Below are 69,479 nucleotides of genomic sequence, written 5' to 3'. Positions count from 1 at the left end.
GCTCACAACGACCTCAGCCCTCTGGTGGGCTTTTAAACTTTCAGTTTGCAGATTATCTGGCTCTGGCTTGTTAGAAGTGACGTTCTCTCGTGGCTTTCTGCATCCCGAGAGAAAGCCGAACTCCTCTCTTTCGCTTTTAATACATGCAGATAGTCAAAGGGGTTTCCATGCCCTGAGTGTCCTCTGAGTGACTCCCCGGTGCCCATGGCCTCCAGTATCTCACTTCTCATTTCCCCACAGTGTGCGTTGTGTTTGCTGTCTCTGGCGTAACTGCCATTTAGTTGACACGAGCCCTTACCGCGCGTCCCAGCACTGCGCTAAGTTTCTTTCAAACCTTCCCTGACTCCTGTCTTTTCTCTCCCACCCACATCTAACCCATCAGGTTGATCCTGTGGCTCTGTCTTCAAAATATAACCAGTTCCTTTCAAAACTAAAAATGCACTTACCGACGGCCTTGCAATTGCATTTATCCTAGAGGCACGAAGACTTATTTTCACGGAGGAACTTGTCCACAAATGTTCCCAAGCAGCTTCATTTGCAATAGTGCAAACCTGGAAACTACCCAAATGTCCAAGCCTGGAAACTACCCAGGTGAATTGTTAAACATACCCTGGTACATCCCTGCCGCGGAACACTAGTTGGCGACAAAGGGGAATGAGCTAGTGTTACATGCAGCAATATGGATGAATCTCCAGGGAATTACATGGCATGAAAAAGCTGGTCTCAAAAGAATACATCCTGCATAATCCCACGTATGTAACAATTGTGGGTAACATAATTACAGGGCTGCATATTGGTGGCTGCTGGAGGTCAGGAATGGGAAGGGAGGGATGTGGCTAAAAATGGGTGACACAAGGGACCTCATGGCAATGGTACAGTTGGACATTTTGATTGTTGTGGTGGTTACTCCAGGCTCACATTGTGACAAAAATTAAATAGAGCTACATGCAAACGCACACAAGCGAGTCCACATAGAACCAGTGAAATCTGAGTAAATTACACTATGCCAATGTCAATTTGTTGTTTTTGCTACTGTGCTGGGGTTATGGGAGATGGAGAGGGGGGTGGGGGGGGCAGGTACATAGGACTTCTTTGTGCATTCCTTTGCAACCTCCTGTGAATCTATAATTACTTCAAAATAAAAAAAAAATACATATAGGGGCACCTGGGTGGCTCAGTGGGTTGAGCGTCCCAGTTCGGCTCAGGTCATGATCTCACAATTCATGAGTTCGAGCCCCGCATCAGGCTCTGTGCTGACAGCTTGGAGCCTGGAGCCTGCTTTGCATTCTGTCTGTCTGTCTCTCTCTCTCTCTCTCTCTCTGCTCCTTCCCTACTCACATGCTGTCTCTCTCTCTCAAAAATAATTAATTAATTAATTAATTATTAATTAAAAACACATATAGCCAGAATCCACCCCCTTCCAGTCACTTGCCCTGTTACCAGGCCGGTCCAAACCACTATCGTCTCTTGGCTGGATTATTGCAACTGCCTCTTCATGGGTCTTCCCGCTTTTACATACAGCCTGTTCTCAAAAAGAGCAGCTTTTAAAATGGAAGGCAATTTCTGTCGTTTATGGAAATAAATGAAGACCAACCAAAGGAGAAAAGCAAAGGCTATTTATGGGAAGCCGGCTTTGGAAGGGAGTCAGCCACCGTCACTTATGTTCTGGCAGAGATTCAAAGGCAGGCAGGGGAGGGGGAAGGCTTGATGGTGGAAAATGGGGAAGGCTCAGGTGTGCCCCCAGTGAAGGCCGTTGGCATAGGCAAGCTACAGGTGGGCTGACCAGAAGTCAGACATGCTGTGTGATTAGTTAGGAGTGCATGCTTGGCTTTTTCTGGTTGACTCTAAGTTGGAAGGAAGGACAAAAAGTAGGGGACCTGTCAGTTATGCATCAAGTTCTGACCATTTGGGGCCAGTTGTTATAGAAGTTATTGTTTGGCTTCCCGGATTGTCACCAAAGATAGCGGTCTGGCATCTCGAAAACCCGACTCATGGCAGGCTGGCTTCCTGGCCTGGCTATCATAGAAAAGGGGGGTGGTTTCTGCAGGTTGCAGGCCAGAGTTCTGTTTTTATATGTAGCCTGGCCATTGTCAGTTTGTAGATTCGGTCTCTCACATTCCTCTGCTAGAATTCTCCGGTGAGTCCCCATTGCACAGAGTCCTCACGATGGCCTACAAGGCCCTACGTGACCTGGCCCCATTTTCCCCTCTAGCCTCATCCCTTCCTACTTTCCCCCAGTCTCCACGCCAGCCACACCTGACTGCCTTGCCGTTCTAGAATATCCCAGGCCCTCTCCCAAGGCATGTATGGCCCTTCTCACGTGCTTGGAGACCTGCATAAAAGTTGAAAGCCCTAGAAAAGCCCCAGCTCCCAAATGCAAAACATACAATAGCCCAAATTAATAAATGTTTAACGAAACGTCTACAAAATGTCATCAGTTGTTAATTTATGTCATTAATTCTGTCAACTTCTTTAATTATTAAATGTAGTGTTCATAAGTATTTCATTACGTTTCGAAATAATTTGTAGATTAGATTTTTTAAAACTCTTCAAGCACTTCAAGAATGCAAGTGAATGCCCAAAGAGTGCAGAGAATTCGCAGATAATTATAGTGTAAATGAATTACTCTTAGCCAAATCATTTCCAAGGCAGAGTTACAAAAATCACTTCGTATTATTTTAAATTTTTTTTTAACATTTATTACTGAGAGAGGAAGAGAGACAGAGCATGAGCATGGTGGGGGGCGGGCAGAGAGAGGAGGAGACACAGAATCCGGAACAGGCTCCAGGCTCTGAGCGGTCAGCACAGAGCCCGATGCGGGGCTCAAACCCACAAACCTCGAGATCATGACCTGAGCCGAAGTCAGACGCTTAACTGACTGAGCCACCCAGGCGCCGCTCACTTCGTATTATTTTAGAGTAAATGTGTTATATTTAATGTGGCAATTCTGTGCGTTTTAATAATTGATTTGGGGAGGAACTTTGAAAAGTGATAGTACTTCATCCTAGGAAGTTCTTAAAATGTTTAAGTTCTTAAAATTGTTCTTTGATACAATTAGCCCCACCTTACAGATTTAACTCTATGATTTGCAGTTTCCTGGTCACACTAGTCAACCTCCCCAATTTCTCCTGGCCAAGTCCTCCCCGCTTCCTACTCCAACACCACTCCCCCCACTCCCTACCCACTCTCTCCAACAAACCGACCCTGGCCTTTGGTACACATGATGTGTGTGTGTGTGTGTGTGGTCAGGCGAGGTGTACATTTCCCAGGCTCTGGTCCCCTCTTCATTTGCTTTCCACTCAGGTTGCGTCACTGCCCCCTAAAATCCCTTTCCCCTTGAAAGCAGCTTCTGGATTAAAGAAACCAGCAATCTCCCAAATCGCCACCAGGTGGTGCCACAAGCTCACGCTTGGGCTTCTGTGGGCTCCCTTCAGAGAGAAGAGACAAGAGAGGCCCCTGGGTGTCGTCCCCAGTCCCCAGGCTTCTTCTCTGGGGTGACTCTGGCCCCTCCAGGGTGATCTGCATGGCTTTGTTTTCACCACTGTGGCAGGGCACAGCAGTTTGACTCCTGCTCCCTCTCTGTCCTGGTCTCCCAACTTTGTTGTCTCTCCTTGTTCTTGTCTCCCTCTCCCTGTCTGTGCCTGTCTGTACCTCTCAGTCCCTTTCTCTCTCTCCCTGTCTCTCTCTCTCTTTCTGCCATCCATACCTAATATCTGCCTCAACATATCTAATACTACTCCACCTCATTCAACAAGTCAGTTTATTAAACGTTTATCTTTGGGGCGCCTGGGTGGCTCAGTCGGTTAAGTGTCCGACTTCAGCTCAGGTCACGATCTCGCGCTCCGTGAGTTTGAGCCCCGCGTCGGGCTCTGGGCTGATGGCTCAGAGCCTGGAGCCTGCTTCTGATTCTGTGTCTGCCTTCTCTCTCTCTGCCCCTCCCCCATTCATGCTCTGTCTCTCTCTGTCTCAAAAATAAATAAACGTTAAAAGAAAAAAGTTTATTTTTATTTATTTTGAGAGCGATAGAGAGCAAGTAGGATAGGGACAGAAAGAGAGGGTTACAGAATCCCAAGCAGGCTCTGTGCTATCAGCGCAGAGCCTGATGCAGGGCTCAAACTCATGTCGTTGTGAGATCATGACCTGAGCCGAAATCAAGAGTCGGACACTTAACCGACTGAGCTTCCCAGGTGCCCCAACAAGTGAGTTTTAAAAACCAGTGCAGCAGACATTGTCCCGGGCTCTGGAAAGTCAGTGAAGACAAGTCAGAGTCTCAGTCTAGGGGAATAGCTCCCGGTGAAGGAGGACTGTGATCTGTAGATGACCCCTTTTTATCCTCTGCTTTCTCCCTCCCCCCCTCCCCTCCCTTCCAAGAACTACTTACTGGAATGAGCCAGAAGTGTTCTCCTCCCAGCTTTCATCCCTCCCATACACAAGTCTCCCCAAGCCCCACCTCTTCATCATTCTCATTGCAAGGTTTTGGGGGGACCCACCAGGGCCTTGATGTTTCAGCGACGGAGATCTTAACCACCAGCCACTCCTACCCACGTGTTAGCCCCAGGCTGCACGTGGGGCCAACTAGAGATTCTTTTTCACCTTCGCCCAGATATTTACCCCATCCTCACTTTCTCCTTCTTTCTTCAGGGTAAGGGGTCACTCCGTTTGTCCACTGCTAATCCCCTCATCGGGCTCAGGCCCCGTTCCTTCTCTTCCTCTAGGACCTCCCCGCCCCTCCCTCTTTCTCTCTTCTTACTGGATCTTTCCTCTCAGCGTCATAATCTCTCACTCCCGTCGTCAAAGTACTCACCTCCATGCCAGCCCATGCAATTAGACAACAGAAAGCATCTCAAAGCCTTGAAAGGAGGAGATAAAGTTAACACTTGTAGGTGACTGGGTGCTGAAGATGAAGTGATCTAAGTAGAAATACAGTTAAGTCAATGAGGCACCAAATTCCTCCAGAGTAAATTGCATCCTGATCAGATATTAAAATGGAAGGAAAGACCTTGTTTATAGTAGTACCATAAAAGATAAAGTACTTTGGGATAGACTTAAGAAATGCTCAAGACCAACATGAAGAACATTGTAAAATTCCTGAAGAACACAGAAGAAGACCTAAAAACATGCTGCGGTCATGGGGCAGTAGACTCAATATCACAAAGATTGTGATTTTTGATGCATTTCTTCACACATTTAATGCAATTCCAATAAAGATACCAACAAAAGAAGACATGTGCCCAGTAAGCATATAAAAAGAGGCTCGGCATCGTCAGTCACACCCACTAGAATGGCTAACATTAAAAAGATGGACAATACCAAGTGTTGGCATGATCACTCTGGAGTCGGTTTGGCAGTTTCTTGACCCAGAAATTCTACTCCTAAGTGTTTACCCAAGTGAAACATATGTCCATACAGAGGCTTGTATATAGATGTTCAAAGGAGCTTTGTTTGATCGTCAAAAATGGAAAACTACAAATAAGTAAATTGTGCAGTTATCCACACAGTGGAAGGAGCATACAGGAAAAAGGTGCCACCCACAGATAGACATAATACAAATGACTCTCAGCAACACTACAGGGAGAGAAAGAAGCTAGACACAAGAGGGGAATGTGCTGCGTGATTCCATTTTGTATGAAGTTCTAGAAAAGTGGAATTTACTATTATTTTCTTTTAATGTTTATTATTTTTGAGAGAGAGAGAGAGAGAGAGAGAGAGAGAGGCAGAGTGCAAGCAGGGGAGGGGCAGAGAGAGAGGGAGAGAGAATCCGAAGCAGGCTCCAGGCTCTAGGCTCTGAGCTGTCAGCACAGAGCCCGATGCGGGGCTTGAACTCAGGAACCACGAGATCATGACCTGAGCCAAAGTCAGATGCTCAATGGGCTGAGCCACCCAGGCTCCCCTAGAAAAGTGGAATTTAATCCATTGCAATAGAGAAGCAGATCAGTGGCGGCCCGGGAAAGGGATAGGGGAAAAGGGCATGGGGGAATTTGTGAGTTGATGGAAATGTTCTAGATCTTGATTGTGTTGGCTGATGGTTACACGGCGTTCACATTTGTCGAAACACATCAAGCGCTACATTTAAAATGGGCGCATTCCATTATATTATACTTTTTTTTTTTTTTTTAAGTAATTGCTGGAGGAAGACAACAAAAATCCTGTGTTTTCTCTGGGACTGAAAATCCAAGTTAAAGAGCAGTAAACAATTGAACAATAATAAAAACTCCACACTGAGATGCAATATTTCACCTAACCAGATTGTTAAAAAATCCAAAAAATTTAATAACACACTGTGTTGGCATGACTATGAGGAAAAGCACACTCTTACTAATGATGAAAGTAAATTGGAACAACCCCTAGCAAGGGCATTTGGGTAATTTTTATTAAACTACAAATGCTTTGACCTAGGAATTTCCCTTCTGGAATTTTATCCTACAGATAAACTTAACCACACGCAAAATAGTGTATGTTAAAGGTTATTATCACAACGTTGTTTGGAATAGAAAAACACACAAAATAATCTAAATGTCCATCAACGTAGACAGATTAAACAAATTATGATACGTCCCGTATTATGGAATCATATGTAACTACAAAACCCAGTGGGAAAAGTCTGTGTGTGCTATTATGAAAAGATCCTTAAGGTGTAATGTTAAGTGAATAAAGCAACATTATATTTGATGTTGCCATTTGTATTTTAAAAAGCCAGAGGGGTGCCTGAGTGGCTCAGCCGGTTGAGTGTCTGACTCTTGATTTCAGCTCAGGTCGTGATCACAGGGTTGTGGGATAGAGCCTTGCACTGGGCTCCACGCTCAGCGTGGAGCCTGCTTGAGAGTCTCTCTCTCTCTCTCTCTCTCTCTCTCTCTCTCTCTCTCGTCCCCCACTTGCATTCTCTCTCTGAAATAAATAAATAAATAAATAAATAAATAAATAAATAAATAAATCTAGAGGCTATATATTTGGATTTTCTTGTATATGCATTAAAAAAAAAAAAACTTCTGGAAAAATAACCAAGAAACTAGCATCAAGGGATACCTGTTTGGAGGAAGGACATACATGGATGGAGTCAGGAGTATGAAGGACAATTTTAATAGTGTACCTTTTTAATCCTTAAAAAAATTTGGGGGGTGCCTGGGTGGCTCAGACGGTTGAGCGTCTCTCAATTTCAGCTCAGGTCATGATCCCTGAGTCGTTGGTTTGAGCCCCGCGTCGGGCTCTGCGCTGAGCGTGGAGCCTGCTTAGGATCTTAAGATGTTCTCTCTCCCTCTGCCCCTCTGCCCTGCTCACGATCTCTCGCTTAAAAAAAAAAAAAAAAAAAAAAAAAAAAAAAGTTAAAAGTTAAAACGTTTTTTGAACGTGACGGTACTAGCTATTCAAAATTAACTTATTTTTTTGGCACAAAAACAGACACATAGACCAATGGAATAGAATAGAAACCCCAGAACTAGACCCACAAACGTATGGCCAACTCATCTTTGACAAAGCAGGAAAGAACATCCAATGGAAAAAAGCCTCTTTAACAAATGGTGCTGGGAGAACTGGACAGCAACATGCAGAAGGTTGACACTAGACCACTTTCTCACACCATTCACAAAAATAAACTCAAAATGGATAAAGGACCTGAATGTGAGACAGGAAACCATCAAAATCCTAGAGGAGAAAGCAGGAAAAGACCTCTCTGGCCTCAGCCGTAGCAATCTCTTACTCGACACATCCCCAAAGGCAAGGGAATTAAAAGCAAAAGTGAATTACTGGGACCTTATGAAGATAAAAAGCTTCTGCACAGCAAAGGAAACAACCAACAAAACTAAAAGGCAACCAACGGAATGGGAAAAGATATTTGCAAATGACATATCGGACAAAGGGCTAGTATCCAAAATCTATAAAGAGCTCACCAAACTCCACACCCAAAAAACAAATAACCTAGTGAAGAAATGGGCAGAAAACATGAATAGACACTTCTCTAAAGAAGACATCCGGATGGCCAACAGGCACATGAAAAGATGTTCAACGTCGCTCCTTATCAGGGAAATACAAATCAAAACCACACTCAGGTATCACCTCACGCCAGTCAGAGTGGCCAAAATGAACAAATCAGGAGACTATAGATGCTGGAGAGGATGTGGAGAAACGGGAACCCTCTTGCACTGTTGGTGGGAATGCAAATTGGTGCAGCCGCTCTGGAAAGCAGTGTGGAGGTTCCTCAGAAAATTAAAAATAGACCTACCCTATGACCCAGCAATAGCACTGCTAGGAATTTACCCAAGGGATACAGGAGTACTGATGCATAGGGGCACTTGTACCCCCAATGTTTATAGCAGCACTCTCAACAATAGCCAAACTATGGAAAGAGCCTAAATGTCCATCAACTGATGAATGGATAAAGAAATTGTGGTTTATATACACAATGGAATATTACGTGGCAATGAGAAAAAATGAAATATGGCCTTTTGTAGCAACGTGGATGGAACTGGAGAGTGTGATGCTAAGTGAAATAAGCCATACAGAGAAAGCCAGATACCATATGGTTTCACTCTTAGGTGGATCCTGAGAAACTTAACAGAAACCCATGGGGGAGGGGAAGGAAAAAAAAAAAAAGAGGTTAGAGTGGGAGAGAGTCAAAGCATAAGAGACTGTTAAAAACTGAGAACAAACTGAGGGTTGATGGGGGGTGGGAGGGAGGGGAGGGTGGGTGATGGGTATTGAGGAGGGCACCTTTTGGGATGAGCACTGGGTGTTGCATGGAAACCAATTTGACAATAAATTTCATATATTAAAAAAATCAAAAACAAAAACAAAATTAACTTATTTTTTAAATAACATCAAAATAATACATCACATAAGTTATTTTAATTATTATTCACAGGGTTATCTTGAGGGGAAAAATGATATATGACCAGTGTCTAGTTCAGTGCGGGGACATATTTGGTACAGTGTTACTATGTTTATTCCCCCTGCCCCCAAATCTCTGCACCCACCCACCCCCATACTTTAGGTTCCAGTTCCCCAAATCAGAGGCGCTCAGCTGCCTCCACCATCTGAGTCCTCGAGGGGGCCTTCTCCTCTGTGGAATGCTTTGCCCCCGTCTCTTTTCTTCTCTCACCCCTGCCCTGTGGCTGCAAGGGCATCACCTCCTCAGGGAAGCTTCCTCTGACGACCCTTCTCCCTCCCTCCTCACATCCTCCTCCCTCACATAAGTGCCCCTTGTTTTCCCCTGGGGACTGGGGACTGCAAGGTCATGTCAGCCCTCTGAAGCCCAGGGTCCTTGAATCCATGGGCTCACTTTCCTGGAGTGCTACCCTGGCCGAGGAATGAGTTCCCCTCAATAGGGGGGATTAATGGCGGGCCTTACCCCCCACCTATATAGACATCGAAAAGTTTCTATTTCCTGTAAATGTTTTGTTGATCCTCACACATCCACAAAGAACACCTGAGTTTCAGTTTCTCCTCTAAGCTTTCCTGAGGAAGATGCCTGGCCTTTCCCATAAACTCTTGGTGCACTGTGTGCAGCAGTGGTGGAAGGAATAGGTAAATAGCTCACTCATGAAGCTCAAGGTCCGGCAAGGAGAGCAGGCACTTATGCAAGGGACAGTGACACAGTGGGGAAGGGCCACAATGACAGCCCCAAAGCTGAGAGGGGGCCCAGTCGAGAGCAGAGGCCCATGCCCCACCAGGCCTCAGGGGTGCCAGAAGGGTGGCTGGCCGGGAGAGGAAGGATTCGAGGGAAGGCTTCTAACAGAGAGGCTGGCTAGCGGGGTGGCCTCCAGGTGAGGGGCAGCCAGCGGGGGCTCTGGCTCTCCAGGTTGGGGCCCCGTAGCTAAAACCTGAACCCGAAGGCCACGCAGTCTATGCTGGGAGCACTTACAGGAGGAGGGAAAGGCAGGCACTGGCAAGAACCGAGGGGAAAACTGGATGGAGCCTGGTGCCAGGGGAGCTGGGTAGGGCCCCGAGGGGAAAGGCCTGGTGCCAGAGGACAAGCCTGAGGCTGCTCTCAAAAGGGGAGGTCCGGATTTCTGTGGGTTTTGTTTTGTTTTTTTTTTCATAAGCCTTTCCAGGAAGTGAGATTCATTTGTTAGGGCTGAAGAAGTAAAAGGCCCCTTCTCTGGGGTCCCTGGGGTTTGGGCTGGACCACTGGAGCAGAAAGCTGGGCTGGGCTCCCGGGGCGAAAGCCCAGGCCAGGCCTCCAGGCCCAGTTCCTTCTGTTTCCTTCCTTTGTGCTGGTGGAGAACAGTGACCCGGTGTAACAAGAAGGGGAGCTGACAGGGGCTCCTGAATGTGCTCAGAACCCCCACCCTGCCCCTCAGGAGGTTGTTTGTGACACCAGCTCTGACACACCCATTCCCTCTCTTTCCTGGCAAACTTCTACCCTAAATAGGAACAGAGTGCCCAGCACCTGCCCCAGGGTCTTTGAAACCCTTGGCAGGAAGGGGAACTGTGGGTGGTTCAAGTGTACCTTGAGGGTGTGTCAGCCTCCAAACCCTCGTCCTTGCCCAGGGGTGCAGCAGGGAAATGGCCTCTGGGAGCCCCCTAGCCCACCCCCGTGCCCCCACTTCTCTCCAATACATTGTAAACAGCACATTTATTGGTGGTTTGCAAACCTCTGGTAAAAAGCACAGAACAGCAGGGCTCTCCAACATGCTGCCCTGGGCCCCAGCCCGTCAAGCATGCAAGACGGAGCTGGCGGATTAGTCAAGACGTCTTCAGGAGCAGGGCCGGCGGCGGAGCAGGCCCCAAGCTTTTCCATCCCCACCACCCAGCAGCCTGGGCCTAGGCTGCAACCAGGAAGGCAGGCCCAGCCCAACCCCCAAATCCCCGCCATGCAGTGACCTCTTGATGGCTGCCTTCCTTCTCCCCGACTCCACGTCTCTGATCCCCACTCTGGAGCTGGACCTGAGCCACATGCTTTGCTCCTTCACACTGGGACCAAACCAGTTATGGTCAAACTGTTTCTATGGGCCCTGCCTCTCCACTCAGGTAGCCAGCAGAGCGAAGCAGGCCTGGCTCTCTTGTCATCACACTGTGTACTCAGCTCGGGGCCGGGCACTCAGCAGGGGACCAGGACGGGCAAAGGCTTGTTCAGAAAACCACTGTAGGTGAGCAAGGCAGGGCAGCCTGACTTAGTCTCTCCCAGAGTCTGGTGTCTGCTAGCCTCCATTCATTGGCTCCTGGCTGGGGCTGAAACTTCTCAAGGCTTCAACAATCCAAGGTACAGCACCGGTGCCTCCTCCTCCCAGATGCCCCCCCGGCTTGATGCCAGACTTGGGGCTGGGCTATGGACAGTCAGCCAAGGCTGCTACTTCAGGGCTCTGAGGACAGCCTCCAGCTTCATGGCCACGGCCAGGTCGCCCTTCACCTTTAGCCGCCCACTCATGTAGGCCCCCAGGGGCCGCAGCTCCCTGCACAGAAGGGCCCGCAGGTCTGCTTCAGCCATCTCCACCACCACATCAGGGATGCCGTCAGGCACCCCGTGTCCTACCCTCCCGTGCCCTGTGCAGGGAAAGAAAACTGAGTATTAGTAGAGGGACAGCTATGCAGCAGGAGGAAGACGGGGTTAGCATGTCCCGCTGCGGGGAGTGGAAAGTAGTAAAGTGTGCGGGTTCTAAGTGTGTGTGACCACTCAGGGCTTTAGCTTCTAAACTGGTGAAATAGGGATGCTGATCATCCCGAAATCAGAGGCTTGTGGTGAGAAGTAGCTGAGCTCACACACCGCAATGCTCAGCAGAGAGCCTCGTGTGCAGTGGGCCTGCACTATGTGTGGGGCTCTTGGTGTAGGAAGCTCGGCTGTCTAGGTTGTCCCGCTGGCCAGGACAGGGCAGGGAGACAAAGGCCCAGATAATCGCTGTCTGCGCATGGTGTCTGAGCCCCCGACTAAACTGTTGGCAGGAGCAGGGGGCAATTTAAAAAAGGACCACCGGGGTGGGAGGTGGGTGTGAAGGAGAGGACGGGGAAGGCGGTGGCACCTGTAGTGAGGTCGAGGAAGTAGATGCTCTGGGTCCCGCTGGGCAGGAGGACGTTGAACTGGTAGCAGGCCCCGACCTGGCTGACCAGGGCCTCCGACAGGAAGGGCTGCAGGGCCGTCAGCAGCCCCTCGGCCACAGGCTGCTTCGGGCTGGGCCCGGCGCCGCCATGAGGGGCAGGCAGCTCGACTTCGCTCACCATCTCCAAGGTGTCCGCTGGGCGTGGCCAACAGGGTTGGGGAAGGAGGCAGAGAGAAGAAAGTCAGTGTGCTGCCCAGGTCAGGACCAGTGTCACCTCTGTACCTCTCGTGGCAGTTTCCTCTTATATGCCCTTCAGGCCTGAGTTCAGCTTCCTCCTCTAAGAAGTAGCGCTTACGTTTTCAGCCTTAATCCCCAGAGCCTGTTTCTCAGCTACTCCAGCCCTGAAAGTCAAATTCTTTCCCAGGTATGGTCACTTCCTGCCACAGAGGCTCCTGAAGGCCTCTACGCACTCAGGTCCCTGGGCTCTTCTTGCTGCTTAGCTCGGTCCGCTTCACCAGCGGGGCTGGCTGAGCAGCTGGGCAGGGGTGCACTGCACACAGGTGCCGAACTCCGTAAGGGAACAAGCAGCAAAGCCGCGCCTGGGCAGGACACCAAGCTGAGAGCCTGGCTGAGCGCCGCCCAGTTCCTCCCCCGGGGCTCCTCACCTGGCCCTGGGGGTGGGGCACCTCCTGCCCCCGAGGACAGGCCTCCTCCCAGGAAGTGGAGGGCCAGCTGCTGGAGGGTGCTGTCTAGGCTGGACCCCGCTGGGCTGTCCTGGGGCGGCTGGAGCACAGCCTCCACTGCCAGTTCCACTCGGTCCACCTCCAGCCCCCAGGCCCTGGTCACATCGTTGATTTCCAGCTGGAAAAAAGTGTGGGGAGAAATGGAATTAAATCAACAAGCCTTTCTGGGAGCACCTTTTTTTTTGGCCCGGAGGCCCCACAGCCTCCCGGGACAACTCCCTATGGGCCAAGCTCCTCCAGGGGACACAGGCTGAGAGCCGTTACAACCCAGCAGTGCGCAGCTGGTGGTGAGCAACCTGGAGAGGGCCTGAAGCCCTGGAGGTCCAGGGAGGGAGCATGGGTGCTGGTTGGAGGGGAGTCAAACCGGTGAAAGGGCCTAAGGGAAAGGAGGGCTGCAATGTTATGATTTGTAAGAAATATACATTTGATCATTTAAATCATCAAAATATTTCTATACATTTGGCCTGTTCCTGGCTCACAGCTCCTACAACCCTGGGAATTGCCTGTGAGAAAAGTGATAAAGGTGTCTTTGGTTCTGATAGCAAAGGTGATTTTGGACCCCACCCAAAGGTGGGGGCTGGCTGCCAGGAGGACCAACTATGTGACTGGAGAAATTGGAACTTTCAGTCCTCAGAAGCCTCCATAAAATCCCCAAGAGGACTGGGTTCCAGAGCTCCCAGGCTGGTGAACACCAGGAGGGTGGTAAGAATGGTGTGTCTGGGGAGGCCGTGGAAGCTCCATGCCCCTTCCCCAGACCTCACTCCGTGTATCTCTTTGGCTGTTGATTCATATATCTTATCGTATCTTTTAATAAACTGGCAAACATTAAGTGTTTCCCAGAGTTCTGGGAGCCGCTCTAGCAGAAGAACCCAGGAAGGTCACTGGAACCTCCAGTCCATATCTGGTTGGTCATAAGCACCGTAATGGCCTGGGGCTTATGACTGGCATCTTTAGTGGGGAGTGGGGGGCAGTCTTGTGGGACTGAGCCCTCAACCCATGGGGTCTGATGATGCTGTCTCCCAGTAGATAGTGTCAGAATTGAGCTGAATTCTTGGACATTCTACTGGTGTCTAAAAATTGCTTGGTGTTGTGTGGGGGGAACCCCCTTCCCCCACATTGGAAATGGGTCCGGGAACCCCAAAAGGACTCTTCCAGGCAATGGGAACAGAATGTACAAAAGCCCAGACTGGAGAACCTGGAATGTTTGAGGAAGTGTGAGTAACCATAGGTGCATTAGGCTGGACCATCATGTGTGGGCTGGGAGACTGGAGATAGCTGAGGGCTCAGGGTGGATTGCTCCAGTTCACTTGGATTTATTCTGACACGCAAGGAGCCCCAGAGAGGAGTTTAGCAGGGAGGTCATAGACTTGCTTGTTGGGAAGATCCTCCTGGCTGCTGTGTGGACACTGGATTGAAGGGGGCTGAAGGTAGAGGCATGGAGTCCAGGTAAGACACTGTTTCAAATTGCAGGCAGAAGTGATTCGGATCTGCTGTCAGGCAGAGATGTGGCTGTGCAGCCAAGGTACACAGAGGACAGAGCACAACTCTGGAAACTATATAAAGCTACAGCAAGACACTAGAGAAACAACCAGTAAGCTTGGTGGCTGCCTGGATGTGCAATGAGGGAAGGCAGTGAGGAGTCAGATTTCTGGTGTGGGCTCCCGTGTGGATCGTGAGTGTAGGTGTTCACCTAGACAGCAAGCACAGAGGGAGACACAGATTTGGAGGTGGCTAGGGGAGGGATGATAACTATGGAAGAGCCAAGTGTCCAACGGGGGATAAACTGGGGATAAATAGGGTCCCGGGCACAGGAGTAGGGCTAGAGCAGAGGATTGTAAATAGTGTCCAGAGGTAGCACAAAGCCCGGGTGGACGAGCTCTCCCAGGCCGTCCCAGACAAGAGGAGGCCAACGCCAGAAACTTGGAAACTGAAGGGCAGGAGAACAAGGAGTAACGCAGTGAGCTGGAAGCAAGGACAAGCAGACTGTGGAATAGTGGAAGCCAAGGGAAGCAGAGGGTCTGAGAGTGAGAGGAGGAGGGTCCACAGAGTGAAAGGCTACTGCCAGGTGAAGCGAGCATAGGACTGAGAAATGCCCCAGAGCTAGCAGAAGGGGCTGTCTCTTTTAGGGGGCCTGGAGGAAGCCTAAACTGAGGACTGGCTGCTGAAGGGCAGGGGAGAGGCAGGTGGGAGCCAGTAAGGGCTGGGGTGGTGGATGAGCCTTTGCCCACACAGAAAGGGGAGGAGGGAGGACTAGCGGAGGCAGGAGCTGAGCCCTGGGCCCAGAGCACTGCCCTGGCAGGGCGGAGTCTCTGAGGAAGCTGGCAGTGAAGCAGGGAAAATAGCACCTATGAAGAGGAGGTAGAAGGGGTGACGCTGGAGGTGCTGAAAGGGCTCTTGTCCTGGAGCATCTGCCCCTCCCCGCCCCCAGCCCCAGGAGCAAGAGGCGAGGCTGTGGCAGAGGGACAAGGGGTGGGTGGGGGGTGAAGGGGAAGCAATCAGCCTGCAGGAAGAGTGAGCAAGCAGCTAAGGGAGGGCCTGGCAAGGGACAGTGGGGAGCGTGCACCCCTCCAGGGGAGAAGTAGGCAAAAAGGCGAGTGGGAATGAGACATTTATGCCTGACCCAGGGCTTTGGGGAGGCATGCTGGGTTTCTCGGGATTTCGTTTTAACCACAGGCCCTGACCCTACTCTACCAGGCGCCAACTCAGTCTGGGCAACAGGCCCTAAATGACTAACATCCTGGTGTGGGACTGACTCCCCCAAACTGCCTCTCTTTGGCTTTGTTGCACAACATGCCTGGCTTTCTGGCTTCTTCCCCTACCCTGCTCCTGACAGCAATGACTGAGATCAGTTTTCTCCTCTGAAAAGCACATTAAAATGGCATGTGGTTTCATAAATAAAAATTGTTACAATTGTAGAAGATGGAGGTGGGGGGGGGGCGGTGAGAGGGCAGGTGATCTGGCTCTAGGCCAGCTCTGCCCTTGACTGTGACTCTTAGAAGGCATCTCAAATAGTTTCTGAGCCCTGGGCGCCTGGGTGGCCCAGTCACTTAAGCGTCTGACTTTGGCTCAGGTCGTGATCTCGGGGTCTGTGAGTTCAAGCCGCACATTGGGCTCTGTGCTGACAGCTCAGAGCCTGCAGCCTGCTTCGGTTTCTGTGTCTCCCTCTCTCTGTCCCTCCCATGCTCATGCTCCCTCTCTCAAAAATAAACATCAAAAAAAAAAAAAAAAGTTTCTGAGCCTGTAGTTTCCTCCCTCCAAAATAAAACAGTAATAATAGGCCCTCTCGCAGCAAAATGTAAAGCAGAGCTACGCTTGGGCAGGCAAAGGGGCTTGTAAACTAGAAAATGCCCTGCATGTGACAGCTGCAGTCACCATCACAGTAGGATTTCCCGAGGAGTTTCACTCACGTGGTTGATTCACTTCCTGAAGGGACTGGCATTACCCCACCCCTCCTGTCCTCTCACCCCAAGTCCCCGGGGTAAAACAGAGCCAAGGGGAACAAGGGGAAACCTCATCCACGGTCCACTGGGACACAGGACAAAGCACAAGGTAAGCATGGGGAGCAGGGGACGTGCTGCCACATGTGTATTCACTTCCACCCCATCTTGCCATAGCAGGGACATGAGGGGAATTCTGGTATAGATAATTACTCACACATGGAGAAGAGGCAGGAAAAAGGTCCCCAGGTCCCGACGTCCCTTTGTTCTGTCCTGAACAAGGAACACAAGGCCCCCAAAATGCACATGCTGCACACGAGCACAGAAGTCCCCAGAAGGTGACTGGCAGGAGGCCTGCTCCTTTCACCTTCCCGCCTGCCTGTGAGGCGCGGTGTGGTCATGGCAGTGCCCGCAGGGCACGGCACGGTAAAACCCCAGCAGTGAGGCAGGACCCAGGAATCTCTGGCAGGCCACTCCCCTCCAGGGCCCCTTTGCCTCTTTAAGATGGGCTCGCCCAAGACCACTCTGGTCTGCACCCGTCTTCTGTTCCTCAACTCACAGTCCCACCCAGACCACTGGCTCTTCAAAAGTTAGGACATATGGTAAACTGAGGCCCAGAGCGATCCGGTGCTTTGCTCAAAGTGCCCTGGCAGGCAGAGCCAGGCCCATGTGCCCACCACTGACCTCTACCCTGTGAGAGCTGCCTACCAGGAGCTGGTCGCTGATCTTGAGCTTCTCCATCTGGATCTCCCGCAGAGGCCTCTTGAGCAGGGCCTTGGTCATGGCATTCTGGGCTGTCATGCGCGTGGCTGCGTTCAGGTCCTTCACAGTCATCACAGATAGTACCGGGTCCCAGATGCGGAACTGGACGTCGGCCCCCACAGACAGCACAGCCCCATCCTTAGAGGCCAACTATTGGGGGAGGACGTGAGACAGGGGACACTCAAAGGGCTGGGGCTGCAGGCAGGTCAGGCCCACTGAGACCACCCAGCTTGACCCACCCGCATGGGACCTAGCTCCTGAAGGGGAAAATCATGTCCCCAAGTGCATGGTGTTAGGTACACGAAGCAAGGATATCCTTCCAACCTCCATCCTCGACTTTCTGGTCACTCCCCCGACCCCACCCCTGATGGCTACTCATACACCAAGGTGCCGCTCCCACAATACATTCTGCACAAGCCCCCACTCCCTCTGTCCAGGGGAGCTGAGAAGCCCCTCACCTTGCAGGGAGGGACATTGAAAGCTCGTGTCCTCAAGTCCACCCGCTGAAAGGAGTCAATGAAGGGCAGGAGCAGAACCATGCCAGGCCCTTGAGGGGTGCGGATCCTGCCCAGTCGAAACACTATCATCCGCTCATAGGTGGGCACAATCTGTTCACGAGAACGAGGGAAAGGGGTGAAAATGCTGAGTGTAGGCAGGCAACAACGTCCGGCAGGGTCCCTCCCTCGCCTCTCTCTTCCCTTGCTTTGGCTGGTGTCAGTTATCCTTAGATCTTTTTAGAAGAGAAAACCAAGGCTCTGAGAGGTTAAATGCCTTACTCAAAAATCTCAGAGCCCCCGAGTGAAACAGGCAGGATTTGGATGTAGTTCTAAATGACTCCAACCCCAAGCAAAGGGCTTTCCCAATTTCAGAAGTAAATATGTCCAAACTGAGAAATGAAGGCCCAGAGAGGCAAAGTGACATGCCCAAGGTCACACAGTAGTTGTTTCAGTGGCAGTTTTAGGACCAGGATTTAGGACCTTCTAAGGCTTCCTTCCAGACCACACCAAACCCAAAGGCTTTCCAGAAAAGTTGACTATTATTGCCTAGGGTCACACAAAGAGCAAGGCCTTCCTGGGCTTCCACCTTCACTGCAGCTCTCAGATGTGATCCTTAACTATAGTTCATCTTTTTCCCCCTCTACACCAGCCCTGTTGAGAACCAGGCCTGAATTCCTACTATTCATTACCTGCTGGGCCAAGTTGAGTGTTTTTCATTTCAGATTTTAGCCTGACCCAAAGAAAGGAACGTATGGCAAAGATATCTGTGTGTACCATAAAGCCAGTGTCCAGACCCCAGGACTTGGGAAATTGGGAAGGCTTGTTGACCATTTACTGGCGCCCAGTATGACTTTGGGCAAGTCTGAGCCTCACTTTCCTCATCTGAAAGATGCAAATGAACCATCCTTGCTTGACTAGCCCATTTCATCGGGGTGTGATAATGTAATATTTAGAGGAAGTGGACAGAGGATGGGGAATTCATCTAACAACGCCAAAGGTTTCAGTGCAGCCCAACCACCCTGAGGGTAACCCGGCCAGCCTTACCTTCAAGGCAAACCAGCCGGAAACAGGGAAGGTAATCAGCAGCAGCAAGAACCCCAGGAAACTGATGAGGCCATGGCAGAGGTAGGAAGGCCAGCTCTGGGGCGCATCTGGGGACAAGAGAGCAGAGGCGGTCAAGGAACGCCAACTGGTTCTGGCAGGATAGCGGCAGGCTGAATGAACTTGGTCAAGGGCACCTTTTGCCCACCTCCAACCACCCCCCCTTCACCAGCTCTTTCCTTTTCAGGGCTCTCCATTGCCTAATACTCCAGTGTCTTTAACCAGATGCTAGTGAAGGATGTTCCCTCCTCCCACACATCAAAACTAATCTGTCTGAGTCCCGCTCCCACAAGGCCTAGTCTCTGCTAGGCAACAGCCATTAGATGTGAGAAGCCATCCATGTGACGCTCTCCTCTCTGGGTATCTGGACCAATTCCCTTGTCTGATATAGCCTGCCATCCATGTGTAGCACAGAGCCAGGGGCACCTGGGCATCTGTACACACTGTGCTGGGCTGAACTGAATGCTGGTGGTATAAAACATTCCTCCTCTACCATCAGCCCCAGAAGCGTGCTTTCAGGGCCTCCTTTTGCAGATAATACCTTAGCCTAAAGGGATAAAGCATTAATGGCTCAACAGGAGCCATGGATGACAGGGAAGATGTTCTTCTCTCTTCTCAGGCTCACCATGCACCCCCTTTAATGCCCTAAGGACTACTGAATGCTTCACTTGAAGCAGCTTCGGATGCGGTGTGGGAACTAGGAAGATAGGCTCATCTGAGACAGAGGCCCTGGCCCCTGGAGAACCAAGAGCCCAGAATGAAAAGTGGAGCTGAGAAAGCCCCAGAATCTAGGATGATTATCCTCTGCTCTCCTTCCCATGCCAAGGCTGGACAAGAGGCAGACAGGAGCCTCTGCTCAGACCTCCCAGGAACACCATGTCCTCTGGGCTCTCCAGGCCCCAGGATACTGCCTGGCTCTGATCCCTGTGGCTACTGCAGGAAAGAAACTCTGGGATAGGGTCAGCTATCATTACAGGAGGGTTCGGTTTTCAGTCTGCGGCATGTGGGATCTGACCCCGGGGGGGGGGGGGGGGCTAAGGGAAACACTCAAGGCTCTGGAGCAAAAGAGGACCAAAGCTGACACAACAGGCAGCTGAAGGCCTGCCTTTTTCTCCTGTCGCTATCCATCAGGAAACAGGTAGATGCTTAAGCTCAGGGCATCCAGAAGTAGTCACTGGGATGAAGATTCTGCCATTTCTCTGCCACCAAGTGCCCTTAGTGAGCTGGTGACCTCCTATGCCTAGACCCCGGGTTCTTTCTGGCCAAAATGGGGATATGAAATCCCTTCCCAGGTTTAAAGGGCTGATAAGAGCCGAGAGGAGAAATCAGGGGGTGAGGCCTGTTAGAAAATAAGACGGCTCCGGGGCAACAGCCCAGCAGCCCTACGTGGGGGGCGGAGGAGCGCTAGCATCCCAACGCCCGATCCAGGCCCTTCTCCACATCGTGGCCACTCTGTGCCTCCTCTTAGGGTGCGAGGGCACCAGACCGGCTGACTCCAGAGGGTGCCGGCCGGTCCCCGCCCCGGGTCCGCTGTGCTGGGCGGCCACTCACCGGCCCCCGGCCCCACGCCGCCCCGCTCCGGGGACAAGCAGCCCTTCTGCGAGCCCAGGAAGCCGAAGCTCGACTGCTGGAAACGGTCAAAGTCCCCCAAGGGCAGCGCCCGATACCCGGACCTGCCGAGCATGGCTCCTGACTGGGGCACGCCCCGCGCCCCCGCGCGGTGCCCGGCAAGCGCAGCCGGCCGCTCCCCAAGCCCGCCCCCGGCAGGCCGCCGCTTCCGGTTTCACGGGCCGCGACGCAGGAGGAGGCGGCTAGCTCGGCCGCGTTCCCGCCGTCGCACAGCGCCCCCTGCGCCGGGAGGACCGAACCCGCTGGAGCCCTGCCTCTCTGCTCTCGCGGGGCCTTGGAAAAGGAGCAGGAAGGCAAGGTGAACTCTGTGAGTGGGTTTTCAGAAGCCGAAGTTTAAAACTCCAGAATCAAGGAAATGCTACCAGCCTTCTCAGCACTCCCGCTGCAAACTCACATACTGAGGTGGCGGTGCGTGTGGGTGTGGGGGTGTCTTATCTAGAATCAGGGTTTCTTAAGGGTCTGGTGAGCAAATTATTCCTCCTTGTGTCCCCACAGCCCAGCAAGCAGTGCTCGGCACAGAATGGATCTCAGACTTGTTGAATGAAGCCGTAACCAGCTTGTTGTGGTCCAGGTGTGGCAGGAGGGCCTGAACTTTGGCACAAAAAGAGAAATTTCATGTGCAGACCTCAGGGAGTACAGCAGAGTGAGGAAGAAGGGGAGAGCATAAACCATCCTGGGGCAGGCCCTCCAGAGAGAGCATCACAGAGGTCCAGAAATGGCACACCCCTTGATCCAGAGGTAACTTGCCACTCCATGGCTCAAGAAAATCCAAATGCAAATGGTGAATTTACTCTGAGAAGCACTGATTTTCAACTTGGTGTTGGGGCGGGGTGTCTTTCAAAGTGAGCAAAGAGGGGGCTCAGTTGAGTAAGCATCCGGCTTCAGCTCAGGTCGTGATCTTGAGGTTCATGGGTTCCGGCCCCACACTGGGCTCTGCACTGACAGCTCAGAGCCCGGAGCCTGCTTCAGAATCTATGCATGTGTCTCCCTGGGCCCCTCCCCCACTCACACTCTGTCTCTGTCTCTCTCTCTCAAAAATAAATAAACATTAAAAAAAACAGTAAGCAAAAAAATTAATACAACTTTCTTTGTCTCAGCCACATGCCAGTCCTGCCTCCTCAGGCCCTTCACACCCCAGCCATAGCCATGACCAGGCCATGTCCCTTCTGCAGATGCTGCTTCACCATCTTTGGCTTGTCCTAGTTTGATGGCCTGGTTCTAAAGCCCTGGTGGGTACTGATCAGGCTGAAGGTTAGGGTAGGCCCCTGAGGCCTCTCACATAGTCCCTAGGAAGTTGGGTCTCCCCACCATTCCCTTTCCCCCACACACCCCAGACGATAAGCTTTACAAGAGCAAGATCCTATCACCATCCCTAGTCTGCTCCAAGCTGGAACTGAGCACAGAATTGTACACAGCAGGTGGCACAGTGGTTGGGATGGTTTGATGTTTGAAAGCCAGGGCCCTTGACCCAGTGAGGAGTTGTGCTTTCTCCCCTCACCAGCTGGGAGCTGGCATGCTTCTCCTTCGGCCAAGAGCTGATTTGCTCTCTCCTTGCTGTCTTCATATCTGCTCACCAGCTCTCCCCCTTGCCAGCCTGCCACCACTGCCTCAGACTCACCAGCCTTTCCAACTGCCACCCAAGGCATCATCCTGTCCCCCCTCATCTCCACTCAGTGCCCTCCCAGTGTCTTAGCTCAGATCCCTCCTTTGCATCCCACAGCCGTTGTCCTAGATCAGGCCACCTGTCCCGGTTGTCAGAGTGCCCGTCCCAGCATCCGTGTTGGGTCATGTTCCTGGGTTCTAAACTCACTCTCTTGTTGCTCACAGAACTGGTCCATCTCCTTGGCTCTGATGCTGCCCATGGGTCCCCTCTTAAATCTTAACATGACTCAAACAGGCTCTCCTGTGTCAAACCTCCATGCCTTTGCACGTGCTGTTCAAGTGTTCCCCAAGCCCCTAAGTCCTGGCGACCACCCACCCTCCTTCCCCGTTCCTTCAAGTGCCAGCCGAGGATCTCCTTTCCAGCCAGTCCCACTAGTGTATGAAAACCTCTGTTTGGGTAACTGCTCTTCCACTAGACCTGGGGTTCTCCCGAAGCAGGGCCACCTGTGGCTCATCTCTGTCCCCACCCCTTGGCCCTCCCTCAAAGCCGAGGGAGGGCGCTGCCTCCTTTCCAGCTCAGATCTGCTACATTCCCTTACCCCCAGGTCAGCCAACCGTCTTCTCCTCTCCTCCTCCATCCGTCCTCCGGCTCTGGGCGTGCCTTCAAATCCCCCAAGTCGGCCTCTCCGCCCCTAGAGCCGCCCCTCCGCCCCTAGAACCGCCCCTCCGCTCTGTCTCACTTCCTCTCGGGAGGCGGGCTCTCAGCGGGCGCCGCCCCTTACGGATAGACTCGGACGGGTTCGGGAGACTTGGCCCTCTGGCGCCTGCTTCTCGTTCCGCTTCTCCTCCCGCCCCTCAAGCTCAAAACCCAGAATCGAAACTGTGCTGTGATCCATGCAGCGGGAGCCTGCACTCGCCCAATCTCCGGGTCCCCAGCAAGACTCCGCACTGCCCCCCACACCCACCATGCCTCCCCCGGAGTCCGTCTCCGAAGACCACCAGCCCAGCCCCAGCCACAGCCCCACGGAGGTACTACTGGGTTTGGGGAGATGGGGTTTAGGCTTTGTTGATTTGGTCAGTTGCGGGGAGAGGTGGGAAGGGAGAGGGCAACTTGGCCAAGCACCTCAAAGAGTGACACAGAGAGAAAAGCAGGCACTGGGTCCTGACCCTCTTGGCTGGGGTAGGGGTAAGTGAGACCTGGATGAGTTAGGGGAGCCTCTCCAGGCTGTGATTCTCCAGGAGCAGGGGGCAAAATGACCACGCTGGCGCTTTGCTTCCTAAGCTCCTGCCTCAGATGAAGGTCCACAGGTTAGGGAGAATGGCAGGAGCAGCCCTACTGCGCAGGCCTCTGGAGCCAGGAACATGTCCCAGGTGTGGGAAAACCAAAACCCAAGTTCCCAGATCAGAAAGTGGGAAACTGGCCCGGATGAGAGAAGTGTGTTGGCTAAGGCCTCACAGCTCCTGTGGTGGTTTCTCCGCTAGGATACCTCCAGGATCCTTTTCTTGGAACACCCCTCGAGCACAGCCCCCGTCCACAAGGTCCTCCTCCTGGAAGCTTGCCTCAGTCTTCTCCCGGACAAATGCCCCAGCTCCCCTCCTCCCCCAAAGGAGCTACTTACATCACTTGCTCTATGTTCTTCCAGGCCCTTTGGCTCCCTTTCATGAAAGCACCTTCTTGCAGTAACTTTTATTATTTGCATTATTAAAACTAGGAGTAATACTACTTAATTATGAACACTCCTCACGTGCCAGGTACTGTTTTAAGCATTTTTTTTTTTTTTTTGCTGTAAACTATCCATAACATAAAACTTACCATGTTTTTAAGGATTTATTTTTTTTTTTAATTTTTTAAATGTTTATTTTTGAGAGAGAGAGAGAGCAGGGGAAGGGCAGAGAGAGAGAGGGAGACACGGAATCCAAAGCAGGCTCCAGGCTCTGAGCTGTCAGCACAGAGCCCGATGCAGGGCTTGAACTCACAAACGGCGAGATCATGACCTGAGCCGAAGTCGGATGCTTAACGACTGAGCCACCCAGGCGCCCCTTAAGGATTTTATTTTTGTGAGTAATCTCTACACCTGACGTGGGGCTTGAATTTACAACCCTGAGATCAAGAGTTACATGCTCCAGCAACCGAGCCAGCCAGCTGCTCCAAAAATTTAACCATTTTTAAGTGTACCTTTCAGTGGTATTAAGTATATTCACAATGTTGTGTTACTATCACCACCCTCTATTTCCAGAATTCTTTCATCACCCCCAACAGAAACTGTACTCTTTAAGCAATAGCTCCTTATTGCCCCCTTTTCCCAGTTCCTGGTAACCACCAATCTACTTTCTGTTGCTATGACTTTGCCTAATTTAGAAAGTGGAACCATGCAATATTTGTCCCTTTGTGTTTGGCTTACTTTGCTTAGCGTAATGTCTTCAAGGTTCTCATCGCATGTGTGAGAATTTTCTTCCTTTTTATTTTATTTAATTTTTAAGATTTTATATTTAAGCAACTTCTACACCGAGCATGGGGCTCAAACTCACAACCCTAGGATCAAGAGTCACATGCTCTACCAACTGAGCCAGCCAGGCACCCCCTTCCTTCCTTTTTAAAGCTGAATAATATTCCATTGCACATGTAGACACTTTTGTTTATCCATTCATCTATCAATGGACACTTGGGGTATTTCTGCCTTTTGGCTATTGTGCATAATGTGCCTAATGATGCTGGGAATATGGGTGTGCACGTAAGTATCTGTTCAGGTACTTGTTTTCAGTTCTTTGGGGAAATACATCTAGGAATGATATTTCTGAGTTTGTATGGTAGTTCTACGTTTGCCTTTTTGAGGAGCCGCCAAACCATATTAAGCACTTTATACGATGTCATATGAGATACGCTTTAATGTATCTCCTTTCTAAACTGAGTTCCTTGAAGGCAGGGATTTATCCCATCCATCCGGGTATCTCAGGGCCTAGGGGATGCTCAGTAAACTGTGGAGGGAGAGCTGGAAGGTGTGAGTGAGTGGGAGAGGGGGGTACTGGTAAGCCTCGGTTTTGTATCATCCTGCCTGGAATGGGACTCTGCAGCCACAGGAGTGGGTGCGGTGGGTGGGGACTCCTGGATTTCAGGCCTCACCCCCACCTCTCTGGTCCCCCAGAAAGCCGTGGAGGAGGAGTTCGAGTTCCTGCGCTGCCAGGGCTGCCAGGTAGAAGCCAAGTGCCCCAAACTGCTGCCTTGTCTGCACACGCTGTGCTCGGGATGCCTGGGGGCGCCGGGCACGCAGTGCCCCATCTGCCAGGCGCCCGGGCCCGCAGGCTCTGACTCGCTGGCCCTGGATAACGTCTTCTTCGAGAGTCTGCAGCGGCGCCTGTCGGTGTACCGGCAGATCGTGGACGCGCAGGCACTCTGCACCCGTTGCAAAGAAACTGCCGACTTCTGGTGTTTCGAGTGTGAGCAGCTCCTCTGTGCCAAGTGCTTCGAGGCGCACCAGTGGTTCCTCAAGCACGAGGCCCGGCCCCTGGCAGAGCTCCGCAGCCAGTCGGTGCGTGAGTTCCTAGATGGCACGCGGAAGTCCAACAACATCTTCTGCTCCAACCCCAACCACCGCACCCCTATGCTGACTAGGTGAGCCGGCCGGCCCAGGGTGGGGTGACACATCCAAGATACCGGTAGAAGGTGCAGGGAGCAGAGATCCAGAGAGGCACATAGCTGGGAACGTGAGATGAGGAGCTTCTAGGGTCCTGCAACTCAAAGTGTGGTCCTCAGACCGGCAGCATTTGTGCTGTGGCCATGGCCGCAATTTCTGTTATCTCCTACAAATGGGTAGTCATCGTCTCCAGTTCCCCCCTGTAATCAATAAAGCTGCAGAGTCGGCTTTACAAATTCATCCAATAATTTCTTCAGGATAAATTTTGGAAATGCCATTGCTGGGTGAAGGGGTGTGAAAATTTTATACTTTGATACCTGTTACCAAACTGCCTTTAGAAAGTCTTACAGTGGAATTTTCCATATCACAGCCATGGAGTCAGGGTATAGAGTTGGATTCTAGATGAGATGCAGGTGGTTCGTTTCTGTCCAAAAAGGCAAAACTATAACACCGTACTATCTCAGGATGTCTATTTCGAAAAAACCCTATCGAATCCAGTTAAAATTATTTTTATTAAACAGCACAGGATTTTAATTCAGTATTTTTGATAATACATTTGTATGTCAAAAAGTCACAAAATTTATAAAGCGAGGGGGCAAGTCTCCTTTCCACTCTGTCCCTGTCTGCTTAATTCCTACCACTTCTCTCTCCCTCCCTCCCCCATCCACAGTTAACCATTGTTAACAGTTTTGAATGTTTCCAGGGTTTCTTTGGGAGTATATGCACAGATAGATAGGGGTATGTAGTCTTATACATTCTTATTTTCCCTCTTTTAGCCAACAAGGTGGCATATGAACGTGAACTCTCCCCACTCCCAATAGATTGCTTCTGTAAGATTCTGTAGATCCCTTGGGATCCGCAAAGTGGAGGTATTCTTTGCCCATAGGGGACACACTCAGAACTGCATTCCTCCTAAAACTCACGGTGGCTTGCTTCCTGCTTGGACTTTTACCACTGGCACTACCAGAATGCATTTCCTGCAGGTTCCTCAGCAGACAGATAATATCAACTGGAATTTGGATTTCTTTGTTATTAAGATTCAGGTTTAGTGACTTTTTTGTGTGTTTATTGGCCATTGTTTTTTCTTCAATTGTGAATTGCCTATTTAGGTCCTTTACCTATTTGGTGTTTTTCCTTCCAGAAATAAGTCTCTTTAATTGCAAGAACCAGTAGCTGTGCAAGCGCTTTTCTCAGGTTGACTTTTGTCATTTCATTTCCTAGGAGGTATTGTGTTTAAGTTTTTAGTTTTATGGAATCCACTTCATCAGTCTCTTCCTTTACCGTGTCTGGCTTTAATCATACTAGGAAAGACTTTTTCCCCCTTCCAATGTTAAAAATACTTTCTTATATTCTATTTTAATAATCTCATGGCTTTGTGTTTATAATTAAATCTCTAATTTGTATGGAATTTATTTTTCTGCATGGTATAAAGTAGGATTCTCACTTTGCTTTTCTCTCCAAATGGAAAGCTGGTTCTCTCAACAACTTTTATTGAATAATCCACTCTTGCCTTGATCTGAAATGCCCTCTAATGCTCTACCAAATAACCAAGTAGTCATGAGTATGTTTGTAAATATCTGTTCTGGGCCAATGATCTGACTATTCCTTCGCTAATCCTTACTGCTGTGGGGAATGCTGTAGCTAGCTTCATGTTTGATAAGGCAAATTAAATTCCCATTCTCCCTCATTTTTGCTTTTCTTTTGTTCTTACAGTTTATGTAATTTCAGAACCTACATAATTCGTTGGGATTTTATTAAATCTGGGGGGAGTTGGCTTCATCTCTGTTTATATCTTTTGAGTTTTATAGTGCTATGGACATACTTCTTGAACTTTTAAATTATAGTTTAATTTATAATATTTAATAACCCTGTGAATGAGATGTTTTCCATTATAATTTCTAGCTGGTCATCATTAACATGCTCTAGGCCTCCTGATTCATGTATATTGGTATTCGACTAGCCATCTGATTGAGCTCTTTCCTTTTTGTAAGGTTTTCTAATTGATTCTTTTGGATTTTCTAGGTAAACAATCATATCATCTGCAAATAATAAAAACCTTTTTCTCTCCAGTATTTATGCATATTTCCTCATTGTAGCTTTGTTTCATTAGCTAGAACTGCCAGAACAATATTGAATACCGTGAAGAAGTGGTCAGGAAAGGCAACTTTATCTTATTCCTAGCTTTCATGAGAAAGTTTATGCATTCTAGTACACTGTTTATTATTGGCTTCCTTGGGTAACTTGACAAAATCACATTCAGAAAGTTGCCTCCCACTTCTCTCTTACTACGAAGTTTTTTGTGGCTGCTATTTTGTTTTATTTTTAACTCGGGAATGGGTGTTCTTTGATTCTGTGAAGGTGTCCTTTTACCTTTCAGTGTGATGAATTATACAGAAGTATGTTTCTTTATGTTGAGCCGTTTTTTCAATTCCCAGGAGAAACAACCCTATTGGGTCCTGATACTATTATTTTAATTCATAGCTAGATTCCATTTAATACTGTCTTATTTAGGCTATTATTTATATTTATAAATGTGATCAAATTTTATGAATATGTGTGATTTCTTTTACGTTTTTTGATCCATTTTCTACTAATCTCCTTCAGTGAATTTGTAAGCTTGTTTGAACATGGTATACACACACATACACACACACGTAAATTGCTTAGCACAGTGCCTGGCACATATTAAGCACACAGTCAACGTTAAAATCCAGTTCCTATAATTTCTCTGTTCTGCTTTAGAACAGTTCAAGAACATATGCAATTTGGGGTTTGTAGAAGTTTCTTGAGAAACTGAGACTGGTACTTTTTTTGAAGAGTCAGGTTTTTTCCTTGGTATTGGTCTGTTTTGGATCTTGAGTCAGATTTTCTGAAAATCTGCCAGTTCATCCTAAGTTCTTTCATAATTAAAAAATTTCTTTTATACCTGTAACTATGCCCCCCTTTCTTATTTCTAAATAAGATGTTAGTGGCATACAAGTGGTCCCACCTCTGATGTAGGGGTTGGGGTGGGTCCAGGTACAATGGGCAGGGCTGGTCCAGCCAAGAGCATAGGATTCCCATCCCTTGAGCAAGGTGGATGGTTTCAAAAACCTGATCATATTGCTTAAAAATCATACACAGACACTCACGATTCACACTGTTTTCACGATTTGCTAGCAGTTAATGGGAACACTCAACTTGTTTTTTCTGCACAAAACTTCAGTGCCATAAATAACCCAGAGCTTTCTTCAGGTCACAATGCGGTCACAAGCCACTACGTCCTTTGACACCAAGCTGATTTAGGACTCTGGTTGGGGAGCAGCACCACAGGTGGCTTTAAACTCAGAACTCAGCTTGGGAATGTCTGTCCTGGGCCACTGGCATTGATCCTGATCACCACTTCCACCACTGGTGTGGACTCCTTTTTTTTTTTTTTTTTTTAACGTTTATTTATTTTTGAGAGACAGAGAGAGATAGAGCCCAAGCAGGGGAGGGGCAGAGAGAGGGAGACACAGAATCGGAAGCAGGCTCCAGGCTCCCAGCTGTCGGCCCAGAGCCCGACTCGGGGCTCGAACCCACAAAGTGTGAGATCATGACTCGAGCCGAAGTCGGGACGCCCAACCGACTGAGCCACCCAGGCGCCCTGCGTGGAGTACATTTCCTACTTCTTCTATGTGGCACGCAGTCTGCTAGGTGCTAGGGTATAAATGTGAACAGATACAGCCCTGGCCCTCTGCGAGGTCGCCGTCTGGTGGAAGAACCAGATCTGCAACTAACTAACCATCAAGGCTAGAAAGTGCCAGGAGGAAATCTGCTCACCCTGAGCTTGGATAATTGCCCTTTTCACACTGTCTTCTACCTTGCTATCTTACACGTTCCCTTGCCAGTATCCCCATGCGCACTGGGCTGACATCGGGATGTGTGCTCAGTCATTTGTTAAGGACAGAAAGCAGGAGGAGCGCAGGCCCAAAAGTGAGTCATCTTCGAAAAGGCATTGACTGGCGTATGCAGCTTCCAAGAAGGTGTCACATTTAGCCTGACACTTGAGAAAGGAGAAACGGCATTGGGGGCAGGACAGGGTGGACCAGGAAGCCTGTACAAAGGCAGAGGCACTAGTCAGTCGGCTGCATTTCAGGAATTGCAAGTAAAGGGTATGCCTGAAGGCAGGGGCAGGAAGAGGGAACTGGGGTCAGACATGGGAGGCTTAGAGGATTTAGAATTTATCCTAAAATTTTAGGACATAGATTATTCTCAGCTTGTTCTTTTTTCGTGCATTTCACTCTTGTTTTACCAGTGAACAGTCTATAGAACACACTTTGAAAGGGACCCTATGGGGGGGCTCTGCTGGAAGCCCACTGATGGATGTTAAGGCAGAGGGTGGGAGGGTCAGATTCTCTCCCTGCACTGTGGTTCTGTGAAGTGGGTAAGTTTGGGAGCCAGGAGACCCAGTATTTGTTTCTTTGGCTGCATACTTATTTATATTTCACCCCATTCCATAAAGCATTTGAGGAGATTGACCACTGTGCTGTTGGGCATACGTACCTAGCAGAAACTGAAGCAAAGGACCTGGACCAGGGGAAAGGGAGCCCCATTAGGAGACTGAGGCTGTGGTACAGATGGGGGTGAGGTCTGCAAGAATGCGGAGATGGAGGAATGGGGAAGGGGCCCAAATCTCACACTACCAGGGCCTGCCTCACCTGGAGTTAAAGGTGACCGCCAACCTTTCCATTTTTGGGATTGCTGGGGAGTGCCTTTTGCCCAATAGTAATATTGAGTCGAGGACAGCAGTTGGAACTGACTCCCATAGCTGGGTGTCAGATCCCAAAGCTTGGCCGGATGGGGTGGGGGAATTAATCCAGAGGCATCAAAGCCTATAGCCAGAAAGCATTTGGATTAGTTGAGTGGAAAAAACAAAAGATCTGTTAATCCAGTTTGAAAGGTGTGATGAGACCATAACCTGGGAAAAGAGTTCCCAAGGCCAGAAGTTGGAATGATTTCACAAGAGGACAGGGAGAAGCAGGCGGGACAGCCCAGGGGAAGGTTCAGGGCAGAGACGGACAGGTCGCAGTGGCAAAGCTGGGGACAAGGAAGGGAAGGGCTGCTAGCTGAGAAGGAAATGGAAAAGACATCCTCATGGACCTCATGGGCTCCCCCTCAGGGCTGGGTGGGGGAAGAAGGCCAGATGCCACAGGTGCAAACTATGAGGAGCCCCCTTGCCCTCATGAACCAAGCAAGTGCCTCCTGAAATTTGTTTGCACCCTCGGTGTCCGGCTGGCCTCCTTGGCCCAGCCCTGTCTGGGGCCTTCCTGGTACCCTCTGTGAAGTTATCAGTAAATTGCGTCTTCTTGGGGATTGATGATCTTACCGGGGTTGAAAGCTGACCCAGAAGCACCACATGAGCAAGCAGAAGGATGCTGCCAGGAGTTAGGGCACAAAGAATCCATTTCCAAGTTTTTCTATGAACTCACCCAGGGGACTTGTTTTCTGAGCCAAGCCAAGAGCAACTGCTTTTCCTTTCATGGGGGTGGGGGGCATGGAGCCCCAAGGTAGATTTGGTTGAATGCGTAGATAAGAGGGCCATGTGAAGTGTACCTTGAAGAGGTTTGTCTGTATGAGATACAACGAAAACAAACGTGTAAATTAGTAACAAATTTTTAGTCAGTCTCTTAAGCAAAAATGAATGAATGGCTTATGTAAGAAGTGAACAGGGTTGTGGCCAGCCTCTGACCCTACTTGATTAGATATTCATATTATGTCAACAGGACCTGGTTTCTCTGTATTTCTTGTGACCCTTCTTTGCTCCAAGTCAGCCCCATTCACAGAAGGGTTTCTTCCTGTTGCTTGCCAGATGATTGCAGCTCCAGAGGCCCTTGTACACACCCTCATTCTCAAATCCAGTGGGAGAGAGCAAGAATCCCTTCCCGGATTCTAAGCCTAGTCTGAGTATGCTTCTGATTGGATCAGACACCCATCCATGCAGGCGACAGGTTTGAAGCCAGCCTCAGATGAAGCTTCCCAACTCCTTGGAACCTGGGCAGTCCCTTTCCAGCAGGAGGCGTTTTCCCTTTTCCAACCTGGGCAGAGAATGGGCTCTTCTGGTTGGAGTATCCCTTTTATTAATACTTATCTGTCTTTTGAGATGTTTTTCCTGGGCTGTTATCTTAATTCTCATGCCTTCTTGAAAGATTATTGAGGAAGAGAGAACTGTTCCCATTGTATAAATGAGGCAAGAGGCCAATGCATTAATGGGAGCTAACCCAACTGGGAGAACTTGTCTGAGCCAAGACCCAAATGGGGTAGAGGGTTTCCTGACTGCAAACCGTGTGTGTGTGTTTCCTGGCACTGCTGGCCACTACAGGCAGGCAGTCCTCAACTAACAACTGGGCTGAGTTGCAAAAAAGGATTCTGCAAGTTGCTTGTTTAGAACTCAAGAGTGTTTTTTTCCCCTCAGAAGTGGATTATTAAAAGAAAGCGTGCTATTTAAGAAATGATAAATTTAATTTTCCTTAACTTTAGCAGAAGAAAAAGATACTGAAGAAAAATTTTACTGAAGTAAAATTAGACTTTACTAAACTTCAAAGAAATGTTTCTTCATTGTAAAATGTTTCCTAAAATATCTAAGACTAAGCAAAAAAAAAATACTAAGACATTAAGAGGTTGTAGTTATTATAGTTTGGTTTTAGTGAAACATTTCCATTTTAGACAATAGTAGCTAGAGTCTCTGCTGAAAAAGATCAGAATGGCCCACTCCCATCTATCTCTCTTGCTTCTATGTTAAAATGGCTCTCATGCATGCCCTGGCCTTTGTACTTTAGCATTCGTTCCTATAAATTCTTTGTTTCAATTCAGCTCTGAATTGGATGGATGTTGTCAGTAAGCAGTCTAAATTCCTAGGATGTCTTAGTATTGAAAATGTCTATCAGTTGCTCTTCTGTTTGAATGATATCTTGGCTGGGTATAATATACCTGGGTTACACTGTTGCCTTTAGAATTTTGTAGACTTTGCTGCATAGTCTTCCAGCATCAAATGTTCATGAGGAGAGGTCTGAGGCCAAATTTATTTGCTTTTTCTGTCTTGATACCTAAAGGTATTTTCATTCTTGAAGTTTATTAATTTAACCAAACTGTCTTGGTGTTGAGCATTTTGTATCCAATTCTGAAACCTGGCAGACTTCTTCAATCTAGAAATTCTCCTTATTACAGGGAAATTTTCTTACTCCTTCTCTTTTTTCCTCCTCATTGTACTCTTTTTTGCTCTATTGCCATTAGTATTATAATGTATTAGTATTATTTCTTGGGTTTTTCTGATTCATAATCTTAACAGTATTACTATGATTTGGGGGGAACTGATTTGTTTAATGACTCTTGAATGAGTAATGAAGATGATGATAAATCATTTTATACACATTGTAGTAAAAGTACTTGAGACTATCAAAATTGTTGCACGTAAGGATTTACTGCCTGTTTTCTATTTTACCAGAGTCATTAACATTTAATGATTAACTTCAGTCTTTGAATTTTGTAACAAATTCCGCTTTGGCATCTCTTACAATTTGGATTTATTCTGCCAAAGCTGTTAGAGTTAGAAAAGCATTTCAAGATTGGTATAGCCAAGTAGAAGAGCTGCCTTTTTATGCCATGTGTCACTTGACTGATAAACAGTGTTTATTGTTAACTTAATCAAATCATGTTTTTCTTATTCATGGCTTTAATTAACCGATTGTTTTAGCTACTTCCATCTCTTTTGCCATCTCATGTACTGAAATTAGATCAGATTTAAATAGTCTGTAGTCACTGTACTCATCTATGTGATAAACCTTGTCTTGCTGCCTTGCAACATTTCCTGGCGTGTAAATCCCTACTTCATCACTGTTCACTAACATTCAATATTGTATAATTGTAGTCCATTATGATAAAATGCAGTGAATTCCAAGTTATCTAAAACTCTGTTCCAAAAATCAAATCTCCTTTATTAACATATGGCTTATGTGATGCTTTAAAAATGTCTTGCACTTGATACTGTTTTGACTATACTTCTGAGGGGGCTCATTGCAATGGTCCCAGCGTATGACGATCATCACATTTTAGAAATACCGTGTTGGTGGCACTGGGAAGGGTTGATTGGAAAGACCAGAGGCAGGGAAGCCTGTTAGGGGATATGCCAAAGGAGATAAGTTGTGATCGAGGCAAGAACAAAGGTGTGTAGCAATGGGAACTCATGTGACAGATTTAGGAGCCAGGATTCTACCTCGGTCGTCTTTACATCCTAGTGCCATGCTTGTGCATAGTTGGTATTTACTATTTGTGGGGGGAGGGTAAATGAAGGTAGAGTCAGCAAGAGTTAGTGATTTGTTGAAGTGGTTGGAGGGGGGCGCGTATCTGGCGTTCCCCCTTGGTCTCTGGCTTGAGTGGCCTTTCAGTGGGCCATAATGGACATGCCAGCCCTCTGTCTTGGGAGCAGGGACCTGACTAGAAAAGAGTGGGGAAGGTAGATGCGTGATGGGCATTAAACGAGGGCAGTTGTCTTGATGGGCACTGGGTGTTGTATGTGAGTGTTGAACCACTGAATTCTACTCCTGAAACCAATATTGCATGGTATGTTAACTAACTAGAACTTACATGACAGTCTGAAGAAAAAAGAAAAGAGTGGGGAAGGAAAAGCACAAACTTTCTCTTCCTCATTCTTGGCTGTGGGGTTGGCATAAGATGGGTGTGAGAAACAGACAAAGCTTCCTCCTCTTACCTTTTCTCGCTGCTGCCTTTCTGGTGTCTTCCTCTCGGAGCCTTAGGTTCTCCGATCTCTGTCACCACCTTCTCAACCAATGAAGAGTTGGAGGAGGGGAAGTCAATAGGAATAATGCTTTCGCTCTAAGTATCCCAGGCTCTGCAATTACCCATCTCTTCTCCTGGCTTCAGAAATCTTTCCTCAACTCTGTTTCCCAGCAGAGCAGGAAACCAGTCGGATTGAAAGCATTCATATTTGTATGTAAATGACACATGTATCCCTTTAATTGCCCTCTAGCCAATAATCTGAGTTTCCAAAGGAGGCTGTTCCTTTTGCTATTCCCTCAAAGTGAAAGCTCCCTGTCACTCTCTTGGAAGTGAGCATGGTAGAGTAGAGAGTTTTTCAGTTCCCATTCAGACCAGCCGGGCCCTGCCCTGGAGTCCTGCTCTGGGGCCAGCTCTCCTCCACGGGTCCCATTTTCATAGGATTTTTGCTTCCTGGATTTCCCAGCCCTGTTTCTTAGAACAGCAGAAGTGGCATACCGCTCTGGTCTCAGCAGGAGGTGTGGCTACACTGGGCTGGCCTGACCCTAGTGGGAAGGGGACAGCCCAGAGACCACACTCAATATGATGTTTCCGTACTGTCTGAGGTTGAGAGGTTGACTTACCAACAGTAGGGCTAATGTCCCTGCCGTGCAAACATGTGTAGTTAATGCCTCCCCTTCTTGCATGGCTCCAGAATGTCCAATGTGTCGCTGGCACTGTGCAGGTGACTTCCCATACACCAGCCCATCTTTGTCCTTGCAACAGCCTATGAGAGGCATTCTTATTTATCCCCATTTTATAGACAGGGAAGTTAAGACTCGAGAGAAAGTATTTTACTCCAGGCCTTGTAGCTAGGAATCAGAAGGGCTCAGATTCAGGCCCAAGGCTGCCCACCTCCAGGACCCATATCCTTCCTGCTGTCACATGGCCTCTGGCATGGCAATTTAAGACATAGGCAGCTTTCAGATAGGGAGACTGAGAACCCAGGAAACATGTTGAGGCTTCTAACTAAAATATTAACGACATAGTCAATTCACTGAACAGTCATAAAGGGACAAGCAAAACAATACATGTCAGGGAAGAAGAGGAAAAGCTTTATTATTCCTAGATGGAATGTTTTCTGAGGGTTCTCCATTGCCTCCTCTTTAAAGTCCAAACTCCTTCACTTAGAATTGATTATGGAAATTTTGGGAAAATCTAAATAGATGAAAAGGGGGAGGGAGGGAGAAAGAGAAAGAAGTAACTCCCATCAATATAGACTGTTTACTCTCCTTCCTGCCGTCCCTATAATCACATAAGCCAAACTGAACAGAAGCAGATAGTTCTGTAACTTGCTTTTCTCATGATAGGAAGTTGTGAATGTCTTTCCGAAAAGTACATAGTTTTGAATTTTTAGGTAGTCGCATCTGTTGAGTGTATGATTTCTTCAGTGGTTATAAGGTCTTTACCATCATCAGTAGTCAACTATCACACCTCTATGGTGTTATGGTTCATAGTTAAGTCTGTGACCCACCGGAAATGGATTGCGGCATCACGTGTGAAACAAGCCCTAATTTGCTTCTCCCCACCGCAGTAGCCGGTTTTCTCGATTCTGATTGTTGAGTGGAATTGTTTAATGTCCATTAGTGTGGGATGCTTTCTTTATTCTATAAAATATCACATTCTTATACGGATGCCAGGACCTAGATAAGTAATATCTGGTCTGTTCTGCTGATTTTCCTTCCTTTTTACTCTTGGACTAGTGCCACACACACTTCGTAAAATAATGGTAGTTCTATCCTATGTTATCTGGCAGAGAAAATTCCCCTTTCTGACACTGATTTCCCCAAAATTCCTTTTTTTCCCTTTAAGTTTATTTAGTAGAGAGAGAGAGAGAGAGAGAGAGAGAGAGAGAGCGCGAGCGGGGTCGGGGAGGGAAGGGACAGAGAGAGAGGGAGAGAGAGAATTCCAAGCAGGCTCCGCACTGCCAGCACAGAACCCAACATGGGGCTCGAACTCATGAACCTTGAGATCATGACCTGAGCAGAAACCAAGAGTTGGTAGCTTTTAACCGACTGAGCCACCCAGGTGCCCTTTCCCCAAAATTTCTTAACTATTTGACCTGTTTATTCTGTCCTGTGAAATTGACAATCCATTGGTGAAGTTTCAAACTCTCATCTGTAATTTGATTAAAATTGCTTTAAACCTTTATCTGAACTTGAAGAGAATTGATATCGTGATATTTATTTAGTGTTTCCAGTTGGGGCCTTGAGACACTCTTCTGTTTTTTAGATTCTTTCTCAGTGGAATTCTTTTTTTCCCATGTATATATTTTTTGTTAGAAGTATGTCTACTTTTTTTTTTTTTTTTGAGCATTTGAAAATTGTTGTTTGTGAATGAGAGCTTGGGAATTTTTTCCATAATTCTTTTCATTTGAATTGCTGGGATAGCATTCCATTGTATGGTTGTATCATAATTTATGCAACTGTTTGCCTAGCGTGTTTCAATTCTTTGCCATTATGGACTGTGTTGCATTGTACAGATGTTATTTTGTACATGTTGAGGTAGAGCTACAGAATAGATACACAGAAGGGGGATTGTTGGGTCAGAGGATAAATACATTTGTGATTTTGATGGATATTGCCAAACTGCCCTCTGTAGAGTTATTAGTTCTTTTCATAATTGCTCAGCATTTCTTGTTAATGGTATCATTGGTGAGCGCTAATATCTCAGTCAATTATAATGATCACAGTCTTTGTTGAGAACATATATGTAGGACTTCTCTCATTTGATCCTCTATAGAATTCCCATATGAGGTGGGGGTTACCCCTGTTTTACAGACAGAAGATAGAGGCAAAAAGAGGTTAAGTGACTTGCTAAGGGCACAGAGCTGAGGTCAGATCCACAGTTGCCCTCTGCTTCAGTTGACCCTTACCTCAGTCACTGGCCCTGCCTCTTGGTGATGGGTCTCTGTTACTTAGATCAGATTTCCCCATGTTGGAGTTGCTGAGTGCTCTTGACCCAGTGGCAACTCCCATGCTTCCCTCACGCTCTGGGCTCTCCAGGAAACCTCAGCTAGCCTAGCATAAATCTCCTGTATTTGATCAAGAGGTTCGAGCTCTGGAGCCTTGCCCTCTTCGGTGGTCTGGGGAGGTTGAGAGCCGACAAAGCCGAGGACCAGTGCCTCGTGCCACAATTTTGGAGTCAGGTTGGCCAGCACAGTCTCTGCTAGCAGTTCCAGGACAAGTTGATCTTTAACTGAGGCCAAAGTGGCTCCAGCTAAGAGCCTCTCTCCTGGCCTCAGGTGGGCTGACTTATTATCATTGCTGTTGATAACAGATGATAGCAATATTTCTGGGGAAGTAACTAACAATATTTTCCTAGTAGTATTTGAAGAGGCAGCATTATAGCGTTTCAGAGCATGGACTTGCGCCTGGCTGGCTGGGTTTTTATATTAGTTTCCGATTGCTGCTGTAACAAATTACCACAAATTTAGGAGCTTAAAACACCACACATTTGTTACTATGTACCTCTGGGGGTCAGAAGTCTGAAATGGGTCTCCCTGAGAGAAAATTAAGATGGCGGCGGGGCCGTGTTCCTTCTGGAGGCTCTTGGGGAGAATCTATTTTCTTGCCTTTTCCAGTTCCTAGAAGCTGCCTGTATTCCTCGGTTCATGACCCCCTTCCATCTTTAAAGCCAGCAGGATAGCACGAGACCTCTGCTTCCATTATCACGTCTTCCTCCTCACACCTGCCTGCCTCCCCCTTTTCCTTATAAGGGCCCTCATAATTACACTAGGTCCACCTGGATAATCTTCCCATCCCAAGATCCTTAACTTAATCACATATACAAAGTCCTTTTTGTCATAGAAGTTAACATACTCCAGTTCTGGAATTAGTACATTATTCTGCCTCCTACAGTTTGCCCTCTGGACTCTATCACTTACCAACTGTGATCCTGGACGAGTTATTGTACCTCTTGTTCAGTTTCCTCATCCTTAAAATGGGGATATAATAATTCCTACTCTGTAGGATTGTTAGGAGGATTAAAAGAGTGATATTTCTCAAATACTCATAATATTGTCTGATACATAATAAATGCTGTGCAAGTGCTAGCTAAAATATATTAAGTAAATGAAAATAATGCACACCCTTTGATTTAGCATTCCTATTTTTTGTAACCTATTTCAACGTTTTTTTTTTTTTAATTTATTTTTTTTTTTAATTTATTTTTGGGACAGAGAGAGACAGAGCATGAATGGGGGAGGGGCAGAGAGAGAGGGAGACACAGAATCGGAAACAGGCTCCAGACTCTGAGCCATCAGCCCAGAGCCTGACGCGGGGCTCGAACTCCCGGACCGCGAGATCGTGACCTGGCTGAAGTCGGACGCTTAACCGACTGCTCCACCCAGGCGCCCCAGTAACCTATTTCATAGAAACAAAAGCATCCATGTGTTAGGCCACATAAAGCTTTATCCATATTGACAAAGTACAAATAGGAAATCACTAGAATGTCCATTAACAGGAGAATGACTGGATCAGTTGTGGTACAATGTGGAATTTAAGGGGGCTATAAAGAGAATACATTAGATCTATACTTATTAGACCTAGAGGAATGTCCTGAACAAAAGTTAAATTAGAGGAGGAAGCTACAAAGACATTACTCATGATCTTTTATAGCATGATCTTTTTTTTCTTTTTAAGAACATCAACCCACCAAAATTGTTGTAGATACTTGAGCCAATTATTTAACCACTGATTGTCTCCCTTTCTTCATCTGTGAAATGAGAACAGCAATAATTCTCCCCTCAGAAACTCTAGTGAGGATTATATGGGATGAAATGTGAAAGCACCTGGGTGGCTCTGTAGGTTAAAGCCTCTGACTCTGGATTTCGACTCAAGTCATGATCTCAGTTCATGAGTTCAGGCCCCTCCTTGGGCCCTGCACTGATAGTGTGGAGCCTACTTGGGATTCTCTCTTCCTCTCTCTCTGCCCCCCGCCCCCAAACTGTCTATCTCAAAATAAATAAACTTTAATACCTTTTTTTAAAGTTTATATATTTTTGAGAGAGCAAGCGTGTGTGCACGAGTGGGGGAGGGGTAGAGAGAGAGGGGACAGAGAATCCTCAAGCAGGCTCCGCGCTGTCAGGGCAAAGCCTGATTGCTGGCTTGAACTCACCAACCCCAAGATCATGACCGGAGCCGGAGTCAAAGTCCAAGGCTTAACCTACTGAGCCATCCACGCACCATGCACCACGTACCCGGTAAACTTTAAAAAGAAAGGGGATGAAATGTATCAAGTCCTTAAAATCCTTCAAGCAGTCTGGATATTTGTGTAAAGTGGTTTGAGCAGACAGTTGTGGAAGGATGCACCCCAGTGCTCACCTGGTTGCCTCGGAGGCGGGGAAAGGAAATTCAGAAACGGTGTGGAGAGACAATCTGTGTATCTGTGCCTTGTTTCACGACTGGAGGCTAGCTGTTGTTACTTAAGTAACTTTTTTACGTTCTAATGCTCTATGGGTAGTTTGGAGACCACAAACTGAATGGAGAAAAGCACGAACCTAGGGACCTACCATGATTCAAAGTTTTGTAATTTTTGAAAAAGAGTTTAATAACAAAAATATAAAGGGGTTAGAAGCAGGAGAGCCCTAACTGAGGCCGGCCTTGTGTGTCTGCAGCATCTACTGCCGAGGCTGCTCCAAGCCGCTGTGCTGCTCGTGCGCGCTCCTGGATACCGGCCACAGCGAGCTCAAGTGCGACATCAGCGCGGAGATCCAGCAGCGGCAGGACGAGCTGGACGCCATCGCACAGGCGCTGCAGGAGCAGGACCGCGCCTTTGGCGCGGCGCACGCGCAGATGCACGCGGCTGTCAGCCAGTTGGGCCGCATGCGCGCGGACACCGAGGAGCTGATCCACGCGCGCGTGCGCCAGGTGGTAGCGCACGTGCTGGCCCAGGAGCAAGAGCTGCTGGAGGGAGTGAGCGCGCGGTACCAGCGAAGCTATGATGAGATCGCGGGCCAGCTGGGCCACCTGGAAGCGGTGCTGCAGCGCATCCGCGTGGGAGGCGCGCTGGTGCAGAGGATGAAGCGCTACGCCTCTGACCAGGAGGTGCTGGACATGCACGGCTTCCTGCGAGAGGCGCTCAGCCGCCTGCGCCAGGAGGAGCCCCAGAACCTGCAAGCCGCCGTGCGCACCGATGGCTTCGACGAATTCAAAGTGCGCTTGCAGGGACTCGTCTCCTGCATCACTCAGGCGACGGGTAAGCACCCGAGCCACCCTTGTGGCCGACCTGTTTACCATTTAAGGGCCTGTGCCTTGCTGTCGCTCCCTGGGGGAGACAGGGCAGAAAAGGAAGCCGTGGGTTTGTTTTTAGTTTTGTTTTTGTTTAAAGTCAGATTTGCTCACATCGTACATTCCAGAGCACAGGACAAGGAGGAGAGGAGGCCCTGATGTGCGTCTGCAGCCCTCCAGAGGGGTCACGTTTTACTAATTTACAGGGCCCTGTGGATTAGCTGTGATCTTGTGACCCTTGGAGAATTAAGAAACTACTAAGCTGAGAACCAGACACAGTATCATTTTAGCCCCAAAGGGATAACCACTTCAGGAAATTCTCTTAAGCCTCCTGTCTAGCAATAGAGAAGTCAACTGGAACGTGAGGTTAGAGCAGAAGGGGACTGAGAAAACCCCCTGGAGTGGTTGGGTGTTTACCAGAAACCATACTGCACCTCAGTGGAGGAGATGCTTCGCCTCCAGCATGGCCTGCTGTCTGGACCAGCTGCCTACCTTTGTGGGCCCTTGGGAAGTGGAGAGCAGACCAATTTGTGACCTCAGCAGTTGTCCAGTCCAACTGGGGCAAGATGGGAGCACATCACGTAGCTGGAGAATGAGGCAGTGCTTGGCTCTGCAGTCCAGATCCAGGAGTTGGAGCAGCTCTGTATGAGCTGGTGACGTCATCGGGGCTTTCAAGGGACGCCAAGGGGAGGGGGGTGCCCCAAAGGGCCTCCAAGGTGAGGAACCTTTAACAGCTCTTTGAGGAAATCTCTAGGCTCACATCTGAGCTCTGAATAGCTGGTGTGAGGATGCCCTTACTGGGAAAGAGGTGGGTGGCAACAGAATCTGAAGGCATCCGGGCAAGTGCCAGTGATGGGGGCTCAGTCACTCACGCCTGCCCTTGGAGCTGATGGCTGTGGGCTCATACCACCAAACTGTGCCTCGGTGGCAGCCGAGAGATGGACAGAGATGCACCTGGGGTTTGCACTCTCTAATGCCACCCTCTCCCTTCTGGCTGGGTTCATGCTCACTGCAATCAGGGAGCTCTCCTTCCAAATGACAGCCCCTCCATGGAGCTGCCCCAGTGTTGTGAGAGGCCCTGAAGAATGAGTCTCTAGGAAAAGCAGCAGAGACATTTCCTCTGTCACTGTCCCAGGCGAAGATGCCTCCCACCGGGGATGTCCCTGACTTGCCTGTGACCTTTTCTGTGTTCTCCAGATGCAGCTCTACACAAGAGGGCCAGCCCAGAGGCTGTCAGCACTCCCAGGGACTCTTCTGACATTGACCTGGTAAGATGGGTTGAGGTCTCAAGGGGAGCTGGTATGGTCCCACAGGTCAAATGGGTTCAGAGTTCCCCTGTGTCAGGAAGGAACCTGAGTCTTGTTGTCCCCTGTGTCTGCAGGCATTAGAGAGGGGAGAGTGCCCGAGAGGGACAGCAAGTGGCCGGACTGGAGCTTTCGGTGGGAAGGAGTAAAGGAAGGGCAGGTGAACTGGCTGGCTCTGAGATCTTAAATGCCAAAGTCGCACTTGATAGATTTGAGAGGGGTGAGAACCAGGGATGGACAGGAGGTGAAGAAAGCGGCCACTGGTGGGTGGCCCTGACAGATGGTGGTAGATGACATCTCCCTTACCCTGTCCCCCATCCTAGATATGTGAGCATTTTCCTGGAATCAACACGGAGGCCTGCCCCACTTCTCCCCCGCCCCCAACATGGTTCTTGGAGAGGAGAATGGGGCCAGGAGGCAGACCTCAGTCCCAGCAGGTTGGGTTTCATTGGTGTGATTTCAGGACCAGCATATATGCAAGAATCATAGTTTCTCAGGGTTGGGAGGTGTCCATACCCCCTCTAACGTCAGCATTCCCTCTACAGCCTTGACCTATGGCTGTCTATACACACACACACCTCCCAAGGACAGGAAGCTCACTCATGCTTGAGACAGCCACCCCCATCTCTGGACTGCCCTTAGATTGCTTCCCTGGGAGAAAATGCAGTGGTACCCCTTTGGCTTGCCCTCTCAAGTGCTTACATGCATGGCTCCTCTGGGATAAGCTTCCTGAGATCCTTCCTTGGACTAGGCGTCTGGTCTCCTCCACGTCCTGGTCATCTGGGTCTGCCTGTGTCTGCCTGCCAAAGGTGTGGGCCCAGGACTGATCAGACTTCCACAGAAATCAGGTCTTCTGGTGGTAGCGGTCAGGTGGCGAGCCTAGCTTTGTCATGCATGGCCGTTGGGGGAGAGAGATTGTTGTAGGCAGAGGCAATCTGGAGAGACTTCCTGGAGAATGCAGGATTTAGGAACTGAGAGTTTTAGAGCTAGGAGAGCGCATGGAGTCTAACCCTCTATTTTGCATAGGTTGAGGCCCAGAGAGAGGGTGACAACCCCAGGCCACATGACACAGCAAGCTAGGGATAGGATTAGAAGCAGATTCCTAACTGCTTTGGGTCCTGCATCCCCACATATGTAGCTTGAAAAGTAAAAAAGGACATTTTTATTATATTTTTGAAGTAATACAATCACACGGTCAGAAGTAAAAACATAGAATGATAAATATGTCAACTACACTTCGATTCTTAAAATCCATTGATTTGTACGCTTACCATTTGTACATTTCACTGTATATAAATTGTACCTAAATTTTTTTTTCAGATCCCCAGGTGATGATAATTTGTAGCTAAGTTGAGAACCAATGCTTTGAGGTGGGGGGACACCCCAACATCTCTCTGCACCCCGTTTCTCATTTGAGCTCTCCATTACTCAGCATCACAGAGATTTCTTGTGCAAACTAAGACTGTGTTTGTGCATATCCAATATTTTCACGTAACACCCTACATATGGCACCTTACTGCCCAAATCCTGCACATACAGTATCTGGATCTTAAAAAAGAAAGAAAGTAACATATCATGTCTCCCTCCCTTCTGGTCCCTATCTTTCCACTTCTTATGCCCATATACCTGTCTCTATTTCTTACATATCCTTCCCGAATTTCTTTATGTAATTACAAGCAAATATGATTACAGGTAATTCCATTTTCCATTCTGTTTTTGCACAAAGGTAGCATACCACCCTATGTTCATAGTATTACGCCCCAGGCTTTTTCACCCCACAAAGTATTCTGGAATTCTTACATTTTCAGTAGGTAGGTAGCTTCCTGATGTCTTTTTGTGTCTGCATAGCAGTCTAGTGAATGGGTGTAGCATGTTTTATTTAGCCAGTTCCCTGTCAATGCATATTTAGGTTGTTTTGGTATCACAATGCTAGGAGGAATAATGTCCCCCAAAGAAATCCTACGAATAGTTGGGGAAGGTGCCCCAGGTCCACAGAGCTCGGCTGTCTTCCACGTGCCAGTTGCTGGTTCATGAACAGCAAGAGACCCTGTACTATCTCGTATGAGGTCTAGGCATTCTTCCGGGTCTTTGTCTTTATGTGACCTCTCACCATTCGCTACTAAGTAGTTTGAACTTGGAACATCAGAAGAATGCTCTTTCTGCAAAGCCTCTTGCTTTCACTTTGGTAGTAGGCTGGAGGAGGGGGCAGGCAGGCCACGGGAGCCGGGGGAAGGATGTCGTCTCACTCTGTGAGTGCAAAGGACTGGTGTAGCAGCTCCAGGGAGGCAGGCGTGGCCGGGCAGTCCCTGGAGAAAGTACGGTCGCTCAGCTATGCCAGGAGAAAGGCGACTCTCGGGCCCACGTCCCTGCCTTAGGAGGCAGGAGCTGGGCTTTCCGCCCCAACACTGGATCCCTCTTGAAACTGTTGGTTTACTTTCATTTCAGTCATGTATCTGCACAGAGGTGACGAGAAAACACAGCAACAGCCTTAGCTAGAACTCCCCAGCTTGGGGGCCATCTTTCTTCCATTTCCTCTAGACTCTTTTCGTCATGACGTTATAATACTTGAATGGAAAAAAATAAAACATTTTAAAGCTACCAAACAACAAATTGGGCATCATGATTTTTTTTTTTTTTTTTTTTTTTTTTTTAGTGAGCCTTCTTGTCTGTCCCCTGCTTCATTAACACAGGAAGGAGGGCATCGTGGGTGGGACAGAGGCAGAGAATCCCAGGCCCACTTTCAGGGAGTTTGTTGCCCTTCTGGAAAGAGGGTCTTTCACATACCAGTGATTTGTAGATCCAGACATGAAAGGACCTTTTTAACTTTTTTTTTTTTTTAATTTTTTTTTTTCAAAGTTTATTTATTTTTTTGGGGGGACAGAGAGAGACAGAGCATGAACGGGGGAGGGGCAGAGAGAGAGGGAGACACAGAATCGGAAACAGGCTCCAGACTCTGAGCCATCAGCCCAGAGCCCGACGCGGGGCTCGAACTCACGGAGCGCGAGATCGTGACCTGGCTGAAGTCGGACGCTCAACCGACTGCGCCACCCAGGCACCCCAGGACCTTTTTAACTTTTTAAACAAATTTTTTAATGGTGATAAAATATACATAACATAAAATTTACATAGAGGTGGAATTGCTGGATCATCTGGTAATTCTATTTTTAATTTTTCAGGAGTCACTATGCAATTTCCTTAGTTGGCCATGCCCTTCTTTGTTCCCACCAACAGTGCACAGCGTTTCCAGTTTCTTTAAAAAAAATTTTTTTTTTTACATTTATTTGAGAGAGAGAGAGAGAGAGACAGAGCACAAGCTGGGGAGGGGCAGAGAGAGAAGGAGACCCAGAATCCGAAGCAGTCTCCAGGCTCCGAGCAAGTGTTCAGCGTAGAGCCCAATGCAGGGTTCGAACCCACGAACCATGAGATCATGACCTAAGCTGAAGTCGGTCACTGAGCCACCCAGGCACCTCATGGGTTTCCAATTTCTTTACCTTCTCATCCACACTTTTTTCACTAATAGCCATCCTAATGGGTGTGACGTGGTTTAAATTTCTGACCACTACCCATTATAAAGAAATATATTTTATATCTACGATATATATATGTACACATGCATAACTGTAGCTAAAATGGAAGTTTTGCAAAATAAATTACCCTTGTTACATGGGTTTTCTGTTCTATACTATTCTGCATAATTTAAAAAATGCTGGTCGTGACCCACTGGATTGCTTTCATGATTCACCAATGGGTCACAGACTATAATCTGAAAAACACTGGTGTAGGGGCACCTGGGTGGCTCAGTCAGATAAGCATCTGACTTCTGCTCAGGTCATGATCTCACAGTCCCTGGGTTCAAGCCCCACATCAGGCTCTGAGTTGACATTGTGGAGCCTGCTTGGGAGTCTCCCTCTCTCTCTCTGCCTCTCCTCCACTTGTGCTTTTCTCTCTCTCTCTCTCTCTCTCTCTCTCTCTCTCTCTCAAATAAATAAATAAACTTTAAAAAGTTTAAGGAGATTCTCCATTCTCTCCACTTCCCCCAGATACACTCTGATCCAGAGAGACAATTCTCCTCCCTTTCTGTAAAGATGTTAAGAGAAAGAAACCCAGAGAGGGAGGGGAAAAGGAAGTCAGTCCGTTATAGCAATTGATTTGGGAGCCCACATCAAAGTGCTCGATACCAAGAAGCGCCCCACGTCGAGCTCCGGTCCCAGCACGATGGGGCCACGTGGGGCTTTCCCCCACCTGCCCAGCCCAGGTTTGGCCAGCTAATTCCTGGGGTTCCCCTGTGAGGAAAGCCTGTCCCTGGCTTCCTGATCTTAAAGTCCAGCTTCTGACTTGTCGAGCGTGGCTGTGCTCGAGGAAGCGCCCCCTCCAGCTGGGTGTTGTTTCCTTTCCCTCACCACACGGACCACTGCAGGCGCCTGCTCACGGTCATCTCCTGGGCACACACAGACTTGGAGGCAGCAAGGGGTCAGGATTGCAGGCAGGAGTGGCAGAGTCTGGGCCTCCCCTTTCGGAGGGACACTTCCCAGGTCACTCGTCGCTTATTTTCAGTGAACTGCCCTGCGGATGCTTCCGTTTCACACAGTATAGAGAAAAGCGGTGTGGGGGGATGTAAGAGAGACAGTGACCAGGAAAGAGAACCACCAGTTCAAAGACACTACACTCAAACCCTGGTCCAGACCCTCATTAGGTATATGACCTTGGGAAATCAGTCACTTCACCTCTGTGCCTCCTACCCTTCTCTGTAGATTGGCAATAATCACAGGATGGTCCCTATTTCGTTATTTTAACTATAATTGTTTTTATTGTGGTAAAATTCATCTAGGAAAATTCCGTTTTAACTCTTTTCGAGTATACAGTTCAGTGACATTGCACCCTCCAAATCTTGTACAGCCACCCCACCCATCTGGTTCCCAAATATTCCCATTGCCCCGAAAGGAAACCTTGTCCCCATGACGCGGCCACTCCACGTCTGCCCCGCCCCCACCCCCACTCCAGCTTCCAGTCTGCTTTCTGCCTCTATGCGCTCAGCTCTTGTGGATATTTCATATAAATGGAGCCGCACAACATGTATTCTTTTGTGGCTGGCTTCTTTTCACTCAGTGTAATGTGTTCAAAGTTCATCCATGTTGACGTACGGAACTTCATGCCTTTAAAAAAAATTTTTTTAACGTTATTTATTTTTGAGAGAGTGAGAAAGCATGAGCCGGGGAGGGGCAGATAAAGGGGGAGACACAGAATCCAAAGCAGGCTCCAGGCTCCGAGCTGTCAGCACAGAGCCCGACGCGGGGCTCAAACTCACAACTGCGAGATCATGACCTGAGCTGAGCAAAGTCTGACACTTAACCGACAGAGCCACCCAGGTGCCCCGACTTCATGCCTTTTTATGGCTGGATAAAATTCCACTGTATGACTGTCTGACATTTGGGCTGTTTAGACATTGGGCTGATGTCTCAGAGGCTGGTAGACCTTTGGGTTGTGTGCACCTTTTGGCTGTCGTGAATAGGGCTGGTGTGAACATTTGTGTGCAGGTTTCTGTTTGAACATCTGTTTTCAGTCCTTTGGGTACATGCCTAGGAGAAGACTTGTTGGATCATATGGGAATTCTGTGTTTAACTTTTTGAAGAACCAGCCCAAGTCCGTTTTGGGGTGGGTTTATGTATAGTTAGCACTATGCCTGGCTCAGAGTGGCAATAAAAACTGTATTTAGCATCAATATCATCGGTGGCACTTACTAAGTGCTGGGTGCTCTTCTAGGCACTTTACCTGTGGTAACACATTTCATCCACGGTATCCTGTGAGACAGATATTAATATTATTCCCATTTCACAGAGGGGGACTGAGGGCTGAGGGGTTTTAAGGGATTTGGCCAAGGTGTGTAATTGTTCTGACCCAGGGGGAGTTAAGGCCCAGGGGCAGAGTGAAGGTCACAGGGAGGTTCCCTGGAAGGGTTTCAGCTCAGTGGAAGGGTGTCCTCACTGTTACAGCTCTGCAGCTGTAGAGGAATTGCTGCCACCAGGAGCGAGCGCTTTGTTAACCCGGAGCTAGCTGTCGAGAAAACCTTTAGGCACTGTTGGTCCCGTGTAATCTCAGCAGTCACCTTCTGGCTCTGTTAGGATGCACAGGAATTGAAGTGCCCCTGGATGCCAGCACCTCAGGGTCAGAAGGAGGGTGTGAGGAGGACTCCTGGTCCCCGGGGGGGCTCTGGACAGCCTGCACCTGTGGCTGGCTGAGGCCCTGGGGATTGGGCTGACCCCAGGCCTGGGGTCTCAGCCCTGGGCCTGCCACCCGCTCATTTCTGTCTCTCTTATTTCCGGACTTCGCAGCCAGAGGAGATGCAGAGGGCCCGGGCACAGGCCCCAGGGCCAGCTGAGACCCCAGTCATGGCTTTGGTACAGTCGGTGCCCGGGGTACACCCGGTGCCGATACATGCCTACTCCATCAAAGACGCCTCCTGCAGAGAGGTAAGGTTCTCCCCGCCCCCTGACTCTGCACCTGGAGGCCCAGATCCCACCAGGCAGTCAGGTTCCCACCTGAGAAGCCAGGCCTTAGTCAGCACCTACGCTGTTCTCTCCCTTGCTCCTGGCTGCCCTGCCAGGAAGCTCCCCTGTAAGCGTGAGCCACTCCAGGGCAGGCAGAGGCCAGCAGAGTCAGTGGTCAGCAGACGGCCAGTGTGCGTGGCAGCCCAGGGGTCTTCCTATGTGGAGAGAGACACGATCTGCGTGGCAGAGAGCAGAGGCGACAGCAGGAGCAAAGGGGGCGGGCCACAGGTCCCTGCCACCCAGGTTCACATCTCTGCCCACCACCCCAGCACCCCTGAAGGCTGCTAACCTGGCCTTGTGACTCCCCACCGCATAGGAGGTCTGCAGCCCAGTCACTCCCCAGAAGAGGAAGTCCTGCCAGACCGAGTGCCCCAGGAAGGCTATCAAGATGGAGTCTGAGGAGGAGAAGGAGACACGGCTGGCCCGGAGCTCCCCCGAGCAACCCAGGCCCAGCACCTCCAAGGCAGTCTCGCCACCCCACCTGGATGGGCCCTGCAGCCCTGAAAGCCCCATCATCGGAAACGAGGTCTTCCCGCCCAACAGCAACCACGGGACCGGCGAGCTTAGGGAGGCAGGTAAGGAAGTGGTTGGGCAGCGGAGGCTGAGGCCTACGTGCTGTCCTCCAGGGGCTGGGTAGGGTGGGACCCTTCCCCCAAATCCTCACCCCACCCAGGGAGCCCAAAGCCAACAGCATCCCCTGTGTGTCCTGCTCTCAGCTGCCACCAGATGGGGCAGGGAAAGCCCATGGTTTTCCTGGGGGATAAGATTGGATACAGTTTACCGTGTGATTTGCTGGGATTCCAGTGTGGGGACCGTAAGAGGCTAAAACCCACAGTCTGTAGCCCCTTCCCCGAACGCACCCACACAGCGCCCAGCACTGTGCCTCTGCACAAAGTGGGTCTCCCCAGGCAGTGTCTGTTGGTGAGTGCCTGGCATGCTCCCAGAGAGACCTTGGGTCAAGTCCACACCCATCACTTCCCAAATTTGTCTGCAAAGGCCACCTGGCTAAAGTACGTCATTTGTCCTAGATACCTTTTATGGACACCACCAAACTGGGAGTTCTTGGGCATGAGTTGAGGCCAACTGATAGAATTCTGGAAGGGTCAAGACAGTTCTTCCTAGATCTGCTTCACCCAGAGGCCCCCTTTGTTTTCATTCTAGGTCTCAGACTGAGCCCTGATCCTGGCTTGCACACTGAGCCCTGACCGACATTCCTTGCTCACAATGCTATTGGTAATCAAAAGGTTTTGATTAACCAAATATAAAGTAGCTTTTAATTCAAACATCTCAGCTCATGAGACAGAATTGGAAAAAACCAATGTGCTTCTTCTTCTTTAGGATTGCAAAACAAACCAGGTGCTTTTTTGCCAAGCTGCCTGTGTAGGGAACAGATTCTGAATTCAGGACCAATAACTGAATTAAGTATTCACGCACAGGGCACAGTGGGCAGTGACGGAAAGTCTCTTTGAATAAACAGATCCATACTAGCACATTTGGTGAATGTTCACATCCCCCTCTATAGGGCACACATCGCCCACCCCATCCACTGGCCCACAGGGATTCTCACAGAACACCTGGGCCCCACTGAGTGGGCATCTTGGCAGGGCCTAATTCTGTCTCCTCTGCCCTGTTTCAGAGGAACGCGTCGTGGTGATCAGCAGCTCGGAAGACTCAGATGCCGAAAACTCGGTGAGTGGTCCAGAAGTTCAGCCCTGGACTCCTGCCTCCCCCCATTCCGGGTCCCAGGAGACCCAGCCGCAGCAGGTGACTCTTAGACTTGCCCTGCGCCTGGGGAGTTTTCCAGCGAGGCAGTGAGTTCTGTGCTGTCCTGAGGACAGTCTCCAAAAGCCAGCTGCGGGCCTGAACCAGCCCAGCCCTCCCTCTATACCAGGGCAGGAGCCGTCAGTAACCATATATACTCTTCTGAAATGCTGAGAGAGTGCTTCCTTCCAGAGCCCTGTCTCTCTTCTGAACTAGCCAATGCCTTTGTCTGGAGCTTCCTTATATTTTCTCTGACCTCTAAGTCCTCAATGAGGAGCGGGGGCAAGAACCCATTCCCCAGTTAATCGCAGCCAGTGAGGGTCAGTGCAGGGGTGTGAGGGCACGGGCAGCACCGTACAGGGCCCAAACAGGCAAGCATTCACTCGATAAGAAAGAACTTTAAAGGCATCCCACAATGGAACGAGTACCTTTGTGGATTGCACCCTTCTGTCCCTGGAGGTTGGTTAATGGAGGTGGGGAAAGGGGGGTTGAACAGAGGGAAAGGTTGGACTGGGTGCCTCTGAGGTCCCTTCCGGCCCTCAGTCTGAGGTTCTGTATTGGAAAGTGCATGGAGCGCATGGAGACCGCTGCACAACACTCCTCGCCAGCCCACCCCCTGCCAAGAGCACCAGGAGCATACCACCCCTGCCGGCCCCCCCGCCTGCCCCATGGCGCATGCCGCCCCCCGGCTTGGTCTCCCCAACATCCCGCCGAACAACCTGCAGTCCCTGAAGCCGATCCTCACAGCCAGCCCACCAGTCACCGGGAGGACACTGCCGTCTGCAGCCGCCGCGGGACTAGCTTCCTGTCGCGTAGAGCACAGAGTACCCCCCGTCTTCACCGCGCCTTCCACTTGCCCCTCAAAGTGTATTATAACCCCATGTGGACATGTCCTCCCCCCGCAGTCCAGGCCACCACCCCTGCTGCCACAGGGCCTCCCAGCCATCCTGCCGATCCCCAGGAGAGTCCCTGCCACCTCCAGAGGGCCATCAGTCAACGCGGCCGGGCACGGGGAGCAGTGCGCTCCCTCGGCCGCTCCTTCCGGGGCTCCCCCCACATAGCCCAGTGGCTCAACAGCTTCTTTGCCGTTCCTCTCTCTGTGGCTTCCCAGCTTGACACCTCTCTCAGGAAGGGTGGGGGGAGGCAGAGCACCCCAGACTCTTAAGGCAGGATCTCCCCCTGGGAATTCTGACACCGCCCCCGTGGAGAACCCCGTCCAGGACCTCTGGAGGTGCCTCCAATTGCATTCCCAGCCCCCTGCCCTCGAGTTCTTCCCCCTACCCCCCACCAGCCTGGCCCCCCTCAGACAGGCCTCTGAGAACCCCTAGCACCTCCCTCTTCTGTAGCTGGTGGCCACCGTCCTCCTGGAACCGCGTGGCCACTCGCTCACTTGGCTCCTGCTCCCCGGCCCTCCTGCACCCCACCACCCAGCCTGGCCCATTCGCTGAAGGCCCTGCACACAGTAGGCATTCTGTGCATCGTGGTCAAGGAGCGGACCAAGGAAGGAGCGGCTGCACAGACCCGTCAGGGAGACGTAAGCCCTCTTCACCTGAAAGGGCATGATTGAGATACAGGCTGCCCGCTCCTCACATCCCCAGGCCTCTTTGCCCCAAAATAGGAAGCTTTTCTCTCCCTTTGCCCCTCCAACTGCCCCATCCCACCACCCCGAGGCTTTCCGCTGGGCCTCTGCCAGGACCTAAGCCCATGAGGGCAGGGAATGTGTCGATCCCAGGACCTGGCAGATACGGCTGCTCAATAAATATTTGTTGAAAGATTGCCCTGGCAACCCCTTCTTCCATGACCATCACATTCCCTGCTGGACTTAGCTCTTCTCCGCAGGCAGTTTTGTGTCCTCCCTGCACTGAAACTTGGTTCTCTGGTGGAGTTACTATGTCCCCTCTTTCCAACGCCCTGTGAGCATCAGAGTGGGGAGGCGGGTCAAGGCCTTCTGTGCCTCCTGGACTGTGTCGGTCCCACCATCTAGTCAGGTTCTCTGCGCCTTTCTTGAGGTGAACCCCACTTTCCCCAGATCATTTCACACCTCCTCTTGCCTCCCCCCACACAGGGGAGGCTCCAGCACCCGCCTCCCAGGTGGCCTCTCTTTAGCCAGGTCCAGCCTTCTTTCTGGGGGACTTCAACATCCAGCACCCTGGCCTCTCTGGGGTCTTTGCCCCACCCCACTGCAGCCGCCAGCCCCACGGCCACCCCCTGGACCTCACCATACTGAAAGCTGGCCCGCAGGGACTCTGGCCACAGCTTCCTGCCCCTTGAGCTCACCGGTACTTCGAGGACCCCTGCCCTCCTGTAGTAGCCCCAGCCACCCCTCCTCACCCTCCTCTCAGGTCTCTGTTCCCTTCCACCTTGTTCTTCCGGCTGCAGCCCATCTTTATGGTCTCAGCCTTGCCCATGGCCTCAGTTAGCGCCCACAGGCTGCTGGTGCCCGGCGCTCACTCCTGCTGCCAGACCAGGATAGCCAGTGGCCCTCCGACGTCTGCACTCGGGTGTCCCGTAGATCACTCGTCTCTCTTCCTCTCCTCTCCGTTAAGTCACACCGTCTGCCTGGCTACAGAAACCAAGGCCCCCAGAGCCGCCCTGGATGCCCCTCTTTCGATTATTCTTCACCGCCAGTCAATATTTCAGTCTTCCCTTTAAGCCATGTTCTAAATTCCTCTGAAATCTGGGCACTTCTTTCCATCCCCTAAACCTCATCAAACAAAACTGACCCTGGGTGGAGGTAGCAGTCTGGGATGGAAAGCTCGAGAAAGGATCGGAATGCCAGTAGTCTCACCAGACTTCACGACAGTTGGGTGCAGAAACTGAAACCAGCACTGCTGGGGCTGGGGGGCGGGGTGTCAGTCTGATCCTCAGCTGTCAGTAGGGGGTCCAGGTTGTGTCTGAATTATTCCAGGAAGGAGGGAGTGTGTTTCAGGTGGTGAAGAGTTAAAACAATTAGAAGCACAGCTGCTCACCTGTGGAGACCAGGTCCGGAGTGGGGAGGGCCAGAGGACCACTGCTTTTGTGTTGGTATTCTTCAGTTCTTCAGACACACTTTCTTTTTTTTAAGTTTATGTACTTATTTGGAGAGAGAAAGAGAGCACAAGCAGGTGAGGGGCAGAGAAGGGCAGACGGAACCCCAAGCAGGTTCCAGGCCATCAGTGCAGAGCCCGACGCGGGGCTGGAACTCACAAACCATGAGATCACGGCCTGAGCCGAGATCAAGAGTCAGGTGCTTAACCAACTGAGCCACCCAAGTGCCTCCAGACACACATTTTTTAAATTAACCATCATGTGTCCCAAGCTTTAAAAAACATCTATGCAAAAACAAACCAAATTAGGTCCCCTCCATGCGTTTCTCACCCACCTTCTGTGCTCCCTTCCAGACCCCTGGCACTCCCAGAGTACCCTCAGCGGCTTGGGTGGGGAGCAGGGCGACATCCGCAAGGTGCTCCGGGCTCCCACATACCCATGTCCTCTCCTGTCCGTGGCCTTCATCCCACCTCCCGTGTGTGGAAGTTGGCCTACGAAAAGAGCACATTTTCCAAGTGTCCCAGACTGCAGCTAGACACGCCTGGAGGCTCTGGTGCAGACCTGGCAAGGTGGGCAAGGCTCCAGGAGAGATGGCTGGTGCGGGAAGAGTGGTCTGTAAGAGCCCCTGCCGCTGCCGGAAGCGGTGGGGGTGCCACTGTTGGGTGGCGGGGCAAGACCCAGGCCTGACGGTGGAGGCCTGGGGTGAGGACTATCCTAGGAAATGAGGGTGGGTCAGCAGTGCCTCTGCCCTGGGCCCTGGGTTAGGGTCCAAGGCAGGAAAAGATAGATGCTCTCAGCTACTCTTGTGACAGAGGACTCGCCCCACTATCCGGCAGTAGCAAGACAAAGAGGAAGCAGGAGGGGACAGTCCCTGACTGCAGTGGCAGTGGTGACCAGCAGTAGGAAGAGGGGCGCGTGGGAAACGACCGATCCAGGGGAGGGGCTGGGATGCTGGTGAGTGTGTGTAACAGAAGATGGGAGCCCTGTCCCCCGAGGGCCTGGCGCAGGGGGCAGCAGGGGCCATAGGCTAGCTAACAGGATGGTCCGGCTCACGGACACGCATGAGGTACCGCGGGGCTTCCGGACGTTGCAAAAGCTGGGATTTTGTGTCTGCAAAAAAGGGCAATCTGTGTGTGTTTGCCAAACTGACCCCAGCTGTCGTTTAAGAGTGGGTGCTTAGGAAGTCCCTCGGGAACTTGGGGACTCTTGATAAGAATTGATGTCGGGCACTGCAGAGACAACTTCAGGCGACTGGATGCCAAATATCAGAGTTCAGCTCCTGAGCGGCCGATGCCCAAACATGGAGTTAATCAGTAGGACAGTAGTTCTCTACCCTGGCTGCGCACTGGAATCTTGCGGGGGTGGGGGGGTGGTTACCAACGACAGATTCCTGGGTGTCACTCCCCCTGCCCCAGAGATTGTAATTGAACCGGTCTGGGGTGCAACCTGGGCATCTGGATTTTTTGAGGCTGCTAATGCCCAGCCAAAAAAGAGAGAACCACCGGATGGGGGGACTCAGTTGTATATCTGTCATCTGTGTGTATCAGCCTTGAATGGGGGTGCCCTGTACATACTGGGATATGATCCGGCGGGGGCGAGGGGCTGGTGGATCTTCCCAGAGAGACCTAGACTTGGGGAAGGTGATTAAAATGTCAAGCCAGCCGTATGGGTGTGCTTGGTACGGCCATGCAGCCTGCCGCGTGGAGTGTGGAGGTGGAATGCCCTTGCCCTGCTAAGTTGATCTGTGTTGAATCCAAGTGAACTAAAGCTCACAAGCCAGATTGCACGTGTATCCTAGTTACGTGTGGGTCCTGAGAAACTCCCAGGTCCCCCGTGGCTCGGTCTGAGCACAATTTTGCAGTCAAAGAAGTCCATTAACCAAGTATAATAAAGAAATGAATCCTGGGGCTCAGTCGGTTGGTTAAGCGGACGACTTTGGCTCAGGTCACAGTCTCACAGTTTGTGAGTTCAAGCCCCTCCTCGGGCTCTGTGTTGACAGCTCAGAGCCTGGAGCCTGCTTCAGATTCCATGTCTCCCTCTCTGCCCCACCCCCGCTCATGCTCTGTCTCTCTCTCTCTCTCTCTCTCAAAAATAAACATTTAAAAAAAAGAGAGAAATGAATCCTATTATTTACTTGCATCTTTTAAAGAATATTAAAGTGAGTTCTACTCCTCCAGCTCTTAGCAGAACATCTTCAATTCCTCTTCCTCTTTTTTTCACCTCCCATTGTGTCCGCTCCCTACTTCCTTGGAGCTTTCCCCACTTTTCACTTTCCAGGCCGAGCACGCGGGCTCCAGTCTTCCCCACTCCATTGCCTTCTGCCACCATTCCTTTTCCCTTCCCAGGACATCTCAAGCCTTTTCCAGTAAAAGGCCCTTGCCTGGCTTGGGCCCGGGTCTCTGTGCCTCTCCGTCTACACTCTCCGCCCACACACTCGCCCAGCGGGCAGCGCTATGGGCATTGGAACATAGGGCTTCGGGTAGTGAGCAGGGGGCAGAAAGCCTTCCTGCCCCAGAGCCTCTCATGCTGATTGCCCTTTTGCTAAACCTGGGCCTTGAGAAAAGCCCTTTTTAAGCATGCGGGCACTTCCTGGCCACGTTGCTGGGACGTAAGGCAGGGAGAGGGAGTGGGGTTTACAGCTGGCTGGAGTTGAGTGGAAGGCGTGCTGGCAAGATCATCTCCGTGCAGTAGCCCCAAGGGTGAGGAAGGATCAGAAAGGAAGAGGAGTCAGAGCTGGAAGTTCCAGCCTTCTCTCCATTGACAAGCTCAGCAGAAAGGGGGTGTCCTTTTATTAAGGGAGCCACCAAGTTCTTCAGTAAGTTCAGGACAAGACATTCTGCCACTATAAGAGAAAATGACCCCAGGGCAGTGGGAGGGCGTAAAAATGAGATTCTGATGGCCATCATAAATGACCCTGGTTGGGGCTCCTGGGTGGCTCAGTTGGTTGAACAACTGACTCTTGATTTTGGCTCAGGTCGTGATCTCACAGTTGCAGGATCGAGCCCCACATAGGGCTCCACGTTGAACTGAGTGTCGAGCCTTCTTGGGATTCTCTCTCTCCCTCTCTCTGCCCCTTCCCTGCTCACACTCTCTGTCTCTCTCAAAAGAAGTAAATAAACTTTAAAAAAAAATAAACAACCTGGTATGGAAATGGAGCTAGCCCAAAGATGCAGCTGTGTTGCTGTCCCGGGAGCTCAAGTCTTGAAAGAAGATATCCAAAGAGGTGACCAAGGCTCTAAGGCCTGAGAAGACATTCCAGAAGGAAGGAGGCAGGCGGAAGAACTCAGGGCCACTGCACGGGCTCTTGCAGACATGCTGGGAGCCAAAAGAGGAAGGAAGATGAGACAGCTCCGGGTGCCGTGTCGGTGGGGACAGAGAGGCCTCAGCCAAAGGGACAGCTCTTCAGTCCGGGGGAGGACACAGCAAGGAGAGCCCAGCTCTTTCCACCACCCCAGGTACCAGGGCAATGTCTGGAAGGTTGAAGATAAAAACCAGCTGGGTTTTCCCTCAAGGAAAGAAGGTGGAGTATCTGGTCTAGCAACTTCGAGGAAGATTCCTGGAGAAGGTTCCTCACAGGGAGGAAAGGGAACTGCCACAGTGAGACAGAAGATGCAGAGCAACCCTTGCAAAATAAACCTTTGATGCGTGGCCAATCGAGGATCCAGATATGCGAGGCGTTTGACGAAGACTTTTATTGGGACCTTATGTATAGAATCCCCGAACTCCAGGCTTCTCTAAGCAAGACCAGCTCTAGACGGACTCATAGTGAATGCCTTTCTCTATCAGTGACCGGGAGGAAGTTGGTGAGCCTGGGGTAGGGCTATGAAAAGCCAATGAAGTGAAAATCGGCCACTCCTGGGGAAAACCAGCACATTTTACCTGTGGCTAGTAAGGACTTTGCTCTTGGCTGAAGTTTTGTTAAAATGTTTCACCTGGTGAATAAAAGGGCCAAGGCCCATGCTTATTACCTGCCGAGCCAAGGACATTAGCCAGAGGCCAGCGTTCATCCTTGGAGGCTTCAGATAGCCCCGGCTGAGGCAGTCTGTAAGTAGGAAAGACCCGAGGGCTGCTCTGGACTCTGTCTCAGCAGTACCCCCAGCTGGCCGTGTGATGTTGGCCATGTCCTTTCCCCCTGGTCTCTGGCTCACATCCACAGGTGGCATTCACAGGAAGTTCTGAGCAGGCCTCCCGAGACATCGGCTGGCTTTGGCAGCTTTGCAGATGATGAGCCTCTACCGCCCTCTGTAGCCGCAGCCCCTTGGGGCTCACGGAGACAGAGCCCTTCCCCCACCCTGAGGCCTTTCAGATTTTTTGCCTTGGTGCTGGTGAGAACAGGGCCTTGGGTGCCCAGGCTAGAGGAGCCCCGGGCCTGAGGCTTCCCTAAGCAGCCGGCTCCTGGATGCTAAATGACAGAGGGCCTCCAGGCTTCGTGTGTCCACCCAGATGTGGCATTCCTGAGGCGAGCGGTCCCCCTAAGACACTGGAGCCTTGGCTGGCTATGGGGACAAGAAGAGCCAAGCTCCTGGCCCCTTCCAGAGAAACCTCAGGTTTGAGATGAGGCTCCTTCCTCCCGTCCCAAGAAGTGTTTCTTCTGAGTCTGTTCAGAGAAAAGGGAGCAGCAGACCCCTCCGGCCCTGCCCACCAGAGCACTGGCCCCTTCCCTGAGCTTCCAGACCCGGCGCTATGCGCCCATGTGCACACTCACACATGCTCACATTCCCACACACCTGTCAACACAGGTTCATAAATTCACACCCGATGTGCACACACACATTTGGCATTTGCATTCATTCCCATGCTCGTGCTTTCGCACACACTCGTCTGCGTGATCTCAGCCTTTCACCCCTACTCACAAACGTGTGGTTCCCACACGGCCCTCACACGTGCACATGCACACTGACATCCATTCATACGCACACATCCTCGTGCACACGCACTCGCTTAGACGGATATACACCTTCCCCTTCCCCTCTCTCCCGCATGTGCGTGCGGATGCCCCCCCCCCCACCATACCAGCTTGCTCCTGTTCCCACGTTCACATCACACACGCACACCGGCCCGTGGGCACATGCTCACCTTGCCAACACGCACCCCTCTCGCCCTCCGGGCCCCTGACCTGTTGGTTTCTCTGTGTTGCAGTCCTCCCGGGAGCTGGACGACAGCAGCAGCGAGTCCAGTGACCTCCAACTGGAGGGTCCCAGCTCTTTGAGGGTCCTGGATGAGAGCCTCGCCGACCCCCAAGCAGAAGACAGGCCCCTGGTTTTCTTTGACCTCAAGATTGACAGTGAAAGTGGGTTCTCCAGTGGCCACCCCCACCCCTTTCTAGCTTAGTCTCTGAGCCCCCGAAGTAGGTGCAGGCAGAGCTATGTTCTGGGCCCGGGAGAGCCCAGAGCTCTGGCCAATGACTGCAGCCAGAGAGCAGGCAGTCCCTGAGTCCCAGCCTCCCCTGGGACTCCAGGTGTACCACTTGGTTGTCCGAATAAGGACTTCCAGGGCCTGAAAGCATGAGGCAGGTGCATCCGTGAGCTCACCCCTGACCAGCGCTTCTCTAGAGACCTTTGGCAACACACTTGTAAACAGAACACGATGTAGGAAGTCACTGCTAGGAGGCCAGCAATCCGAGCAAGGCCTTCAGCTGCAGAATTCTGAGTACAGAGCTCATTCCACAGGGAGGCCGACAAAGCCCAGGTCACGGAGAAAGATGACCCCTTCTCCCAGAAGCCCCTCAACTCTCCACGGTGCTGACCCTGGCCTTGCAATGCCCTTCCCCGAACCAGAAGGCTCCGGCCTGCCCTGTGGCACAGACCCAGCATGGGGCCAGCCCAGCCAGACAGAAGTAGTGGGTTTCCCTAGGACAGGGGAGTCCTTCCCAGACCTCACAGGGCAGCTGTGAGCCATGTTCTGAGTGGAGTAGTTTGGGCAGGTGTGCTGTCTGCCTGGGCTGGGAATCTCGGCTCAGTGACGATGGGATTGGAGGCTGGGGCAGGGGGGAGAGGATGCGCTGGAAACAACAAAGGGTCCCGAGTGTAGGCGGGTAAGGCTAACAGAAGCCGGACAGGAGGGACCTGGATCTAAACTGTTTGGCAAACTCCGGGGCTGGGGACAGGGGCAGGGGGGCAGGGGGGAGCTGGACTCCCACCAGGTGAGTAGGGGGTGTTTGGAAAGCAGCCCGCCCTCCCCTTCTGACCCCTGTCCCCTTTGGAGCCAGCATAGAGCTGCATTTGGAGGCTGATGCTTGGGTCCTGCCAGCAGGCCCCGAGGTGGGGTCCTAGAGCTTCCACTGCTCCCTCCCTGGGCCCCCCACCCTGCCCCTGGGGCCTCACCTTGCCCTTCTCTCCTGCCCAGCCCAGAAGATTAGCCAGCTGGCAGCCGTGAACCGGGAGAGTGAGTTCCGCGTGCTCATCCAGCCCGAGGCCTTCTTCAGCATCTACTCCAAGGCCGTCTCCCTGGAGGTAGGGCTGCAGCACTTCCTTGGCTTCCTGGGCTCCATGCGCCGCCCCATCTTGGCCTGCTACAAGCTGTGGGGGCCCGGCCTCCCCAACTTCTTCCGGGCCCTGGAGGACATGAACAGGCTGTGGGAGTTTCAGGAGGTCATCTCGGGCTTCCTGGCCGCTCTGCCCCTCATCCGGGAGCGCGTGCCCAGGGCCAGCAGCTTCAAACTCAAGAGTCTGGCCAAGACCTACCTGGCGAGAAACATGAGCGAACGCAGTGCCCTGGCCGCCGTGCTGGCCATGCGAGACCTGTGCCGCCTCCTCGAGGTCTCCCCGGGCCCCCAGCTGGCCCAGCACGTCTACTCCTTCAGCAGCCTGCAGTGCTTTGCGTCCCTGCAGCCCCTGGTGCAGGCGGCCGCCCTGCTCCGGGCCGAGGCCCGCCTCTTGGCCCTCCACAACGTGAGCTTCACCGAGCTGCTGACCGCACACCGCCGTGACCCAGAGCGGGGCTTGAAGAAGTACAGCCGCTACCTGAGCCTGCAGACCACCTCGTCACCCCCCATGCAGCGCGCTGTCAACCTGCAGGCTCTGAGCAGCTACTTCAAAGGCCTGTCGGAGGAGGCCGCCGTGGCACGGGCAGAAGGCATCGCTGGCCACAGCTTGGCAGAAAAGGCGCCCCAGCAGAGCTGAGAGGAGGCGATGACTGGCTTGGAATCTCAGGGGGGCCGAGAGGGATGAGGCCTGCCTGAGCAGGCCCCACCCATGACCGCATTTCCAGGCCCCGGGCCCCAGTACGCAGTTGTCATTTGGTCCAGAATCAGTTCTCTCGGACCAAATTCCCCTTCTCGAGAAGCCCCACAGAGAAGGTTCTAAGTCCAAGTCCTAATCCCCCAGGGGCCACCAAATCCCCATTCCGGCTTTGGGAGCATCAGTGGGTTGGTTCACCAGACACCTGGCCCCTCTCCTCCAGGAGCCAAAACCAAGGAGGTTTTACGTGAAGAAGGCCCCCAGCCACCCAACTTGCCACCTCCACGAGTGTCCCTGCAGTTCCTCCCTGACCCCGGCCACTGCCCTGGGGGACCTGCCAACAGCCCCCGTGGACACTGCCTGCCGGCGACACCCCACAGGCACCCAAAGTGCCTCTCAACCAAACCGCCATCATGAGTTTGGGTTTTCCCACCACCTGCCTGTCTGAAGGCCGGCTCCCTGGTCACTTCTCCTTTGGGGATAAAACTGCATTTTCATCCCCACGGGGCCTTGTGTCTGCAGAGACAGAATCTGCTGCCCCATGTCTGTCCCACCTTCCAGAGTCTGACCCTTCCAAGCTTGCTTCTTGCCTTCTGGCCACCCAGACGCCTCTCCTTTAGTCGGGCTTTTCTCTTTGGTCCTCAGGCCATCAGCCCCTCTCAGTGTGGCTTTTGCTCTCTCTGTACCGCCCCCCTCAGCCCCATTAGGAATGTCCTCTAGCCCAGGGCTGCCTGCCACACACACCAAGAGCCCTCAGCGTTGGCATCCCCTGAGAGTCGCTACGCCAGACCTCTGGGATCAGCATCTCTTAAGCAGGCTCAGCAAGCTGTTTTAGCACGTTCTCCAACTGGTTCTGATGCCCGCTAAGAACCAGTGCTCTGATAGACTGCTTCCCAAAAGAGCAGCAGAGAAAGTCCTGGCCCCGACTGGGCACGTTGACTGTGACCTAGGAAATGACCCCTGGTGTCTCCACTGTAAAATGGGCCAATTGGCCCAGATGGGCTCAGAACTCCCATTCCAGTTCCTCCATTCTGGGACTTAAGGCATGGACGGCAGCCACCGAGCCAGTGGACAAGATGGTTTTCAACCTAAACCCTAGCTCTCAGCCCTAACCTAAGCTAAGGTCCTCAATCTGTGGTCACACCAGAGGGCAGCAGCAGAACACAGCAAGGTCAGGGCCTTCCCTCTGACTAGCAGAACCACTGTCTCTCCCCATCTCCTCTCCCTTCCCCCTCCCTTGGCTCCCGCCGCTGGGCCACAGCCCAGGGCCTCCTGCCCCTATTGCCTGAGCTTTCACAGGAGTGAAGTCTGTGTGCCCACACCTCAGCCCCTGTCCGCTGGGTGCCCTGGAGATAGATCCACGAAGGGATTACATGGGAACCAGCTACCACAGTGGGAGTGTCAACTCTAACCGTGAGCTTTGACATGTTTAAAATAGCATTTGAGTGTAAAGCGAGTCCCGGCTCAAAAGCTGTGGGAACAGGCTGATGGGTGAGGGGAAGAGGAGGCTGGGCCCCAGCCTGGCTGTGCTGACCATCCTGGCAATTGCAAGGCAGCCCTTGGGCCACCACTCATATTTTCTTCCCTCAGCCTCCCCCCGAACGAGGCAGTGCCCGCTGGTTTACACGCCTCCCGTGCTTGCCATCTGCAGATGTAGTTGACCACAGGTTTTATAACAAAGGGCTCTTCTGCCCTCTCTCCATTTATGCAGCCTTTAATAAAGATGTGAATGCTCAAAGTCTGAGGCACCAAACTCTGCTCAGCCCACCCGGGAGCCACTGAGCAGCTTCTTGTCTGTGTTAAAGCAGGGCGGGGAGCGGGGGTTGGGGGGGGGGGGAGGTTCCCGAACATGGGGGAGTTGCACTTTGTGAAGTCCTGTCAGGGCTTAGCAGAGCCCAGAGCTGCTTGTTGCTCACATCTGTGAGCCCCTCCCCGCCCCCATTCCGAAAGAGAAGACCCAGGGTGGGCCCGTCAGGGATCCTCTCCCAAAAGGAGAGGCACATGGAGGAAAAGAGGTGCCAGTTTCAAGAATTACCCTCTAGAGGGAGTCAGGAGCCAGAGACCAGCGTCTGTAAGAACGTCACCTCTGCCCCCTGCCGGGTAATCTCACACCCCTGTTTGTGTCCCCAGAGTCACAGGTGGTAAAACCCTTAACAAGAGGGAGGGGAGCCCAGGATGTTAGCAATGTGTAATTAATGTGTCGCTGTCTGGGCTGTCTTGTCTGGGATGTCCCAAATGGAATCCACGTTAGTACCTGCAGGGGTTCCCACGGCACAGGCCATCACCCGTAACCCCACCTACCTGGCCCAGATGACCAGATTCCAGCCCTGGAGTTTTAGCTTCTAAGAGCAGGTCCACATGTGTCCCCTGTGCTTCATCTTTGAATGCTATCTCAGATTCATCCATGTCAACTAACCATGAACTTGCTGGGCTGCAAGTCAGGGCACTGAGTTTTTAATTCTCACTCCATAACCTCTGACTGGTCTGGTATGTCAAACTCACTGAGGCTTGGGCTCCAACTGTATCCAGTGGGACAATACAGATCATTTTTACCTCACAGGCGCTTGCATGAACCAGTGAGAGAATGTGCAAATAGCTTTTTAATATGTGAAGAACCACACAGGGACACCTGGGTGGCTCAGTCGGTTGAGCGTCCGACTTCAGCTCAGGTCATGATCTCACAGTTCATGGGCTCACGCCCCGGGTCGGGCTCTGTGCTGACAGCTCAGAGCCTGGAGCCAGCTTCGGATTCTGCATCTCCCTCTCTCTCTGCCCCTCCCCACCTCAAGAAGAAATAAACCTCAAAAACAATGTAATATGTGAAGAACCACACAAATATAAGATCTTATTTTACAGACAACCAAGATGACAGCTTTACTGCTTCGTGAGTTATAAAAATGAACAGATATTAGATCTTAGCAAAAAAATATGCATGGGCTTGGCTTCAGGCAATGCAGAACAAGATCTGGGACAGAGCAGACAATTGTGGGGGGTCCTAGGGTCCAAGGTAGTCAGGGGAGTCCACCTTGCAGTGGCTGACAAGTGGGTGGCTCTGTGTCCCCAACACAGCCAAATGGGGGATTTCAACCACACACACCTGAAGCAGAGAAACCAGCTCAGCCATGGCCAGTCCTGCCTGCTCCAGGGCCTCCTTCTGAGATCCAAGGGCTCACACTCCCAGGAACAACATCACTCAGAAATCTGCTTGTGTATATATATATATATATATACACATACACACACACATATATTATATATGTATATATATACATATATATACACACATACATATATTATATATGTATTATATATATTATATAATATACATGTATTATATATTATATAATATACATGTATTATGTATTATATAATATATGTATTATATATGTAATTATATAATATATATGTATAATGTATATATAATATATTATATATTATGTATATATTTAATTATATAATATATTATGTATATATTTAATAATATATATTTAATAATAATATATAATATATTATATATATATTTAAGTTTATTTATTTTTGAGAGAGAGAGAGATCGCACACACACACACACGAGGAAGAGACAGAAAGAGAGGGAGACAGAGAATCCCAGGCAGGCTCCACACTATCAGCACAAAGCCCCACAAGGGGCTCGCACTCACAAACCGTGAGATCATGACCTGAGCCGAAACCAAGAGTAAGTTGCTCAACCGACTGAGCCACCCAGGAGCCCCTCAGAAATCCGCTTTAACTCCAAGCCTGCCCTTCCTTCTACCTGCACAACACCCGGCTGGTGCCTGGCCCTGCTGTCGCCCTCCCCCTTCCCTCCTCCTCCAGTCCCGGCTGCCACACTTCATCCTTATTCCTCCCCCACACTCACTCTGACCCCTAGTCCCAACCCTGACAATTCTCCCTATCTCAGAGTTTACCCTTCACCCTACACCTCCCCGCAGGCCCAGCCCCTGCAAGGTTCCTGCATCCTCTGACTTCAGGCTTGTCTGCACCCCACACCCTAGGTGTCCCCAGCCCCTGAGTCTAGAGTAGAGGGGTCTTCTCTCACCTTTCTTCACTCCTCGCAGGGGAACTCGACAGTTAATGACACCAAAAGGCAAGTCAGAGAAAGTAGCACGTCGTGAACCCCGCCCAGAGGGAAGGGAGCCGAGCTAGAGCTGCTCCCAGATTCGGCCGGCAGGGGGCGCTGCAGCCCCGCCGGGCCTCGCAGTCAGGCTGGGCTCCGCGTGGGTGGGGAGTGAAGGTGCGTGGGGCTTGGGCTCCGAGCAGCTCAGTCTTTCCCTGAGCGCCCCCCACCCCTGCACTTCCGGCGGTATGGGAGGTAGCTTTAGGTGGATGGTGCGTGGAAAAACATTTCAAAAACGTTAACCATGTTGTGCTTCTGTTAACAGCTATTAGAAAAAAATATGACCAGCATATCAAAACCGTGATTTCTGGAATATAGATGCTCAGAATAACGCTAAACTGGGATTATTTAAAGGTCTAATTTAAGAACATATATTAGGTAACTACAATCTCAGAAGGAACACAGATTTAGCAAAACTTGTGTGGAAGGGAGGAACTTAATTTCGGGAAATACTGGTGGAATCAGGGTGAAGGTTATGGATGAGGGTTAGAGCTAAGGTTAGGGCCCAGGTTTGAATTGGGGTAGGGATGGGGTGGAGTTAGAAGTTGGGTGAGGCCTAAGGTTAGGATTTGGGGCTAATATCAAATTTAGGGGCACATTTGGTGATGAAGGTTAGCAATGGAGTTAAGAATCAATAGCAAAGGAATTAGAGTCACTCTTGAGGCTACAGGGATTTGTCACTTTAGCAGCTGAAGAGTCCATGAGACCGTGGACAGATGGGCAGGAGCTTCTGAGAACCCCTTCATACAGCACCCTAAGTGTGGTCTGCTTCCCTCCCCAGCATCCTCTTCTAGAAGCACCCCACAGGGGTTCCACCTGAGCTCACCGAACCCCAGGGATAGGGGAGGCACAGTGATGGTCCAATCCAGGACTGAGAGCCTCCAGCACGAGCAGGTGAATACTGCCCCCAGTTGACACAACCGGAAGGTAACTACGTGCTAAACAGTATCTTCTCACTTAGCACAGGTAACCTCATGGAGCCTTCCCAGTGGCCCTCTGACGTGACATCATCACCGTCTTTCTACAGATGAACACAGGGTGGGGGGGGGGGGAGGGGGGGGGGCAGGAAGGTCATGCACCAGGCTCAAAGTCATTAAATTTGTATGTGGCAGAGTTGGGGTTTGCCCAGCAGGGCACCTGTGTCTAGACTGGCACCATCTGTGACCCGTGCCCATGAGGCTGCCTGCCGGGTGCACTGCCCTGCCGCTGGGGGTGGTGAGCAGCTCTCCGCCCTCTCCTTCCTGTACCCTCCTGGTCTGTTGGTCTCACAAGATGAAAAATTCAAGCTTCAGAAGGCTAATATCCCAACCTTCTGCTCCCAGTGCTTGAATTTATCCTAATTTTTTCTTTAAGGCGGGTGCTTCTCAAACCTTTCTCTCTCTCTCTCTCTTTTTTTTATTTTTCCCATACAGGGCTTCTTTAAACATATTTTTTCCCAGTCATGACTGCCCCCCAATGAAATTTTAATACCATAGATACCCTGTAGTTTCCTCAGGATTCTCTACATTAAGAAATCACATCAGGGGCGCCTGGGTGGCTCAGTCGGTTAAGCGTCCGACTTCGGCTCAGGTCATGATCTCTCAGTCTGTGAGTTCGAGCCCCGCGTCGGGCTCTGTGCTGACCGCTCGGAGCCTGGAGCCTGTTTCAGATTCTGTGTCTCCCTCTCTCTGACCCTCCCCCGTTCATGCTCTGTCTCTCTCTGTCTCAAAAATAAATAAAGGTTAAAAAAAATTTAAAAAAAAAAAAGAAATCACATCATCTGCAAATAGCAACAATGTTACTTCTTCCTTACGCACAGGTATGGTATATCTGTTTATGTACTGTGGTCCTTTGGAGGTCAGAAACCACTGAAATATCTAAAGTGGTTAATGTGCCCCTCTTGAGCCAATTTTCGTCCACTGAGGGTTGATATTTCTCCTGTTGAGAATGCATGATTCAGGGTAAGGCGCCAGCCCCGGTTACAATGCAGATAAGAAGGCTTGGGAAGGGGGGTGGTATTAACCCCTCCTTGTGGCTCAGTTCACAGGTGGGAATGAGGTGGGAAAGGGCTGCAGGGAGATGGAAACAAACTTGAGCAAAGGTCTAGTGGCTGAGTCTGGGGCTAGGGGAAAAATGGGGGCAGCACCATCATTTATTTTTATGTTCGAATCCAGGTGTCTGCTCCAGACCCTTTGGATTTGAATTAAGCAGATGCCTATGGTGATCTATTGAGAGAAGGGTCTAGAATTTCAACTGACTCCCCTTCTCAAAAAAACAAAACAGAAAGTTTAAAAGGTCTCTGCCCACCCTTACAAAATGCATTTGCTGACAAGTGAAGGGAAAATTCCTTCATTCTTGGCTCAAGGAACTTCCTTAAACTCAGCCCTGAGGAATTCTTTAAAGGCCAGCTGCCTGGACGATGCTAAAGTCAGTTTATAAATATAAATATCCCAAACTTGATAGCCAAGCAGATTACAAAAGCTAGCTAGCTAACCACAGAAATTTTCCACAAAGCTAGCCAGCCAAACAAGTGTGAGAGGAGATATTGTGAAACCCAGTCCACCTGTCTGATCGCCTGAAACTGTTGACCAGACTGAGCGCAGAGGGCCTGGGGATAGAATTTACCCTCGCAGACCCTCTTTTGGAGTTCTAGAGCCACCAAGCCCTGGCTGACACCAGGATGGACCGATTCCACAGCCAATTAGACCAACCAAGGAGGAGGCAGAGGCTGGGTGAGGCTGGGCCCATGATGGGGCAGTCAGTGAGTCTGCTTGGGAGTGGGGAAGGGTGCAGGGTGGTGGTTAGGACACAGTCTTTGGAGGAACCTGATTCATAATCCTAGCTCTGCTGTGTGACCTTGGGCAAGCTACTTAGCCTCTGTGGCCTCATATGCAAATTGGGGGTGATAATACAGACTTCGAAAATGATAAGGATTCAATGAGATGATGTACATAAAGACTAAACTGTGAATGGGCAATGCTCAACAAAAAATAACTCTGTATCTCCAACGCCCTAGAGAAGGCACTGTTGCTGACCCCACAAAGCCCTGTGGGCTTCTTCCCTTCACTGCCTTCCCCTCCTCCTCCCCTCCTCCTCCTCTCCCCTCTCTCGGCCTTCCCCCTCCCCTCCTCCCTTCCCCTTTCAGGCCCCTCCCCCTCCTCTCCTTCTTTCCCTCCCTTTTCTCCCTCTCCCTCTCCTTCTCCGGATGATTTCTAGTCCATTTAAGATCTGAGAGACCCTGTCCCCACTACTTCTCCCAAGAATTCTGTCTCCACCTCTCCAAGCCTCCACAACTGTCTCCTCTACCCCAACGGTGGGGTCACCCTGCAGATGGAAAGATGGAGGGATTTACTGCTGTCCCTTCCTTCCTCGGCCTGCACCTGGCTACCAGACACAGCCATCTGCAAGAAGGTCACATTGCAGCACCAGCAGAGATGTGGGTTGGACAGAAGAGGTCCTGGGAGAAGCAAATAAATACATCAAGTTTCCAGCTGGGGTTGGAGATAAGGGCTCAGGGAGATGAGGCTGAGGCGGTCCCTGGCTTCGCAGGGAAAACCTATTTGGGGGCACTTCAAAGAGGACACTGTGCAGGAGGGGCTGTCTCTCCTGGGAGGCCACTGAGCATGCTTCTCCCTTTCAGATTTGGCAGGGACAGGCTGAGAGCAAGAATGTGACAGATCTAAGCTCCTGTCTCAGCTGAGACAGGCAGATGGAGAGAGAAACTGAAATGGAGAAGGGATGGAGACTTTCCCAAAGTCCCCCAGAAAGTCAGTGGAAAAGCAGGGTCAGCCCCCTACTCCCTGGTCTCCCGCTCTGCACCCCCTTACACTGAATTGTGCCTGGCTGTTCCCAAGGCATGGCCGTTAGAACTGGCCTTACCTGGGTGCAGAAATGGACACGCCAAGACCCACCGGAGGGTGGGCTCTCCTTCCTCCAAATCTCTGCCCCAGCCAGCTGCCTGGCAGGGCACAGCCTCCGTCTCTTCCAGACATGGGTAGGGTTCTGCTACTGGGGCCCACGAGCACTGGAGGGGGGTACAGGGGGCCAATACAGGAGACCTGAGTGCGGGCACGTTTCCCACCCAGAAACAGCCATCAGATAGGCCACATCTGCCTGAGAGTCCCAAGGGCCTCCTGCGAACCAGCAAGGTCAGCACTGGCCACCGAGCTCGGCCTGCCCTTGACCAGACTGCCCTGGGAGGGCATCTCAGAGAAGTCGCATGCTGGGAGCATTTCCCAGTCCCACCTGCTGTGACCTCCTTCTTGGCCTGTGTTCCCTCCAATAAAATGAAGGGGCTGGGGTAGGGGACCTACAGGCCCCAAGCTCTGATGATCCGTGACTCTGGGACAGCTCCCTGTCTATCCTTCCTCTAAGACAGGTGCGGGATCACAGACCTTCTAGCCTTGGCCCCAGGTGACCTGCTGGAGCAGACGGAGCCTGTCCTGGGATGCCAGAAGCCCTAAAGTTCACACACCTAAGGAGTCCTGAACATGCTGGGTGGTGGAGGGCGGAGACGGCGTCTGCCTGGTTCACAGCTGCACCGATGCCAAGCACAGCACCTGGCAACATCGAGGAGGCTTCATTCCTATTTGTAGAATGAATGCTATAGCAGATCCATTTCTGTGTGCCCATCCCTTGGCTTCTGTGTCTTCTGAGAGCTCACATTAGGCCTGCCCTTGGGCTACTGGAGCTGACTTCCCACAGGCGAGAGAGAGAGAGAGAGAGAGAGAGAGAGAGAGAGAGAGCGCGCTAAGTGCCTGGGGACAGCCCCCCCTAGGGGCAGCCCCTAGTCAATGTCTGACTGCTGTGCATCTATGGAGACCAGAGACGGAAGATGGAGCTTCCCTGCCTAAATCAGTACACGTACAAACTCTGATGTGTGACTTCTGCCTAGAGCTCCTTGGGATCAGGCTGAGGCTGCGACTTCCTGAAATCGCACCCTGGCTTGGCTTCCTCCCCTTCCTCTCCTGCTTCCCTTCTCCCCTGCCAGTTTCTGTGAAGAAATTTCCACAATCCACGGCCTGTGCGTGAATCTTGGTCTCAGCTCTGCTTTCGGAAGCCATCTCCAAAAACAAACGAAGAGCCTGTTGACAGTGAGACTGATGATAGCAGGAAATTCCGTTTATTCTATGCTGCCATGTGCACTATCGTGCGCTGTTCC

The 69,479-nt window shown here is 50.7% G+C and overlaps 2 protein-coding genes and 1 long non-coding RNA gene across 6 annotated transcripts; 1 reads left to right on the top strand and 2 right to left on the bottom strand.

The window, feature by feature from the left end:
* Positions 1-10,548: 10,548 nt before the first annotated feature.
* Positions 10,549-22,447, bottom strand: STOML1 (stomatin like 1). Of its 2 annotated transcripts, none has more exons than XM_047864202.1 (7): positions 22,337-22,447; positions 18,450-18,556; positions 17,367-17,516; positions 16,855-17,058; positions 12,632-12,827; positions 11,949-12,161; positions 10,549-11,475 (listed from the first exon to the last, which is right to left on the bottom strand). In XM_047864202.1, exons 3-7 carry the CDS (start codon positions 17,493-17,495, stop codon positions 11,282-11,284), a joined length of 936 nt encoding a protein of 311 aa, XP_047720158.1. In that variant the 5' UTR covers positions 17,496-17,516; positions 18,450-18,556; positions 22,337-22,447; the 3' UTR covers positions 10,549-11,281. The 2 variants fall into 2 exon arrangements, with proteins under 2 accessions (XP_047720158.1, XP_047720157.1); XM_047864201.1 differs by lacking the exon at positions 22,337-22,447 and adding an exon at positions 20,058-20,272.
* A 68-nt stretch (positions 22,448-22,515) lies between these two features.
* PML (PML nuclear body scaffold) lies at positions 22,516-61,942 on the top strand. Of its 3 annotated transcripts, none has more exons than XM_047862866.1 (9): positions 22,516-22,766; positions 24,881-25,347; positions 39,777-40,357; positions 41,587-41,657; positions 48,023-48,160; positions 48,555-48,813; positions 49,875-49,927; positions 58,166-58,316; positions 59,372-61,942. In XM_047862866.1, exons 1-9 carry the CDS (start codon positions 22,632-22,634, stop codon positions 60,145-60,147), a joined length of 2,631 nt encoding a protein of 876 aa, XP_047718822.1. In that variant the 5' UTR covers positions 22,516-22,631; the 3' UTR covers positions 60,148-61,942. The 3 variants fall into 3 exon arrangements, with proteins under 3 accessions (XP_047718822.1, XP_047718824.1, XP_047718823.1); XM_047862868.1 differs by having other exon boundaries at positions 59,377-59,519; XM_047862867.1 differs by lacking the exons at positions 58,166-58,316; positions 59,372-61,942 and adding an exon at positions 50,543-50,875.
* On the bottom strand, positions 46,808-48,617 carry LOC125167945 (uncharacterized). Its single transcript, XR_007153003.1, has 3 exons — positions 48,528-48,617; positions 48,230-48,393; positions 46,808-46,846 (listed from the first exon to the last, which is right to left on the bottom strand). It is a non-coding gene; the product is annotated as an uncharacterized LOC125167945 (long non-coding RNA).
* Positions 61,943-69,479: the final 7,537 nt, after the last annotated feature.

This window comes from Prionailurus viverrinus, chromosome B3 (assembly GCF_022837055.1).
Source record: "Prionailurus viverrinus isolate Anna chromosome B3, UM_Priviv_1.0, whole genome shotgun sequence".
Lineage (NCBI taxonomy): Eukaryota > Metazoa > Chordata > Mammalia > Carnivora > Felidae > Prionailurus > Prionailurus viverrinus.
This window is presented reverse-complemented; position numbering and strand designations above follow the sequence as displayed.

Bases quoted from the DNA above. Each gene is read 5' to 3' on its own strand.
- STOML1 (XM_047864201.1), bottom strand. From the start codon at position 20,190: ATGCTCGGCAGGTCCGGGTATCGGGCGCTGCCCTTGGGGGACTTTGAC. The intron at 18,557-20,057 runs GTGAGTGGCCGC...TCTTGTCCCCAG, and splicing joins CGGCGTGGGGCCGGGGGCCG to ATGCGCCCCAGAGCTGGCCT. The intron at 12,828-16,854 runs GTAGGCAGCTCT...ACTTTTTTCCAG, and splicing joins AGATCAGCGACCAGCTCCTG to CTGGAAATCAACGATGTGAC.
- PML (XM_047862866.1), top strand. From the start codon at position 22,632: ATGCAGCGGGAGCCTGCACTCGCCCAATCTCCGGGTCCCCAGCAAGAC. The intron at 25,348-39,776 runs GTGAGCCGGCCG...GTGTGTCTGCAG, and splicing joins CGCACCCCTATGCTGACTAG to CATCTACTGCCGAGGCTGCT. The intron at 48,161-48,554 runs GTAAGGTTCTCC...CCCACCGCATAG, and splicing joins AAGACGCCTCCTGCAGAGAG to GAGGTCTGCAGCCCAGTCAC.